General features: G+C 42.1%; 1 protein-coding gene and 1 long non-coding RNA gene across 9 annotated transcripts in view; one reads left to right on the top strand and one right to left on the bottom strand.

Moving 5' to 3' along the window:
• Positions 1-23,362: 23,362 nt before the first annotated feature.
• LOC110486939 (lipopolysaccharide-induced tumor necrosis factor-alpha factor homolog) lies at positions 23,363-57,987 on the bottom strand. 8 transcript variants are annotated; one of them, XM_090194178.1, is made up of 10 exons: positions 57,659-57,987; positions 57,448-57,532; positions 54,159-54,277; positions 53,948-54,032; positions 50,317-50,435; positions 50,106-50,190; positions 33,019-33,215; positions 31,696-31,764; positions 25,089-25,233; positions 23,363-24,905 (listed from the first exon to the last, which is right to left on the bottom strand). In XM_090194178.1, exons 7-10 carry the CDS (start codon positions 33,197-33,199, stop codon positions 24,800-24,802), a joined length of 501 nt encoding a protein of 166 aa, XP_090050304.1. In that variant the 5' UTR covers positions 33,200-33,215; positions 50,106-50,190; positions 50,317-50,435; positions 53,948-54,032; positions 54,159-54,277; positions 57,448-57,532; positions 57,659-57,987; the 3' UTR covers positions 23,363-24,799. The 8 variants fall into 8 exon arrangements, with proteins under 8 accessions (XP_090050304.1, XP_090050306.1, XP_090050308.1 ...); XM_090194180.1 differs by having other exon boundaries at positions 50,317-50,390; XM_090194182.1 differs by lacking the exon at positions 50,106-50,190.
• Positions 57,988-70,901: 12,914 nt separating this feature from the next.
• The window catches only part of LOC149979454 (uncharacterized), a 3,558-nt gene continuing 2,370 nt past the window's right edge, over positions 70,902-72,089 (top strand). The window contains exons 1-2 of the long non-coding RNA XR_016484771.1: positions 70,902-71,010; positions 71,602-72,089. The exon at positions 71,602-72,089 is cut by the window's right edge and continues 107 nt beyond it. This is a non-coding gene — a long non-coding RNA (uncharacterized LOC149979454). The remainder of the gene's footprint in view (positions 71,011-71,601) is intronic.

Below are 72,089 nucleotides of genomic sequence, written 5' to 3'. Positions count from 1 at the left end.
TCCACATTTACTTTTCATCAGCCAACAAGATGAGTCGACCTAAAGAAACAGCAAAAGCACTAGCCTATGTCAATCTACTATCCCCCATAGTACAAAGGTCGGCCTATTCTATTCTGTGTGAGAAATGAATATTCCAAACATAGTCTGGGATAGTTGTGGGATGTGATAGATCCCAAATGAATACAACCACTAGCATCAAAAAACATTTGTACACGCAAGGAGGCTGACGCAACAGATCAGAACATTTAGCTTGACATGTTGATAAACTATTAGGCTATTTCTTCACATTATAAGTGCATCAATGCGTACATGGCAGTAGGATGTAAGAGCGAATGTTCCATTAGCGGAAAACGCCATTATCAAAAGTGGCAAATGCAATTATGCATGTAATGATTTATTATAAAGGTGCATTTTAATGGTGAAAATTATCTTCCCCAAACTTGAAACTCACGCGCTACTTAAGTATGCCAGTTAGGCTTTACACCCCTTGTAAAGCAGATTAATGTGCTTCATTTTAAGAAGTTATTTGGCCACTTTAGTTGTAATACAAACCTTATTAAAAAATGTAGGCCTATGGGCTAGGCTACATGAGGTGTGCGACTAAGATTCATTGTATTGTTTCTTATGCTGGGCATCATTCACAAGTGATAATATATAATTCAGAAGTGATAGGCTAATATTGTCACCCATCATACTATTCTTGATTTAATTTTGTCTTCACATATACTAATAAATATATGTGTGACATTTGTATTTATTTAGAATTCATCGTTATCATGCACCTGTATGGAAACAGGAGCTGCGGGAAAAAAATACATGTCATCTATACACTTAAATAGTGACTGGAGGACGCTTTTCCCCCTGGTTCATTTTCATGCCAGCCAGGTAGGCTATACACCTGCTGTAAATATAAGCAATGTGCTTAATATTAGGAAAGTTGAGAAATAACTTTACTAGGCCTAGACTATAGAAACCTGATTATTTTTAGTAGAGGCCATCACTGTGTTTTCTCACTCAATTGCATAGCCTATTGAGATGTTGCTCAACATGAACTCATGGGATCTCATGAAGTGTTCGATTTTTGAATACATTTGCATTGATGTCAGAGTGATTAGAGGGACAATAGAGTGCCCAGTACCAGGCAGTTAGCAAGTTTGGTTGGCTACTAATCACCATCAGCAGCATCAGAGCTTGGAGAAGGCTAATTACTGTGACTAAACGGTCACGTGAAATTTGACTGCCTTCAGGACTCGTGACCCTAGTAACACAGAGAGTATGAAAGAAAACCTTTACATGTCCGGAAAGAGAAAGGGAGCAGAGGATAGAGAAAAAGAAAGAAAGAAAGAAAGAAAGAAAGAAAGAAAGAAAGAAAGAAAGAAAGAAAGAAAGAAAGAAAGAAAGAAAGAAAGAAAGAAAGAAAGAAAGAAAGAGAGAACTGTGCTATACCCTAAACTCAGTGACTCCTAAGTCAAACCCAGTCACCTGGCACAAACCGCCACCAGCCATAATTTCATCCATAACCTCCTGCCGACAGTGACACCCACACCACCTCATCTTAAGCTTGGCACTTTATGCCCTATTATAAGACACAGAGAGTAAAGCTGAGTCCCAAATGGCACTATTCCCTTTAAAGTACACTACTTTTGACCAGGACGCAGCTGCAGAGAGCAATATGTACGTGCTTCATCATCACTTTATTAACATTTAAAACATTAGCCAGCTCAAACAATGTCTCTTCCTATTGTATGTGTCCCCTGTGACCCCAGTGCTACCTCACAGAAATATAAAGAGGACACTGGGTTCAAATGGGTGCATCTCAAGGAGTTGGAGTTCGTTTTGCCACCCTGTATCACCTACCGCATCAGCCCCTTGGGTGAGTGACTGTGTGAGTGATAGGTGACAGCAATATGGCGTCAGCCCTAAGATTGATTGACTCTTGCCTATCAAGCCCCCCCCCCCTCCCTATTTTTCCAGGTCAGTGGGAATAAAGGACAAAACGCCATTTCACTTCAAACAAACACTGTATAGCCTCGTTAAAACTATAATTCTGATCTCATGGATCATCAGTCCTTGCATCAACAGCTCCGTCTAGGAACCCCCATCCCATAGCTGTTTACCAAAAGAGAAATAAAAGAGTGGCAGGGAAAGCTTTGTTGTTGTTTGAATCCCAGATTGCCCCTTTAACGACAATTTCCCTGACGTTCACAGGGATCACAGTCACGGTTATCACTGAGGATGTTGACACAAGTGTAAATTACTTTTAAAAGGCAAGTGCAATGCCCGGCCAGGGCATATCAGTTGGAATGAAGGGACTTGTTAGTGTAACAGTATAGCTTCTGTCCCTCTCCCCGCCCCAACCTGGGCTTGAACCAGGGACCCTCTGCACACAGACAACAGTCACCCACAAAGCATCGTTACCCATCGCTCCACAAAAGCCACGGCCCTTGCAGAGCAAGGGGAACCACTACTTCAAGGTCTCAAAGCGAGTGAGGTCACCAATTGAAACGCTATTAGCGCACAGCAGCGCTAACTAGCTAGCCATTTCACATCGGTTACACTCACCCCCCTTTTGACCTCCTCCTTTTCCACAGCAACCAGTGATCCGAGTCAACAGCATCAATGTGACAGTATAGCTTCCGTCCCTCTCCTCGCCCCACCCTGGGCTTGAACCAGGGACCCTCTGCACACATCAACAGCTGACACCCACGAAGCATAGTTACCCATCACTCCACAAAAGCCGTGGCCCTTGCAGAGCAAGGGGAACCACTACTTTATGGTCTCAAAGCGAGTGAAGTCACCGATTGAAACGCTATCAGCGCGCACCACCGCTAGCTAGCTAGCCATTTCACATCGGTTACATTAGGACTAATCCTATGTAGGAATGAAGGGACTTGTTGGGACTAGTCCCATGACAGTGACTCATCTGAGAATGGTCACAGGGTCAGTGGGAATGAAGGACAGGATGCATTTTAAGACTGTTTGGACCAGTCCTATTATATGACAAATCTCTCTCACTTGAGTAAATCACCTCATTATTTTCAGATGATCTCATTTAGCTCTTTCGTAGCTTTGTTAACTGTGTGTGCTTTCTATCCCAGTTCGCTCCTCTCCCTGTAGGCTTTACAGACGCTCCCCACCTGGCTGAAACCCTTCTAATTTAATGTACCCTGCACACACAAACCATGTGGAATTCCTAGTCTCCGGCAGCATTTGGAACTGCCAATATGTTGCCCTTAAGTGCTTACACTTTTTTGGCCCTGACGGAGGGCTACTAATTTCTCCTAAGTGGAGATTTTCTCTTTTCCCCTTTCTCACCTGTCTATTTCCTCATGCTGTCACTGTCACCCTAACCAGTCAGGCTTCAAGATGTCTTACTCAACTGATACCACTCTCCTCTGCGTCACTGGAGGTTCTCCGCTCTGCCAAAGCTGACTCTATCTCCTCTGTTCTCATCCTCCTAGATCTATCAACAGCCTTTGACACCGTGAACCATCAGATCCACCCTCTCGGGTATGTGCATCTCAGGCTCTGCACACTCTTGGGTTGTATCCAACCTGGCAGGTCGCACCTACCAGGTGACATGGAGAGGATCTGAGTCTGCACCACATGCTCTCACTACTGGTGTCTCCCAGGGCTCGGTTCTAGGCCCTCTCCTCTTCTCTCGTCTACTCTCTTCTCTATATACACCAAGTCACTCGGCTCTGTCATATCCTCATATGGTCTTTCCTATCATTGCTATGCGAATGACACTACTTTTCTCCCTCCCCCATTCTGATACCCAGGTGGCGACAAGCATCTCTGCATGCCTGGCAGATATCCCAGTTTGGATGTCGGCCCACCACCGCAAGCTCCAAGGCCTCTCCATCATGGACGGCCAATCCAGGACAAATCCATGGTGTCCCCCTTTCAGAATGAAAAAAAACCCTTGGTGTTGGACAACACCCTTTCATTCTCTGCAAACATCAAGTTTCAGCTTCAAGTTTTAACGTCTCATGGACAAGTACGGTGAAAAGCCTCTCTTGAGAGCTCTAAACCCAACAATGCAGTAATCAATTACAAAATGTGGTAGTAAAAAACTACGAGGTAGAGCAACAACACATGAGAGAAAAAAAAGAAATAAAAAGAACATGAGAAGTAAGCATACTATATACATGGTCAGTTCCAGTAGTGTATTAACAATGTCCAGGGATACTGAAGTGATAGCGGTAGATACACTATACTGTACGTACAAAGGTATGTGGACACCACTTCAAATTCCTGGATTTCAGCCACACCCGGTGCTGACGAGCGTATGAAACCAAGCACACAGCCATGCAATCTCCATAAACAAACATTGGCAGCTGAATGGCCTTAATGAAGAGCTCAGTGACTTTCAACGTGGCACCGTCATAGGTGCCAACATTCCAACAAGTTAGTTCGTCAAATTTCTGCCCTGCTAGAGCTGCCCCGTCAACTTTAAGTGCTGTTATTGTGACGTGGAAATGTCTAGGAGCAACAACGGTTCAGCCGCAAAGTGGTAGGCCACACAAGCTTACAGAACGGGACCGCCGAGTGCTGAAGTGCGTAGCGCGTAAATATTGTCTGTCCTCAGTTGCAACACTCACTACCTAGTTCCAAACTGCCTCTGGAAGCAACGTCAGCACAATAACTGTTCGTCGGGAGCTTCATGAAATGGGTTTCCATGGCCGAGCAGTCGCACACAAACCTAAGGTCACCATGCTCAATGTCAAGCGTCGGCCGGAGTGGTGTAAAGATCGCTGCCATTGGACTTTGGAGCAGTGGAAATGCCTTTGGAGTGATGAATCCCGCTTTACCATAAATCTGAGTTTGGCGGATGCCAGGAGAACGCTACCTGCCAGAATGCATAGTGCCAACTGTAAAGTTTGGTGGAGGAGGAATAATAGTCTGGGGCTGTTTTTCATGGTTTGGGCTAGGCCCCTTAGTTCCAGTGAAGGGAAATATTAACACTACAGCATAGAATGACATTCTAAATGATTCTGTGAGTCCAACTTTGTGGCAACAGTTTGAGGAAGGTCCTTTCCTGCTTCAGCATGACAATGCCCCGTGCACAAAGAGAGATCCATACATATTTTTGTTTTTCTGAGATTGGTTTGGAAGAACTTGACTGGTTTGCACAGAGCCCTGACCTCAACCCCATCGAACACCTTTGAGATCAATTGGAACGCCGACTACGAGCCAGGCCTAATCGCCCAAAATCGGTGCCCGACCTCACTAATGCTCTTGTGGCTGAATGAATGCAAGTCCCTGCAGCAATTTTCCAACATCTAGTGGAAAGCCTTCCCAGAAGAATGGAGACTGTTGTAGCAGCAAAATGGGGACCAACTCCATATTAATGCCCATGATTTTGGAGGTGTCCACATACTTTTGGTCATGTTGTGTATATATAGGGGTAAGGTGACTAGGCATCAGGGTATATGATAAACTGAGACTCGCTCCTGTAGGTTCATGGTCTACAACATCCGTAGAGTACAACCCTTCCTCACACAGGAAACAGCATAGGTCCTAATCCAGGCTCTTGTCAACTCCTGTCTAGACTACTGCAACTCTCCATTGGCTGGGCTCTCTGCTTGTGCAATCAAACCCCTGAAACTTATCCAGAACACCGCAACACACCTAGTGTTCAACCTTCCCAAGTTCACTCTTGTCACCCAGTCCTCTGCACACGCCACTGGCTTCCAGTCTAAGCTCGCATCCACTACAAGACCATGTTGCTAAGAGTATCTTACAGTTTTTTCCAACTGCTTACACACAAAATCTTTTCATGTCACACTATTTTTGAAACCTCTCACACAAAGTGCCAAACTACACACCAAATATCCAAAACCATAAGCTATTTCTCAGCCTTTCATGGAGGACGAGGACGCTTGTTTACAGATGTACAAGAGACTGCAATTGTAAATAAGGTTTTGGCCAACAATGCATTTAGGATTTGAGAGATTAGAGAGCATATCTTGAATAATGACACCATATTTAACAACATCAATGCTGTAAGCCTGTCGACCACACAACGCATCCTCCAACGGCACCGAGTGACAATGAAACAACTTTACAAGGTGCCATTTCAGAAAAACTCTGACAGAGTCAAGAATATGCGACATGACTTTGTAGAGGTATGTATGCAACACTACTTCCAGTTCTTCAGACATACCATATTTACTCATCTGTATATCCTTGTGTCTGTTACAGAGAGTATTGGATCTGGATGCCCATGTAATTCGCCATTAATTTATTTATGTGGATGAGGTTGGCTTCAACCTCACCAAAACCAGGCACCGCGGAAGAAATGTAATAGGACAGAGGGCAATTACCAATGTCCCTGGACAGCGTGGGGGTAATATAACTATGTGTGCTGCCATCACTCAGAACGGGGTCCTCCATCACAATGCCACACTGGGTCTGTACAACACCGGCCATATGCTCACTTTTCTGGATGCAATTTACACAATGCTTGTCCCTGATCCAGATCAGGAGCCTGCTAGATTTGTGGTTTTATGGGACAATGTTAGTTTTCACCAGGCTGTTCTGGTCCAAAACTGGTTTGCCACCCATCCACAATTTGTAGTTTTGTACCTACCCCCATATTCACCTTTTCTAAATCCCATAGAGGAATTCTTCTCAGCCTGGCACTGGAAAGTGTATGATCGTCAACCCTATGCCCGCATGCCGCTTCTCCAGAGAGGTTGCCTCTGTCCAAGGTTGGATACGCCATGCTAGGAGATACTTCCCTCCATGTGGGGACATAGAGGTTGCCTCTGTCCAAGGTTGGATACGCCATGCTAGGAGATACTTCCCTCCATGTTTGGCAAGAGAAAACGTATCTTGTGATGTGGACAAAGTATTGTGGCCAGGCCGGAGAAGAGATGAAGCGTAGCTTAGCACTGGTGACCACCCCCACCCCCCACCCCCCACACACACACACACACACACACACAATTGTGTTCTTGCATTGCATTGGTGTTTACAGTGTACTTGTTACACCTCTCAGCAGATTACTTTCACTGTAGAACATTGTATTGAAATGTAGATATAAGCCTATGAAAGACCAAAGAGCTTTAGATTTAGAACAACAGTGTTTACATGGTATATCCAGAAATGTACTATTATGAAAGACCAAAGAGCTTTAGATTTAGAACAACAGTGTTTACATGGTATATCCAAAAATGTACTATTATGAAAGCAGTGTTTGCCATTTGATGCAAATGCTTCATTCTGACATGTGTTTATGGCATTTTGAATGCAGTGTTACATTTTGAAGGAGATGTGAGGTATATTGCGTTTTGTGTGTGCAGTTTTGGAAATTGTGTGTAGAGATTTGAAAAAAAGGAGACAGTTTTGAAAACATGTGTAAGCAGTTGGATAAAACTGTAAATGAATCCCACGGTGAGCACTGCTAAATGACTAAAATGGAAACGCAAACATTATTATGATGACTCTGATAGACCCAGGGTTAGTGTGACCCCATTTTCCTGCAGGTCCATGTGCCTCCAGGTCACTGTGACCCAACTGAAACACAGATTGACTGACTGTTCTGTGCACAGTTGTATGTGTCTCAAATCGCACCCTATGCTCCCTGGACCAAAGTAGTGCACTATATAGGGCATATGGGTGCCATTTGGGACGAATCCTCTGACTCTCAGAGAGTGTAGTGTTTGCATGCAAATGAACTCAAAACTTCAGCAGTTTGTATATTAGCTGTAATTTTCTCATCTGTGTAAGTATAACAACATGTAAAGATGATAACACGGGGGCAATTATCTGCATTTACAATTCTACTGTATCTGAACTATATATAGAAATACTCCTGTCATCTACATATAAATACAGTATTGTTTTAGATAAACAGTACATCAAACTGAAGGTTCATAGATCAGGTACAGGGTTTCCGAGTGCTGAACAGAGTGGCCTTGTGCTTTCCACCTGATCCTATTACCTTCATGAAGGAACAAGTTGTTTGATCTGCTCTCCTCCCTTTCCATCAAGCCAAGGGGCTAACACTGCAGCCTCCTCCTCTGCTAGACGTATTACACCTGGCTTCGAACAGTATTTTCTCCCCTTAAAATACTTTGAGCATTTGAATGAGGCTACCTGCCTGCCTGCAGTTCATTTGCAATGGTTCCATTGTGCCAGGCATGCTCAATCAAGCACAGATTAAGTATTTGTGACAAACCAGATTTAAACTCAGGTACTATTTGATCGACTCTCCTGACACATCTATTCTCTCAGAGTGTGTGTGTGTGTGTTTGTGTGCGTGTGTGTTTGGGTGCGTGTGTGTTTGTGTATATGTGTGTGTGTATGTGTGTGTGTGTGTTTGTGTGCGTGTGCATGTGCGTGTTGCACCTCTCTCCTCTCAGTTTCCCAGCCCCTCCATGTGAACACTGTACCTGTCTAATGTATTCTGTTTCATTCAGCTGCCTCTCCTTTCATCTGGACAGATAAAGGGCCTGGTCTTAGAGCAGTGTTTAAATCAGCATAGTTAAAGCCACAGGACAACAAAGAGGACCGGGGCTCCAGATACATCAACACAAACACAAACTACAAAGACAACAGGGATGGTTAATGAAGGGAGAGTGGGGGACACGTAGCAACTGCCTAATATTAGTTTGGATGGGCGGGGTGGGTGAGGGGGGGGGGGGGGGTCTCTCTGTATCTTTGCAATTAGTCTTAATATTAATAGATTTGTAAATATTTAAATGAACACAACAAACACAGACAAACTAGATGGAGAAACCCTCACCGTTTTTTTGCCAGAAGAAAAATGGATGTACGGTAAGATATATTGCTTGTGCTGCAGCAACTCTTTACACAGAGCTAGGATTAACAAGCTAACAACTTCAGTTCTCTTTGTCCTTGACACACACACACACACACACACACACACACACACACACACACACACACACACACACACACACACACACACACACACACACACACACAGCATAAATCCTGTCCCTGGCTTCAGACCGTACAGTATTTAATAAGGATGGCACCCTATTCCCTATATAGTGCTCTACTTTTGACCAGGCCACATAGAGGCATCCCATAGCGTATTAGTCAAAAGTAGTGCACTATGTAGGGAATAGGGTGCCATTTAGGAGGCAGACAGAGAAACACTCACCTCCCTGCAGAGGTCATAAAGGAATGGACAGAAGGATGGCTAGAGATTTAATGAGACTGTGGAGGAAGGCAGCCGGGAAGAACCAGACTGTATCCCCAATGGGACTGCATCCCAGCCCACGGGGCCTTGGTCAAAGGTGCACCATATAGGGAATAGGGTGCCATTTAAGACGCACATCTAGAATTGATCCAGGATTGTCTTTACCTTGTATCCTCTACGACCAGTTTACTCTCTCTCTCTTTACTCTTTCTCTTCCCCCTTTCTTTTCTGAGGTCTTGGCCAGGCCAGGCCATCTCAGTGGAACAGTGAGTGATGGATGAAGAAGTGTTACTCTACTCAGGCCAGGACATCTCAGTGGAACAGTGTGATGGATGAAGGAGCATTATTCTACCCAGGCCAGACCATCGTAGTGGAACACAGAGTTATGGACGAAGGAACAGTATTCTACCCAGGGCAGGCCATGTCAATGGAACACAGAGTGATGGATGAAAGAACCCTACGGCAGCCATAATGATTAACTCACTCTCTCTGGCACTCCTCCCCATCTTCCATCCTCTCTTCTTCTCTGTCTGTTCTTACTGCTGATCAACATGCCTGATAAATGGGCAGAGCTGAGAAGGTGGTGGGTTAGTTTTAAACTCTCTCCCTTTCTCTCTCTCCCCTCTTTCTCTCACTCTCACTCTGTCTCTCTCTCCCCTCTTTCTCTCTGTCTCCCCTCTCTCTCTATCTCTCTCTCTCTTGCTCTCTCGCTCCCTCTCGCACTCTTTCTCTCATACACAAATGACAAGATAAGGAGTGTCCACACACACACACACACACACACACACACACACACACACACACACACACACACACACACACACACCTCCGTTATCTGCGAAATACCCACAAGGGAAATTCAGGACTTGAACTCTTTGGGCCTGTTCTATGACAAAAACCTTTCATCAAAACACAGTCTTTCACTGTAAACCTGCTGAACCCAGCACAAAATATACTTACAGTCATAGTATGTAACGCTTTATGGATTTTGCATCTGGTTAGAATGGAAAAAGTGATCAATAAATTGCAGTGGGACCAGGAGAATAAATATTGTTGCTGTTGATTCATTATAATTAAAAGTGAAATGCTTAATCAATAAAGAAGGTAATTTATTGTAAAATCAAGATACTGAATACTGTCAAAGTGTGGGTTCATAATGATGCCTTAGAGTCAGAAATGATTGTATATTCATCTCGGCAAATGGGTGTCTGTATATGTTAACGTGTGTGTGCATGCGTGTGCGCCTGTGCTTGCCTCAGTGTTTGTACATGTGTGCATCTGTTTGTCCGTCTGTATATGTGTGTGTGTATGTGTGTGTATGTGTGTATGTGTGTGTACGTGCAGGTGCTTCTGCATGCTTGCATATATTGTTTGCGTCTGTATGTTTGCGTCTGTGTGTTTGTTCATGCTCCCACACAGCTATGTGAGTTAATCCGTGTGAGTGTACGTGCGTCAGTACAGTATGTGACTGGATGGAACAAAAAACTGTTATGAAAGCCACACCTGAAAGGTCACAACCTCCTGGGGTCACGGAGCTAAAGGGGGAGGGGGGGGGGCAAGTGACGAGGGTCGCTTTGGGGGTAAGGATCTGACCTCATCCTCCGCATCGCCCTTTACCACTCTCCAGGCGGCTGCCTTTGACCCCCCCCACCTGACCTCCACTTCCCCCTGCCTCTACCCAGCCTCCCCCAGGAACCCAAAACAGGAGGGAAAATGACAGGAACATTGATTTAAGGGACTATTATATTATGTTTGACAAGGATGAAAGGGACATTTAAAGCAGGTTTAAAGGGACATTTGTTCTCCTGCTTCCAGCTGTTGGCCGGTAGATCCTGTGCAACTTCAAAGAGAGGAACAGAGAGAGAGGAAGGAGGAGAAAGGGAGGGATGAGAGGAGGATGGAGGGATGGAGGGGGAGAGGAGGAGAAAGGGTGTGGAAAGAACAAAGAGTTTCCATTTCCTTATGTCCTATGACAAAACCAAGCATCCATCTTCAAACACATGTCCTAAACACCTGTCTTTAAACACCTGTCTTTAAAAACCTGTCTTTAAACAACTGTTGTTTGTAAAGGTGTGCGTAACTGGTGGCAGTGAAGTCAGACACAGGAGAGCAGAACTAGGTAATAGCCGGAGCAGTTTAATACAATAACCATCATGGGTACAAAACCCGACGCGCACCAGTAACAAAGCACTAAAAACAAACTATTCCACACAAAGACACGGGGAGAACAGAGGGTTAAATACACAACACTTAATGAGGGAAATGAGAACCAGGTGTGTAGGAAAACAAGACAAAACAAATGGAAAAAAAAAATGGATTGACGATGGCTAGAAGACCGGTGACGCCGAACGCCGCCCGAACAAGGAGAGGAACCAACTTTGGTGAAAGTCGTGACATTATTAAACACCTGTCTTTAAACACCTGTCTTTAAACACCTGTCTTTATACACCTGTCTTTAAACACCTGTCTTTAAACAACTGTTATTAAACACCTGTCTTTAAACAACTGTTATTAAACACCTGTCTTTAAACACCTGTCTTTAAACACCTGTCTTTAAACACCTGTCTTTAAACAACTGTTATTAAACACCTGTCTTTAAACACCTGTCTTTAAACAACTGTTATTAAACACCTGTCTTTAAACAACTGTTATTAAACACCTGTCTTTAAACAACTGTCTTTGAACAACTGTTATTAAACACCTGTCTTTAAACACCTGTCTTTAAACACCTGTCTTTAAACACCTGTCTTTAAACAACTGTTATTAAACACCTGTCTTTAAAAACCTGTATTTAAACAACTGTCCTTAATCTCCTGTCTTTATACACCTGAAATGTAACTGTACTTAAACTCCTGTCTTTAAGCACCTGTCCTTAAACGCCTGTACGTCCTCTCATTCCAGTATGATGCACAGGTGACAGAGGAACAATGACAATGACCATATGAGTTGGCAAGGCAATGCAAACAGATTTGGGACCAGGCTAAGACAGGGGGTCATGGAGTAGAAGACTAGAGACCAGAGGACAAAAGCCAACAGAAGTCCCCACTATAAGGGATGTTTTTTCCCTATTCTTTCACTTCATAGCTCCTTCCCTCTCCCTGATTAGTTTTCAGTATCAGGGGACGCAAATGGGGGTATCCTGACAGCCCATCGATCAAAGTCTGAGCTCCAATCTGTGTGATGCTAACGCAGGTGTCTGTAATTGTAGTCTATTCAGCATACTCACACATATACACACAGGAGTGTGCAGGCATACACACACAGACACACACTGGCCATGGCCAAAATCTGGCTTGTGTATATGTGTGATTTCAGAAACATAACGAGCTCTGACCGGGAAAGTCACAGAAGTTGTAGCTCTAGGACGATGCCTGAGTTTATGACTTGTTATTTCGAGTTGGGTGACAGTTTAAATCGATTTTTCCCAGTTGGATAAAAACAAGTTCTGAGTTCCCTGTTGTCTTGTACAACTTCATATGAACCAGAAAGGAACTTCTGTAGCCCCACCCAGTGACCTTTTGTGTTGTTGTTTTGGCTAATGTTAGCTAACTAGCTAGCATTTGGAATTATGTATTTGGAGTAAACATGAGTGTACCGTAGGCCTACGCATGAATCAATTGAAGAGTCCCCTGAAGCTTGAATGGGAGATGCAGTAGAGGAATGCAGTGCTGAGGCAGCGGGCTCATAATGAGGAGGACTGGCTACTACTTAGAATATTGTGTGGACAGCTTTCTGGCGCCCTGAGCTGCTGAGGCATCACCCAAGTGGGTAACATACATTGCAAAGGAGAAGTGCAGTGGCTACACGACTCATGCTGGTTCACCTCTACAAGATCGTCACCAGACTCCTTCATCAACCATCTCCCTGACCACCTTCCTCTGATCAAGCCTTGAACTGTTCCTCTCCATCTTTGGAAGATGCATGCACTCAGACTTGTCCTCTATTGGTTGACCCAGCCAACGATAGCTAGGCTACTCGTGATGTATTGGTTGACCCAGCCAACGATAGCTAGGCTACTCGTGATGTATTGGTTGACCCAGCCAACGATAGCTAGGCTACTCGTGATGTATTGGTTGACCCAGCCAACGATAGCTAGGCTACTCGTGATGTATTGGTTGACCCAGCCAATGATAGCTAGGCTACTCATGATGTATTGGTTGACCCAGCCAACGATAGCTAGGCTACTCGTGATGTATTGCTTGACCCAGCCAACGATAGCTAGGCTACTCGTGATGTATTGCTTGTTTGTTTTCATATTTTGATGTGCTTTCAGAATGTTATGAAAAGCACTATAGAAATGTAATCAATTATTATTACCAAATTATATCCATTTATTTTATTTAGTAGAGCAAGAATCTATGAAGAAGGCGACACGCAAAGCATCAATACTAAAGTGATACTAGCACTAGCAGTGAGCAGGTGTATTTGTTATTTTAATTGATCTAATTGTTGCCATGCAACTGCAACAATATAGCTTAGATGTGAGTGTGCACTTTTTGATGTTGAAATGTTGAAAGTAAAACACACCAACAGTGGCTGTACCTGTATCAATTTATTTTTATTACAAACAAGAAACACATCAATGAGCGTATATAAAACTACTTGTTAATCCCGGCCTCTAAAATGGCCATAAGGTGTGCCTCCTTGGCAGTCCCCTCCTTCTCCCGCCTCCACATCTGGACCCTTCTGGGAGGGAGAGGACGTGATTGGGTGATGGAGTGGCTGTGGTCTCCTTCTCCCTCCTCCACATCTGGACCCTTCTGGGAGGGAGAGGGCGTGATTGGGTGATGGAGTGGCTGTGGCCTCCTTCTCCCTCCTCCACATCTGGACCCTTCTGGGAGGGAGAGGACGTGATTGGGTGATGGAGTGGCTGTGGCCTCCTTCTCCCTCCTCCACATCTGGACCCTTCTGGGAGGGAGAGGACGTGATTGGGTGATGGAGTGGCTGTGGTCTCCTTCTCCCTCCTCCACATCTGGACGCTTCTGGGAGGGAGAGGACGTGATTGGGTGATGGAGTGGCTGTGGTCTCCTTCTCCCTCCTCCACATCTGGACCCTTCTGGGAGGGAGAGGACGTGATTGGGTGATGGAGTGGCTGTGGTCTCCTTCTCCCTCCTCCACATCTGGACCCTTCTGGGAGGGAGAGGACGTGATTGGGTGATGGAGTGGCTGTGGTCTCCTTCTCCCTCCTCCACATCTGGACCCTTCTGGGAGGGAGAGGACGTGATTGGGTGATGGAGTGGCTGTGGCCTCCTTCTCCCTCCTCCACATCTGGATGCTTCTGGGAGGGAGAGGACGTGATTGGGTGATGGAGTGGCTGTGGTCTCCTTCTCCCTCCTCCACATCTGGACCCTTCTGGGAGGGAGAGGACGTGATTGGGTGATGGAGTGGCTGTGGTCTCCTTCTCCCTCCTCCACATCTGGACCCTTCTGGGAGGGAGAGGACGTGATTGGGTGATGGAGGGGCTGTGGTCTCCTTCTCCCTCCTCCACATCTGGACCCTTCTGGGAGGGAGAGGACGTGATTAGGTGATGGAGTGGCTGTGGTCTCCCACCGTGCTGATTCTGGTGGGGAAGCTTTCAGCATCTAACATACTAGCTACACATAAAGGCCTGTAAAAGGTGTTATGCTATTCTCTAGAATACTCCTTTCTAACGTGTCTACTGCATCTTCACACTGAGATGAACTTTCTGGTGAAGCGTAGGAAATAGATGGGAAAGTGTTGTTGCTCTCAGAGAAAAAGGAAAACTTTATTATCTAAGTACAGCACCGCAATAAATGTCAAGATAACATATAGTAGAGTACTGTGTATTTTTGCTTATGGTTATCTCACATATTTTTCACTCACGAGGGCAACAGCTGCCCCTTCAGCTCATACTCCTTCACATAGATCATGAAAAGACGTCAGACCAAGTACAACATTAACCAACTCATGAGGATAGTAGAACTTTGTGTAGATAAATACTTTATCAAACTGGAGTGCCAAGGTGAAACAATAACGAGAGCAGCTTCCCATTACTTTCACCACCAGCTACCTCATCCCCATACTGTTATTTATTTTGCTCCTTTGCACCACAGTATCTCTACTTGCACATGAATCTTCTGCACATCTATCACTCCAGTGTCTAATTGCTATATTGCAATTATTTTGCCACTATGGCCTATTTATTGCCTTATCTCCCTTATCCTACCTCATTTGCACACACTGCATATAGACGTTTCCTATTGTATTATTGACTGTATGTTTGTTTATTCCATGTATAACTCTGTGTTGTTGTTTGTGTCGCACTGCTTTGCTTTATCTTGGCCAGGTCTCAGTTGTAAATGAGAACTTGCTCTCAACTAGCCTACCTGGTTAAATAAAGGTGTTCTCAACTGGCCTACCTGGTTAATGAAATAAAGGTGAAATAAAATAATAAAAAAATAAAAGGTTATGTGCAACGAAACTAGCTAGGCTAGACCCATTCAGGCTGTAACCTTTCAGGTAGAAAGTAATATTGCATCGCATGAACATCACAACACAAACCGACTTGACAAGTCAGGAGAACTAGAAGAAAATAGAAGTGTTGGGACCAGCACCGCTGAGGAAAATAGGAATGTAGTAGTAGGCTACCACGTTACCAACGTTAGCTATAACTAGTGGCAGTGCATAGTGCAGTGGCAAGAGAGCTACAGTAACTATGGCTACATGACTAACTCACAACCTTTGTAGCTGCATTTCTCCTGCCATGTTCACCACTGAATTAAATGCCTGGTATAGAGAGCAATAATAATGGCGTCTTTTTGTAGGCACTAACTCAGTCATTTTCAGGTTTCAAGGTAAGACCCAAGTCCAGACTGTGTGAAGTAACAAAGTTTATTGTAACCACAGGGTCAGGCAAACGACAGGTCAATGCAGGCAGTGCTCAATAATCCAGAGCAGAGGCCAAGGTACAGGAAGGCAGGAAGGCTTAGGGTCAGGTCAGGCAGTGGTCAATAATCCAGAGCAGAGGCCAAGGTACAGGATGGCAGGCAGGCTTAGGGTCAGGTCAGGCAGAGGTCGGTAATCCAGAGGTGAAGAAAAGGTACAGGACGGCAGGCAGACTCAGGGACAGGTCAGGCAGAGGTCGGTAATCCAGAGGTGAAGCAAAGGTACAGGACGGCAGGCAGACTCAGGGACAGGCAGTGGTCAGGAGGGTGGATACAGAGTCAGGACAGGCAAAGGTCAAAAACCAGGAGGACGAGAAAAAGAGAGACTAGGGAAAAACAGGAGCCGAGACAAAACGCTGATAGGTTTGAACAAACAAGATGAACTGGCAACAGACAGACAGAAAACACAGGTATAAATACCCAGGGGATAATGGGGAAGATGGGCGACACCTGGAGGGGGTGGAGACAGGTGAAACAGATCAGGGTGTGACAGTTGGACAAGGCCTATGGAAATAAAAAAGGTCTGTGGTAAATACAGGCTTAGCAGATCTTCTACATGTTGTTCTATGAGATAATCTTAATCAAATCAAACTTTATTTGTCACATGCACCGAATACAACAAGTGTAGACTTTAGCGTGAAATGCTGACTTACAAGGCCTTAATTAACCAACAGTGCAGTTCAAGAAGAGTTAAGAAAATATTGACCAAGTACTGTAGACTAAAGTATAAAGTAATAATAAAAAGTAACACAATAAGAATAAGAATAACGAGGCTATATACAGGGGGCACCGGTACCGAGTCAGTGTGCAGGGGTACAGGATAGTTGAGGTAATTTGTACATGTAGGTGGGGGTGAAGTGACTATGCAAGTGACTATGCAATAAACAGAGAGTAGCAGCAGTGTACAAAAGGGAGGCGGGGGGTCAATGTAAATTGTCCGGTGGCGATTTTATTAATTGTTCAGCAGTCTTATGGCTTGGGGGTAGAAGTTGTTGAGGAGCCTTTTGGTCCTAGACTTAGCACTCTGGTACCGCTTGCGGTGCAGTAGCAGAGAAAACAGTCTATAACTTGGGTGACTGGAGTCTGACAATTTTATGGGCTTTCCTCTGACACCACCTATTATATAGGTCCTGGATGGCAGGAAGCTTGGCCCCAGTGATGTACTGGGCCGTTCGCACTACCCTCTGTAGTGCCTTACGTCAGATGCCGAGCAGTTACCCTACCAGGCGGTAATGCGGTCAGGATCGGTCAGGATACTCGCGATGGTGCAGCTGTAGAACCTTTTGAGGATCGGGAGACACATGCAATATCTTTTCAGTCTCCTGAGGGAGAAAAGGTTGTGTTCTGCCCTCTTCACGGCTGTCTTGGTATGTTTGGACCATGATAGTTAATTTGTGATGTGGACACCAAGGAACTTGAAACTCTCGACCCTCTCCACTACAGCCCCGTTGATGTTCATGGGGGCCTTTTTGGCCCTCCTTTTCCTGTAGTCCACAAACATCTCCTTTGTCTTGCTCACATTGAGGGAGAGGTTGTTGTCCTGGCACCTGACCTCCTCCCCATATCATCATTGTCGGTAATCAGGCCTTCCTCTGTTGTGTCGTCAGCAAACATAATCATTGTGTTGGAGTCGTGTTTGGCCACGCAGTCGTGGGTGAACAGGTAATACAGGAGGGGAGTAAGTACACACCCTTGAAGGGCCCCTGTGTTGAGGATCAGCGTGGCAGACGTGTTGTTGCCTCTTCTTACCACCTGGGGGCAGCCCGTCAGGAAGTCCAGGATCCAGTGGCAGAGGGACGTGTTTAGTCCTTAGCTTAGTGATGAGCTTCGTGGGCACTATGGTGTTGAACGCTGAGCTGTAGTGAATGAACAGCATTCTCACATATGTGTAGATTTTGTCCAGGTGAGAAAGGGTAGTGTGGAGTATGATTGAGATTGCGTCATCTGTGGATCTGTTGGGGCGGTGTGCAAATTGGAGTGGGCCTAGGGTGTCCAGGAGGATGTTGTTGATGTCAGCCATGACCAGCCTTTCAAAGCAATTCATAGCTGCCAACGTGAGTGCCACGGGGCAGTTGTCATTTAGGCAGGTTACCTTCGCTTCCATGGGCACAGGGACTATGGTGGTCTGCTTGAAACATGTAGGCATTACAGACTCGGTCAGGGAGAGGTTGAAAATGTCAGTGAAGACACTTGACAGTTGGCCTGCGCATGCTTGAGTACACGTCCTGGTAATCCGTCTGGCCCAGCGGCTTTGTGAATGTTGACCTGTTTAAAGGTTTTGTTCATATCGGCTACCGAAAGTGTTATCATACAGTCATCTGGAACAGCTGGTGCTCTCGTGCATGCCTCAGTGTTGCTTGCCTCGAAGCGAGCATAAAAGGCATTTAGCTCATCTGGTAGGCTCGAGTCAGAGCCGGTGTAATATGATTCAATCTTAATCCTGTATTGACGCGTTGCTTGTTTGATAGTTTGTCTGAGGGCATAGCGGGATTTCTTATAAGTGTCTGGTTTAGTCTCCCTCTCCTTGAAAGCAGCAGCTTTCCATGGCTTCTGGTTGGGATATGTACGTACAGTCACTGTGTGGACGAAGTCGTCGATGCACTTATTGATGAAGCGGATGACTGAGGTGGTGTACTCCTCAATGCCATTGAATAAATCCCGGAACATATTCCAGTCTGTGCCAGCAAAACTGTCCTGTACATCAGACCACTTCCGTATTGAGCGAGTCACTGGTACTTCCTGCTTTAGTTTTTGCTTGTAAGCAGGAATCAGGAGGATAGGATTATGGTCAGATTTGCCAAATGGAGGGTGGGGGAGAGCTTTGTATGCATATCTTTGTGTGGAGTAAAGGTAGTCTAGGATTTTTTTTCTCTGGTTGCACATGTGACGTGCTGGTAAAATTTGGTAAAACTGACTTAAGTTTGCCTGCATTAAAGTCCCACTGGGAGTGCCGATCTCGGTGAGCATTTTCGTCTTTGCTTATGGCCTTATAGAGGTGGATGAGAGCGGTCTTTGTGCCAGCTTCGTTCTGTGGTGGTAAATAGACGGCTACGGATAATAGGACTACAAGCTGGCTAGCTCTATTGTCATCAGATGATGTAACAGTTTGAACACAAGCCCTGGTATTTACTGCAAGTAGCTAGCTAACAATGCTAATATTAAATATGAAGTTGTCACTCAACAGCAAGCCAATGGCTAACCCTGTAGATAATGTTACTGTTCGAACTGTGATAACTTATAAAGCAGATCTGTTTTCAAAGATGTAATGTTACGATTAAATTGTTTTGATAATTTGAAGGAGAACAAGAAGCTTCGCTATTCTCCATCTTCAAAGTTATGTTGTTTACGTGAAGAGATCTTGTGATCAAAACTCCCCCCCAATGCATTGTGGCTTTGAAATTCCTTTAAAGTGTGCAGCAAATTCTACTAAATGAAAACCCGAAATGAGTATAATATCCTGGCATTTAAAGCACAATTGATTTTCAAAAATGAACATACTATAAAACATATTTTTCCATACTGAGAATGTGTCATGTGTTTCCCACTACGCCTTGATTTGGGTAGCTCATCCCCATATTTAATCCATCAGCTAATAATTGACCCCCCCTCACCCACACACTGTACCAGTAAATTAACAATGGGTACCGTACAATATTTGGTCTCTCTCTCCTCTCAGCTTGATCTACTGCATTACAGTTTCTTCTTTACTCTCAGTTCAGTGAGTTCACAGTGCTTAACAGTCTGAGGAGGTATGCACTCTCTCTCTCCCTCTCAATCGTTCTCCACTCTGCTTAATACAACAGGGTGTGATTCATTTGAATGGTCGGTAGCAACGAAGGCTCCAATAGGTTGTCTTCACCACTCCAACGGGACTCTCTCTTTCTTCTCTTTCTCCTCTCTCTCTCTCCCTCACTCCCTCTATGGTTCAAATCCACTTCACCATGTCTTCAGCCCAGAGACCTTACTATTTGTGTGTATCTGTAATATATTAGAGCTTATCCAAACCTCAAGGGGGTAAACTTCAGTAGCTTATTAGCCCACTTGAGTTGTAGCGAGGACATTTTTCAATTAACTTCTTATGGCTGCAGGGGCAGTATTGAGTAGCTTGGATGAAAGGTGCCCAGAGTAAACGGCCTGTTCCTCATTTCCAGTTGCTAATATATGCATATTATTAGTAGTATTGGATAGGAAACACTCTGAAGTTTCTAAAACTGTTTGAATGATGTCTGTGAGTATAACAGAACTCATATGGCAGGCAAAAACCTGAGAAGAAATCCAAACAGGAAGTGAGAAATCTGAGGTTGGTCGATTTTCAACCCAGGCCCTATTGAATTCACAGTGGGATATGGATGGAGTTGCACATCCTATGGCTTCCACTACATGTCAACCGTCTTTAGAAACTTGAATGAGGCTTCTACTGTGTTGTGGGGCTGAATGAGAGGGGAATGAGTCAGGTTACTGGCAGAGAGCCATTTCCTGGTCATGCGCATTTCACATGACATCGACCTGCGTTCCATTGCTTCTCTAGACACAAAGGAATTCTCCAGTTGGAACTTTATTGAAGATTTATGATAAAAACATCCTGAAGATTGATTCTATACTTAGTTTGAAATGTTTCTAAGACCTGTAATATAACTTTTTGAAGTATTTGTCCGAAGTTATGCGGGACCTGCACGAGCGTTTGGCTTTGTATACCTAAGCCCTAACAAAAGTAGCTACTTGGATATAAATAATGGACATTATCGAACAAATCAAGCATTTATTGTGGAACTGTGATTCCTGGGACTGCAATCTGATGAAGATCATCAAAGGTAAGGGAATATTTATGTAATTTCTGATTTCTGTTGACTCCAACATGACGGAAAACTTTATTTGTTTTCTGAGCGCCATCTCAGATTATTGCATGGTTTGCTTTTTAAAAAAGTTTTTAAAAAATCTGACACAGCGGTTGCATATAGGAGAGGTATATCTATATTTCCATGTCTAACACTTGAATTTTCATCGACATTTATGAGTATTTCTGTAAAATATGTGGCTGTCTGCAATACCAGAGATATAAGTTTATATAGATATGAACTTCATCAAACAAAACATACATGTATTGTGTAATATGAAGTCCTATGAGTGTCATCTGATGAAGATCAAAGGTTAGTGATTCATTTTCTCTATTTGTGCTTTTTGTGACTCCTCTCTTTGGCTGGAAAAATGGCTGAGTATTTCTTTGGCTTGGTGGTGACTTAACATAATCATTTGTGGTGCTTTCGCTGTAAAGCCTATTTGAAATTGGACACTGTGGTGGGATTAACAACAAGATTACCTTTAAAACGGTATAAGATACATGTATGTTTAAGGAATTGGAATTATGAGATTTCTGTTTTGAATTTGGCGCCCTGCACCTTCACTGGCTGTTGTCATATCGATCCCATTAACGGGATTGCAGCCCTAAGAAGTTAACCAAAATCGTAAACTCCTCTAAAAACCAATGTTCCCAATGTTCGTAAAATGATAAAGATGTCACAAGGAAGACGTCACTAACGGCATTCAATAGTTTGAATCACTCAGAGAAGTGATTGTAGTCTGTTCCTCAAGACTTTGTAGAGAACAGCCAATTCAGTAAGGCTGAGTGCCCTCTACTGGCAAGACTTTGTAGAGAACAGCCAATTCAGTAAGGCTGAGTGCCCTCTACTGTCAAGACTTTGTAGAGAACAGCCAATTTAGTAAGGCTGAGTGCCCTCTACTGTCAATACTTTGTAGAGAACAGCCAATTCAGTAAGGCTGCGTGCCTTCTACTGTCAATACTTTGTAGAGAACAGCCAATTCAGTAAGGCTGAGTGCCCTCTACTGGCATGTTGGAACTACAGTTTCACTGTGGGTGTATTCACTAGGAACCAAACGGAGGCAAGCTGCCCAAAATGGGAAACTTTCATTTTCATAAAAAAACATTTTGCTATGGTGTGTACACTCTTAGGGAAAAAAGGGTTCCAAAAGGGTTTTCAGATGTCCCCATAGGAGAATCCTTTTGGGATCCAGGTAAAACCCTTTTTGGTTTCAGTTGGAACCTTTTTTCCCACTGTGGAAAGGGTTCTTCATGGAACCAAAAGTGATTTTTATATGGAACCAATAAGGGTTCTTCAAAGGCTTTTTGTGGACAGCTGAATAGTCCTGTTAGGTTCTAAATAACAACTTATTTCAAGAATGTACTAATGAATACAACCCATTATTCTCACTGAATCCAGTGCTTGACTTGACAGGAATAGGTGCCAGTTCTATTTACATTGAGGTGCAGGAGCTCCACAATACTGTTGAGCTAATAAGAGGTGCAGGAGATCCACAATACTGTTGAGCTAATAAGAGGTGCAGGAACTCCACAATACTGTTGAGCTAATAAGAGGTGCAGGAACTCCACAATACTGTTGAGCTAATAAGAGGTGCAGGAACTCCACAATACTGTTGAGCTAATAAGAGGTGCAGGAACTCCACAATACTGTTGAGCTAATAAGAGGTGCAGGAACTCAAGCAGTAGAACATTTGAGGTAGTCAGCTCCAGTGAATACGTCAACATCAAATGACCGTACTGTACATGTCCGGGGATGTTGAACAAAGCACAAACAAAGGACTTGAGTGTTTTGAACAGCACACTGGAGTTTAGAAACAAACATCTAACATACTGTATCCATCTCTCCCTCATTCCCTGTGTGACCCTTTCTAATTGTTGAAGAGCAATTGTCTTTCATGAGAGTGTGCACTAAACTGGAGCATTCAGTTATCAGGAGCAATTATCAAGTATGTCATTGAATTGGAACTTGAAAACTCACTTAAACTCGTGAAGAGCACTTATTCTATCAGACGTCAACTGTGTCTCAGTTTAATTTCCACTTCCTCTATCTAGCCCAACAGGGACAATTTCTCAATTGTCATACTGGTCTGGACAGATGAAATGTTAGTTACAGAAAGTTGATGGACTGTTGCAGGAAATTTATACAATGAGTTTTACAGGAATTGGAGCATTCCAATAATCACATCTTCTTCCCGTTGTGTCCATGGGCTAGAGAGAGAACAAGTCATTTCCTCTCAAATCCGTGAAGAGAAATGAACAAGTACACACTTTGGAAAAAAAAAGAGAGATAATTGGGACGCAACCCTGGTGAGATAAAGTTCTAGCACTGCTGCTGTGAAACCAGTGAGGTTTGAAGTAGTCACAGTTTATGGATGACAAATAACTGTTGGCAGTCTGCTCAGGCTTCCTATCTGTTCATAATAAAAAATGCTGAGTCATCTCTTCAATACAGACAACTTTAATCAGAGCTTTACAGAGCAACTAGACAGGAAGTGAAAAGACAACCATGAGATCCATTGTAATTATTGACAATGGTCTTTTATGACAAATGAGTAGTAGAACTTTCAGAGGAAAAAAGAGAACGGGATCGGTGAGGGAACGACTGCAAGAGTGTAATAACAAAAACATCTCAATGTAACAATATTACAATAAGAAGTATGATGGTGATGGATACATCTCAATGTAACAATATTACAATAAGAAGTGATGGTGATATACACATCTCAATGTAACAATATTACAATAAGAAGTGATGGTGATATATACATCTCAATGTAACAATATTACAATAAGAAGTGATATATACATCTCAATGTAACAATATTACAATAAGAAGTGATGGTGATATATACACATCTCAATGTAACAATATTACAATAAGAAGTGATGGTGATATATACATCTCAATGTAACAATATTACAATAAGAAGTGATGGTGATATATACATCTCAATGTAACAATATTACAATAAGAAGTGATGGTGATATATACATCTCAATGTAACAATATTACAATAAGAAGTGATGGTGATATATACATCTCAATGTAACAATATTACAATAAGAAGTGATGGTGATATACACATCTCAATGTAACAATATTACAATAAGAAGTGATGGTGATATATACATCTCAATGTAACAATATTACAATAAGAAGTGATGGTGATATATACATCCCAATGTGACAATATTACAATAAGAAGTGATGGTGATATATACATCTCAATGTAACAATATTACAATAAGAAGTGATATATACATCTCAATGTAACAATATTACAATAAGAAGTGATGGTGATATATACATCTCAATGTAACAATATTACAATAAGTAGAGTGGTTTAGAAGTTCCTTTACTTTCATGGACTTCAGACGAGTACAGAACTACAGTGAAACAGCTATAGCACAGCTACTACCAGTCTTTGGTATCAGGATTCTCTTTGGTAGTCACTACAAGGGTCAAGTCTGGCCAGGGACCTGATGGAGCTTGGCACTTGTGGGTTTGAATTTCCGCTAGGACAACCCATACAAAAATGGATAAAAGCATCTGCTAAATGGCATATATTATGTAGTATTTTGTGGAGCTGAGGGAAGCTCACCACCTGCTCAGGGACTATATAGGATAGACATAACCCTTTTGGCTACCCCTGGGTTGTATTCATTAGGCACCAAATGGAAGAAAATGGACTGAAAAAGAGAGGGACTATCTGGACTTGTCCAATAAGAATGAGTTTTTGTTTCTTCGTTGTAAAACATTTTCCAACATCACATGCCCTAGTGAATACGAACCTCATACATTTACAGAAATGTTGATTTGATTGAAGTGCCATGTCCCAGTCCTTCAGATAAAGGTAGTACAGTCAGGTCAAATTAATATCAAATGCGTTTGTAGACGTAGATGATATTGTTGCAGTTGGGACAGCTGTGATTCACGTCTTTACATGAGTCTACACAGAAAGGGATGGCGCAGCATGGCCAGCACCTAGAGGGTAAACAGTGGAGTTAATGAATTCTCTCTGTCAAAATGGTACCCTATTCCATAATTCACAAATTAAAGGTATGCCTATAGGCTTTAGTTGAGAGGGCTAACGCTTGTGTGGTGCACGGGTTTCCTACCCCAGTCGGTCATATACACAGCATAGCATTACAGAATGATTTCTCTCACCCAACAATGAAGAGGCCACCACAGATAAGCCAGGTGAGCAGGCCAGAGTTGGTCTCTGTCTTGGTGACCACGTGCTGCTGGCAGTGGGGACACATGGTCGAACCTCCGACCTCCATCAGGCTAGGAGTCATTATTACCTGGGTCACTAAGGAGAGAGAGAGACACACACAAGTTTAGGAGACATTATTACAAGGGTCACTGAGGAGAGAGAGAGAGAGAGAGAGAGAGAGAGAGAGACAAGGTTAGGAGACATTATTGCATTTGTCACTGAGGAGAAAGAGAGAGAGAGACAAGGTTAGGAGACATTATTGCATTTGTCACAGGAGAAAGAGAGAGAGAGACACACAAGGTTAGGAGACATAATTACATGGATCACTGAGGAGAGAGAAAGTTAGGAGACATTATTACATGGGTCACTGAGGAGAGAGAGAGACACAAGGTTAGGAGACATTATTACATGGGTCACTGAGGAGAAAGAGAGAGAATGTTAGGAGACATTATTACATGGGTCACTGAAGAGAGAGAATGTTAGGAGACATTATTAAATGGGTCACTGAGAGAGAGACAAGGTTAGGAGACATTATTACATGGGTCAGTGAGGAGAAAGAGAGACAATGTTAGGAGACATTATTACATGGGTCACTGAGGAGAGAGACAATGTTAGGAGACATTATTACATGGGTCACTGAGGAGAGACAATGTTAGGAGACATTATTACATGGGTCGGTGAGGAGAGAGACAATGTTAGGAGACATTATTACATGGGTCACTGAGGAGAGACAATGTTAGGAGACATTATTAAATGGGTCACTGAGGAGAGACAATGTTAGGAGACATTATTACATGGGTCACTGAGGAGAGAGACAATGTTAGGAGACATTATTACATGGGTCAGTGAGGAGAAAGAGAGACAATGTTAGGAGACATTATTACATGGGTCACTGAGGAGAGACAATGTTAGGAGACATTATTACATGGGTCACTGAGGAGAGAATGTTAGGAGACATTATTAAATGGGTCACTGAGGAGAGACAATGTTAGGAGATATTAATACATGGGTCACTAAGGAGAGTCAAGGTAACCAAGTTCCCCACCAAGTTCCATTTTTTTCATGATTATTTTTCCTAACATTTCCCAATCTTTTATGTTTTTCTTCTGTCCATCTTTCTTTTCTTGCCTTTTCCCATGTCATTTGTCTCTCTCTCACTTTCCGTCCATCCTTCTTTACAACTTTATAAAGGGGCACCGATGTGACACGGATTGTAGTGTAATTGAAGAGAGTAATGTCAAGGGAACTGTTTAGTGGATCATGAATACAACTTCAATTTCCCTTATCTAGAAAGACAGAAATAAATATGTGAAAGTCAATGCTGACACCTGGTGGTCTGCTGAGTACAACCGCACTTTAGAAACTTTCTACACACATGCGCAAGTGCACGTGCACACACACACACACAAACAGTTGAATTGCACTTCCGGAATAGTAGCCCAAAGAGAATCAAATAACCTTCCCTTTCTAAAGACTAAATATTTACTCAGGAATCGTTTTGTTCTGCTAAACAGTTCTCCACAGCAGATAAGGTTATTTCCTTTGAACCAGTTTACTGTAGAATATTAACCTGTCGCAGACCTGTTTGTGCTCATTGTGACAATTACAGCAATGGCGTTGTAGATTGCACATCTGGGACCAATGCTAGTCGAGTCTGCCTGAGAGCTGAGGAAGGAAAGCTGATCCAGGATCAGAGACCATTCATTCCCACCAGTCTGCTACACATTTTAGAGTGCCTCCAAATCAAATCAATCATGATTGGCTGGCACCTCTCTGGCACAGCACAATAACATCAGTGTTAGAGAAGGGTCACAACCCAAATGGGTGAGAGAGTCTCTCTCAAATGGCACTCTGTACCCTATAAAGAGCACTAGTTTTGACCAGGACCCATAGGCCCACTATAAAGGGAATAGGGTTCCATTTGGGATACAAAGTCAGAGAGGAAAAGCCTCGTCCAAAACATGGATGGAAACATTAACTGGCTATCTTATGAATGGATGCACAGATGCTGCTTTCTGAACTTTGCATTCTGTAACTTCATATCCCCTGGTTTCCTGGAGTAGCTCTGACTGAGACATTATGTAACTTCATATCCCCTGGTTTCCTGGAGTAGCTCTGACTGAGACATTATTTAACTTCATATCCCCTGGTTTCCCAGAGTAGCTCTGACTGAGACCTTATGTAACTTCAAATCCTCTGGTTTCCCAGAGTAGCTCTGACTGAGACATTATGTAACTTCATATCCCCTGGTTTCTCAGAGTAGCTCTGACTGAGACATTATTTAACTTCAAATCCCCTGGTTTCCTGGAGTAGCTCTGACTGAGACATTATGTAACTTCATATCCCCTGGTTTCTCAGAGTAGCTCTGACAGACATTATTTAACTTCATATCCCCTGGTTTCCTGGAGTAGCTCTGACTGAGACATTATGTAACTTCATATCCCCTGGTTTCTCAGAGTAGCTCTGACTGAGACATTATTTAACTTCATATCCCCTGGTTTCCTGGAGTAGCTCTGACTGAGACATTATATAACTTCATATCCCCTGGTTTCTCAGAGTAGCTCTGACTGAGACATTATGTAACTTCATATCCCCTGGTTTCTCAGAGTAGCTCTGACTGAGACATTATATAACTTCATATCCCCTTGTTTCTCAGAGTAGCTCTGACTGAGACATTATGTAACTTCATATCCCCTGGTTTCTCAGACTAGCTCTGACAGACATTATGTAACTTCATATCCCCTGGTTTCTCAGACTAGCTCTGACTGAGACATTATATAACTTCATATCCCCTGGTTTCTCAGAGTAGCTCTGACTGAGACATTATGTAACTTCATATCCCCTGGTTTCCCAGAGTAGCTGACTGAGACATTATTTAACTTCATATCCCCTGGTTTCTCAGAGTAGCTCTGACAGACATTATGTAACTTCATATCCCCTGGTTTCCCAGAGTAGCTCTGACTGAGACATTGTGTAACTTCATATCCCCTGGTTTCTCAGAGTAGCTCTGACTGAGACATTATGTAACTTCATATCCCCTGGTTTCTCAGAGTAGCTCTGTCTGAGACATTATGTAACTTCATATCCCCTGGTTTCTCAGAGCAGCTCTGACTGAGACATTATTTAACTTCATATCCCCTGGTTTCTCAGAGCAGCTCTGACTGAGACATTATATAACTTCATATCCCCTGGTTTCTCAGAGTAGCTCTGACAGACATTATGTAACTTCATATCCCCTGGTTTCTCAGAGTAGCTCTGACTGAGACATTATATAACTTCATATCCCCTGGTTTCTCAGAGTAGCTCTGACAGACATTATGTAACTTCATATTCCCTGGTTTCTCAGAGTAGCTCTGACAGACATTATGTAACTTCATATCCCCTGGTTTCTCAGACTAGCTCTGACAGACATTATGTAACTTCATATCCCCTGGTTTCTCAGAGCAGCTCTGACTGAGACATTATGTAACTTCATATCCCCTGGTTTCTCAGAGTAGCTCTGACTGAGACATTATGTAACTTCATACCCCCTGGTTTCTCAGAGTAGCTCTGACTGAGACATTATGTAACTTCATATCCCCTGGTTTCTCAGACTAGCTCTGACAGACATTATGTAACTTCATATCCCCTGGTTTCTCAGAGTAGCTCTGACTGAGACATTATGTAACTTCATATCCCCTGGTTTCTCAGAGTAGCTCTGACTGAGACATTATGTAACTTCATATCCCCTGGTTTCTCAGAGTAGCTCTGTCTGAGACATTATGTAACTTCATATCCCCTGGTTTCTCAGAGTAGCTCTGACTGAGACATTATATAACTTCATATCCCCTGGTTTCTCAGAGTAGCTCTGACAGACATTATGTAACTTCATATCCCCTGGTTTCTCAGAGCAGCTCTGACTGAGACATTATGTAACTTCATATCCCCTGGTTTCTCAGAGCAGCTCTGACTGAGACATTATGTAACTTCATATCCCCTGGTTTCCCAGAGTAGCTCTGACTGAGACATTATGTAACTTCATATCCCCTGGTTTCCTGGAGAAGCTCTGACTGAGACATTATGTAACTTCATATCCCCTGTTTTCTCAGAGTAGCTCTGACTGAGACATTATGTAACTTCATATCCCCTGGTTTCCTGGAGTAGCTCTGAATGAGACATTATTTAACTTCAAATCCCCTGGTTTCTCAGAGTAGCTCTGACTGAGACATTATGTAACTTCATATCCCCTGGTTTCCCTGAGTAGCTCTGACTGAGACATTATGTAACTTCATATCCCCTGGTTTCCTGGAGTAGCTCTGACTGAGACATTATTTAACTTCATATCCCCTGGTTTCTCAGAGTAGCTCTGACTGAGACATTATGTAACTTCATATCCCCTGGTTTCCCAGAGTAGCTGACTGAGACATTATGTAACTTCATATCCCCTGGTTTCCCAGAGTAGCTGACTGAGACATTATGTAACTTCATATCCCCTGGTTTCCCAGAGTAGCTGACTGAGACATTATGTAACTTCATATCCCCTGGTTTCCCAGAGTAGCTGACTGAGACATTATGTAACTTCATATCCCCTGGTTTCCCAGAGTAGCTCTGACTGAGACATTATGTAACGTCATATCCCCTGGTTTCTCAGAGTAGCTGACTGAGACATTATGTAACTTCATATCCCCTGGTTTCCCAGAGTAGCTGACTGAGACATTATGTAACTTCATATCCCCTGGTTTCCCAGAGTAGCTCTGACTGAGACATTATGTAACTTCAAATGCTCTGGTTTCCTGGAGTAGCTCTGACTGAGACATTATTTAACTTCATATCCCCTGGTTTCTCAGAGTAGCTCTGACTGAGACCTTATGTAACTTCAAATCCTCTGGTTTCCCAGAGTAGCTCTGACTGAGACATTATGTAACTTCATATCCCCTGGTTTCCCAGAGTAGCTCTGACTGAGACATTATGTAACTTCAAATCCTCTGGTTTCCCAGAGTAGCTCTGACTGAGACATTATGTAACTTCATATCCCCTGGTTTCCCAGAGTAGCTCTGACTGAGACATTATGTAACTTCAAATCCTCTGGTTTCCCAGAGTAGCTCTGACTGAGACATTATGTAACTTCATATCCCCTGGTTTCTCAGAGTAGCTCTGACTGAGACCTTATGTAACTTCATATCCTCTGGTTTCCCAGAGTAGCTCTGACTGAGACATTATGTAACTTCATATCCTCTGGTTTCTCAGAGTAGCTCTGACTGAGACATTATGTAACTTCAAATCCTCTGGTTTCCCAGAGTAGCTGACTGAGACATTATGTAACTTCATATCCCCTGGTTTCTCAGAGTAGCTCTGACTGAGACATTATGTAACTTCATATCCCCTGGTTTCTCAGAGTAGCTCTGACTGAGACATTATGTAACTTCATATCCCCTGGTTTCTCAGAGTAGCTCTGACTGAGACATTATTTAACTTCATATCCCCTGGTTTCTCAGAGTAGCTCTGACTGAGACATTATGTAACTTCATATCCCCTGGTTTCTCAGAGTAGCTCTGACTGAGACATTATGTAACTTCATATCCCCTGGTTTCTCAGAGTAGCTCTGACTGAGACATTATGTAACTTCATATCCCCTGGTTTCTCAGAGTAGCTCTGACTGTGACATTATGTAACTTCATATCCCCTGGTTTCTCAGAGTAGCTCTGACTGAGACATTATTTAACTTCAAATCCCCTGGTTTCTCAGAGTAGCTCTGACAGACATTATTTAACTTCATATCCCCTGGTTTCCCAGAGTAGCACTGACTGAGACATTGTAACTTCAAATCCCCTGGTTTCTCAGAGTAGTTCTGACTAAGACATTATGTAACATCATATCCCCTGGTTTCTCAGAGTAGCTCTGACAGACATTATGTAACTTCATATCCCCTGGTTTCCCAGAGTAGCTCTGACTGAGACCTCATTTAACTTCAAATCCTCTGGTTTCTCAGAGTAGCTCTGACTGAGACATTATATAACTGAATATGTTCACATTTTCTTCTGAATGCGCTGTGCCGGGCAACCGGACAAAACGATACTGTTTCAGTCTGAACTATGTACAGCTATTGTTGGAGGGGGCAGTTTGGGTCAATTCCGGGGCAATAATTATATTCAGGTCACCAGTTGAGGTCACAAGTTGTGTTCAAACATGTAATCTCATGCATTTGGGTTACTCTTCGAGTAAGTTCCTTATTTAGCTTGCATTGACTCCTTTGATTATGTTGTGTGGGTGTGTGTGTGTGTGTGTGTGTGTGTAGTCCCCACAAGTATAGTAAACAAACCAAAATGTGACCAACTGGGGACATTTTGTTAGTCCTGTTAGAATTAGTGTTAGGGTAAGAATTAGGTTTAGGGTTAGGCGCTAGGGTTAGTTTTAGGGTCAGGGTTAATAGCTAGGGTTACGTTTGGGGTTAGGGTTAGGGGTTAGAGTTAAGGTTAGGGGTTAGGGAAAATAGGATTTTTAATGGGACTGAATTTTGTGTCCCCACAAGGTTAGCTGTACATCACTCTGTGTGTGGTGGAAGTGGAAGTATCAACTCACCAACTGGCACCGGTCCACCTGGTCCAGAGGTGTACTGTGGTGGAGGTGTGTACACACCTGCTTGGGGACCTTGAATAGGAGAGTAAGATCCCAATCACAATGTGGTCACAATGCAATGAACATGTTATTACTATACCACCACGTACTGTGGAATAAGATTGTACCTAGTGGTGGAAATGGACTTGATTAAAGGGAGTTTTACATTTAAGGGAGTTTCACAGTTTTATGTAGATAGTTTTCTGACCTCGAAAGCAGTCTGTTGTTGAAGGTTGCTCGCTCAGACTCCTTTCAAGGTAAGGAATTTTTTTTATTCTAAATATGTAACATTGCTGAACTATCATTTTAACTGGGTTAACCCACAAAGGGGGGCCTGGGGGCAAACTGATTCAGATAATTGCACCATATCATCAACAAAATTCACCCCCAGTGAAATTCATTTCCAGTTCCAAATGGGTTCCACCCCATTTCCAGTTCCAAATGGGTTCCACCCCATTTCCAGTTCCAAATGGGTTCCACCCCATTTCCAGTTCCAAATGGGTTCCACCCCATTTCCAGTTCCAAATGGGTTCCACCCCATTTCCAGTTCCAAATGGGTTCCACCCCATTTCCAGTTCCAAATGGGTTCCACCCCATTTCCAGTTCCAAATGGGTTCCACCCCATTTCCAGTTCCAAATGGGTTCCACCCCATTTCCAGTTCCAAATGGGTTCCACCCCATTTCCAGTTCCAATGGGTTCCACCCCATTTCCAGTTCCAATGGGTTCCACCCCATTTCCAGTTCCAATGGGTTCCACCCCATTTCCAGTTCCAATGGGTTCCACCCCATGTTCTTCCCTTGATAAGAGCTTGTTTACATATGTCTGGATAAGAGCATGTACTGTGATAAATGACTAGAATGTGCATAGCTAAATATAATGGTCAGGGTTTATTGTGTGCGTAGGTGTTTGCCTGTTTTTCCACACATATCTGGCACCACACATTATTGACATTGAAGGGGAGTGTTTCCAAAGTGGTGTTAAGCTGTTTGTTGTTGTTGTGTGTTCTTACTTGGCTTGGGCTGATTGTATCATATCTACAGTGGTTGCCACAAGGGGCAGAGAACGTTCAATTCATCTCCATAGACCCAAATGTGTATTTTAAAAGAGTTTGTTGTGTGTCCTGTCGTCTTTAAGATGGAGTTGATAATGGCAAAGAAAAAATATAGAAACAAACATTCTAAGCTAGAGGTATTTTTTGTTGCAAAAACTCATGTGAAAATGCTTGGTTCTCACATGCAGAATATACAGTAAATCCAGCCTTCTGAAGTACAATAGTAGACACTCACCTCCCTGGTAGGGACCAGGCTGGAACCCTGGTTGTGGAGGACCAGGGGAGGCAGGATTTCCGCCTGGGGGCTGGGGGTACAAGCCTGGCTGGGGGCCCTGGCCCGTGGCTATCCCCCCATAGTTCATGGGAGGTTCTGGGTGAGGGGCAGAAGTACCATCCCCGGGATAACCTTTCTCCATCTCGACTGATCTCCACCTGCAATGAGGGAAACTGTTGGTTGTGTTTATTTATTTATATCCCCATTAGCTTTTGCAGAAGTATCAGCTACTCTTCCTGGGGGTCCACAATAAAACAAAAACATGAATAGTAAAAAAAACACACTGACACACTGATACCCTACAGAAAGACTTCATGGTATGTTGCCTGAAAATAAATATGTCTGGGCCTCCTGAGTGGTGCAGTGGTCTAAGGCACTGCATCGCAGTGCTAGCTGTGCCACTAGAGATTCTGGGTTTGAGACCAGGCTCTGTCGCAGCCGGCTGAGACCGGGAGACCCATGGGGTGGCGTACAATTGGCCCGCCGTCGTCTGGGTTAGGGGAGGGTTTGACTGGCAGGGATGTCCTTATCCCTTTGCGCACTAGTGACTCCTGGTTAAGAGGGCATTGTGTGAAGAAGCAGTGCGGCTTGGTTGGGTACTGTTTCGGAGGACGCACGGCTCTCGACCTTCGCCTCTCCCGAGTCTGTACGAGAGTTGCAGAGATGAGAAAATACTGTAACTACCAATTGGATACCACGAAATCGGGGAGAAAAGGGGTAAAAAGTAAATAAAATAAATCTGACAATGTTTTTAAGAAGTCCTATGAAACATTATAAGACTAATAAAAATGATTTATTTTGAGCCTATAGGCTACATGAAATCAAAAGGTATTTTGTTTGTTAAACACACTTACCCTGACCACTGTCAACAACTATATATGTTATGGTAGGCTAAGAATATAATGGAATATAACGGAATAAAATACAAATAATATTTTTCCATCACAGGAACATGTGGAACCACTGTCTAAAATCCACATTTCATCTCTTTTTCAACCTCTGCAGGTTTTGGAGTTGTCTATACATGATCGAGCAAAATCATGCACTTAATTTAGGCTACATTATTGCATGACAAATGGTTCTGATCAGTGATAATCAAATCAAATAGTATTAGTCACATGCGCCGAATACAACCTTACAGTGAAATGCTTACTTACGAGCCCCTAACCAACAATACAGTTTTAAAAAATACAGATAAGAATAAGGAATAAAAGTAACAAGTAATTAAAGATCAGATAGATGAGAAAACAAATAGATAAGCTATACCACCTTCACTTATTTGCCCAGCCAGAGAATTAACCAAATATACACACAGAGATTCAGTGAAACAAAATCACATTGATGAAGACAAGTCAAAGGTTTTTTGCCAGTAGTAGGTCTAGGCTACTAAGCGACTGAAGAGGAAAATAATCGATTTATTAAGCTACATTCGCATGTTGGCAAAATGTTCTGATCATGGGCAATAAATGAGCCAACTTGACAAGATGATCATGAGCAGCACTCACCTCAACGTAGCTAACATTTCCACAACCTAGCTGTGGCCTATAACCAATATCCAAACGGAGCCTCAGTGAAAAGAAAATAAATCTGACATTAATTGAATTATTAAGACCAGTCCCCACTCGTCTCAGAGCAGCCCGAAACGGCACTGAAGTTGACCACACGCAGCAGGCTATTGCTTCAATACAATTGGATGACTTTGGGAGTTTCAGTAAGCAACAATTTGATGCCTTCAATTGAATTAGCCTACTTTTATTCAAATATTTTGGTCATTCGGTGATATTCATTCCCAAAGTAATTCTTTATGGATCCATCCAGTTGTGGTTATTAAGAAACAGTGCATATGGTGGTGGGCTTTGCGAAGATGGATGAAGTGACATGCCTCGCAAAGTTCAGAAAGGAAGATAGTAGTAATGACCACTGCCTAGCAACCATCAAGAACTTAAAAATCTTGGCACACCCATCCCTTTAGCGGGATCATTTGTCAATATCCGCTGATTTGCAGAGCGCCAAATTTAATTTTCATGAAATCACAATGCAATATACCAAAACACAGCTTAGCTTGTTAATCCACCTGGCGTGTAAGATTTCAAAAAACCTTTACAGCGAAAGCTATCCAAGCGTTTATGTTAGGACAGCTCTCTCAGCAGACAAAACATTAAACAGCAAAGTAGATTGCTTTTCTGACTTTCTTGACCAATCAAATTAATCGCTTAAGATCATCCGATGATCTTCGGATGTTTGCACTCACGAGACTCCCAGTTACACAATAAATGTTAGTTTTGTTCCATAAAGATTTTTTTTTATAGCCAAAAACCTCCATTTGGTTGGCGCGTTTTGTTCAGTAATCCACAGGCTCGTGCAGGTCACAACGGGCAGACGAAAATTCCAAATAGTATCCGTAAAGTTCATAGAAACATGTCAAACGTTTTTTTATAATCAATCCTCAGGTTGTTTTTACAATAAATAATCGATAATATTTCAACCGGACTTTAGCTTTTTCAATAGGGGAGAGAGAGAGAGCGAGAGAGCGAGAGAGCGAGAGAGCGAGAGAGCGAGAGAGCGAGAGAGCGAGAGAGCGAGAGAGCGAGAGAGCGAGAGAGCGAGAGAGCGAGAGAGCGAGAGAGCGAGAGAGCGAGAGAGCGAGAGAGCGAGAGAGCGAGAGAGCGAGAGAGCGAGAGAGAGAGAGAGAGAGAGAGAGAGAGAGAGAAAAGGTCTGCTCCAAGCTGTTGGTGCATGCAAAACTCTGGAGACACCCAGCTATGCACTGACGCAATGTGATCATTCTCTCTAATTTTTCAGAAAGAAAGCCTGAAACTATGTCTAAAGATTGTTCACACCATGTGGAATCCATAGGCAAAGGAATCTGGTTGATATCCCTTTAAATGGAGGGAAGGCATGCAATGGAACAGAGGTTTCAAAATAACAGCACTTCCTAGTTGGATTTTCCTCAGGTTTTCGCCTGCAATATCAGTTCTGTTATACTCACTCACAGACAATATTTTGACTGTTTTGGAAACTTTAGAGTGTGTTCTATCTGCCAATTATATGCATATTCTAGCTTCTGGGCCTGACAAATAGGCAGTTTCATTTGGGTACGTTTTTCATCCAAACATCAAAATACTGCCCCTTAGTCTCAAGAGGTTATTAAGAGTGTAGTGCATGCCAATGTCGCCTCAGCATTACGGCTACATTTCATACTAAGCCATAGGCAGAACTTTACCACAATCATGACTAGGCCAGTTCGCGGAAATAAAAGGCTTTGATACCGGCTACACCTTTCAGACATAGAGAAAAGGTGAAACAAAGTTGGAGGGATGATAAAGTCAGCGGGATGCTAAAGTTGGTGGTAAAATTTATTGGTTTGACAAGGACAGTGATACAAATTTAAAATACAATGATATACAAACAACTAAAGCATAATACGAACAATGCAACTAAAAAATGTTGTGTGTGTTAGAGTGCGTCTGTGTGTGCATGTGTTTGTGTGCGTGTCCACATACAGTCCCTGCCGTTCCATATGTTTTTTAATCTGTTTTTAAAAGGTATTTAGCTTTTTGCTTTAGTAATTGGAGATGGATCGATTATGGCTCTGTTGCCGTGAATTCATGTTGGACTTTGGGACTGTGAAGAGACCCCTGGTGGCATGTCCTGTAGATTGGCTGAGTGATTAACCAACATATTTTATTTTTTAATAACTAATAATTAGTTATTAAACAACTAATTGACCGAAGTTGGTTCAATTTAGTTCTTTTTTTTTTGTGAGCCGAACACGTCATTTCTCTAGAGAGAAATTAAATAATTAACGAGAGAAATCAAGTTAAGAATCATGTGGGATGCTGGGCTGAAGGGAGTTTTTATTAAGCAAATATTCAAAGAAATACAGTGCAGAAATGTGGTAATTAACTGCAATGATCATAATCCATTGCACCAGTTTTTCTTTTAGCTCAAAGACAGATAAGAGAGGAAGAGATGAACCAAGTGCGTTTCTATGGGCTTATTTTGGACTTTTCACCTGCCTTAGGGGAAAAATACTCTCATTGTTATGGCATCGTCATTGTATATGGATCTCTGGAAGGATACTCTTTTAAGCCTGCTAAATTAGGTTTGATGCACACAGACCACATCAATGAGGAATGTACGACAGGGACAGAGACAGTTTGTGAAAAAGTATACCTTATCTACTTTGACAAACGAGTAAAATGATTGATGTCAGACAGCTCTGCAGCATATAATGCCTTTAGAAACTATTCAGACCCCTTTCTCAACATTTTGTTACTTTACAGTGTTATTCCTCAGCAATCTACGCACAATACACCATAATGACAAAGCGAAAACATTTTATTTTTTATGTTTGCAAATTTATTCAAAATAAAAAAAATAGGTATTCAGACCCTTTTCTATGAGACTCGAAATTGAGCTCAGGTGCATCCTGTTTCCATTGATCATTCTTGAGCTGTTTCTACAACTTGATTAGAGTCCACCTGTGGTAATTCAATTGTTTGGACATTATTTGGAAAGGCACACACCTGTCTATATAAAGACCCACAGTTGATATTGCATGTCAGAGCAAAAACCAAGCCATGAATTCAAAGGAATTCATGGCTTGTTGAGACACAGATCTGCGGAAGGGTACCAAAAATGTTCTGCAGCATTGAAGGTCCCTAAGAACAGTGGCAAGCAATGCAGATGTAGAAACACCAAGACTCCTCCTAGAACTGGCCGCCCGGCCAAACTGAGCAATCGAGGGAGAAGGGCCTTGGTCAGGGAGCTCACAGAGTTCCTCTGTGGAGATGGGAGAAACTTTCAGAAGGACAACCATCTCTGCAGCACTCCACCAATCTGGCCTTTATGGTATAGTTGCCAGACGGAAGCCCCTCAGCAAAAGGCACATGACAGCCAACTTGGGGTTTGCCAAAAGGCGCCTAAAGACTATCAGACCATGAGAAACAAGATTCTCTGGTCTGATGAAACCAAGATTGAATACTTTGGCCTGAATGCCAAGCGTCATGTCTGGAGGAAACCTGGCACCATCCATATGGTGAATCATGGTGTTGGCAGAATCATGCTGTGGGGATGTTTTTCAGCTGCAGGGACTGGGAGAATAGTCAGGATCAAGGAAACGATGAACGTAACAAAGTACAGAGAGATCCTTGATGAAAACCTGCTCCAAAGCGCTCAGGACCTCAGACTGGGGTGAAGGTTCACCTTCCAAAAGGACAACGACCCTAAACACACAGCCAAGACAACACAGGAGTGGCTTCGGGACAAGTCTCTGAAATGTCCTTGAGTGGCCCAGCCAGAGCCTGAACTTGAGGGAAAGATGAATGGAGAAAAGTACAGAGATTAATGAAAACCTGCTGAAGAGTGCTCAGGACCTCAGACTGGGGCAAAGGTTCACCTTCCAACAGAACAATGACCCTAAGCACACAGCCAAGACAATGGAGGAGTGGCTTCAGGACAAGTCTCAATGTCCTTGAGTGGCCCAGCCAGAGCCCAGACTTCAACCCGATCGAACATCTCTGGAGAGACCTGAAAATAGCTGTGCAGTGACGCTCCCCATCCAACTTGACAGAGCTTGAGAGGATCTGCAGAGAAAAATGGGAGAAACTCCAAATACAGGTGTGCCATGCTTGTAGCGTCATACCCAAGAAGACTCAATGCTGTAATCGCTGCCAAAGGTGCTTCAACAAAGTACTGAGTAAAGGGTCTGAATACTTATGTAAATGTGATATTTCAGTTTTCTATTTTTAATTAAATATCAAACATTAAAAAACTGTTTTTGCTTTGTCACGATGGAGTATTATGTGTAGATTGATGAGAAAAAAACGATTTTATAAATTTTAGAATAAGGCTGTAACATAACAAAATGTGGAAAAGGTAAAGCGGACTGAATACTTTCGGAAGGCACTCTACATAGGCAGGGTAGCTAAATAGTATTAGTAAAGACAGTACTGTACTGGGACCACATAACTTTCTTTAGATGGCCTCGCTGGATGACTGCTACTGCCTGAGCAGAGATTAGATGATTCATTTAAGGAACAAAAAATAATAAAGTCAAATAAAAACCAAGAAGCAGTTCATCTCTAATCCACCCCTTAACCAGGAAAGACTGGAATGCATCTTGTTGATGTTAGGTATGTGTGCAGTTAAGGGCAAGGTGTGCTGTTATGCTTTGAACCAGCTATAGCTTTGCTAGGTATTTTCTGAACTTGACCATATTACTGGACAGTAATCGAGACCAGAGCCTTAACAACTAGTACAGTTTATTATTAATAACTCATTCTGATATTGACTGTAACTCCTTATTTAGAATTTCAGTGAGCTCCCTGGCTTTGGGTGCTGACATATAGAGTGTATAATCATCCACATACAGTCATTCTAGCTTTGTGTAAGACCAGTGGCAATTCATTGGTAAAAATAGAGAAAAGTGATGGCCCAAGGCAACTGCCCTGAGGGACACCACATTGTACATGTCGGATGTTCAAAAAGTTTTCATTGGGTTCTATTGGATAAATAACTCTCCAACAATGTTATGGCAGGTGATGTAAAGCCAAAGCAAGTGAGTTTCTTCAATACCAATTTATGATCAATAACATGATAAGCTGCACTGAAATCTAACAATACAGCTCCAACTATTATATTATCATCATCAATCTATTTTAACCAATCACCTGTCCCCTAAGTCAGTGCAGTACAAGTTGAGTGCCCTTCTCTATATACATGCTGAAAATCAGTAGTTAACTCTGGAAAAACAGCATTGTATTTGGTTGAACACAATTCTCTCCATCAGTTTACTAAGAACAGGCAGCAAACTGATTGGGCGGCTGTTAGAGCCAGCAAAGGGTGTTTTACTATTTTTAGGAAATGGAATTCAGGTAGCTTCCTTCCACACCTGTGGACACGCACTCCTTTAGGCTTTGGTTAAAGATATAGCAAATAGTGGTGACAATCCAGTCTGCTACCATTCTCAATAGTTTCCCATCAAGATTGTCTTCACCTGGTGGTTTATCATTAGTGATGGTTAACAATAGTTTTTCCACCTCTCCTACACTAACTTGACCAAATTCAAAACAATAACCCTTCTATTTCATTCTTAGATATTTTATACAAAAATATGACAGTTCCCTGTTCAGTGTTGTCATTTCCCTTCTGAGGTTTTCCACTTCACTAGTGAGAGTCATTGAAATGATTGGCAACACCAAAAGGTTTTGTTGTAAATGACCCATCAACTTCAATGAACAATGGAGATTAATTGGGTTTTCAGCACATGTTATCAGTTTAGGTACTCCAAAGTATTTTTCCATTGTGTTTTATGTCATTTATCTTGGTTTGGTAATATAATTTATTATTTTTGTTAAGCTTAGTCACAACATTTCTCAATTGACAGTATGTCAACCAATAACCTGAGCAGCTCTTTAGAATCACATCTTTGAACCATACAATTTGTCAATGCATCATCAATTCAGGGGGCTCTACAGTTCTCACAGTTGATTTCTTGCACATCAACAATTTGCATAAATCATTTTACAAATACTTCCAGTTCTGCATCTGGATTCACTTCCCCATACGCATCAGATCAACATAAATGTTTAACATCTTCAACAAAAGAGTCCTGAGAAAATATTTTGTATGATCTCTTAGAGCTTACTTTAGGCCCAACCTTTGGCTTTCCTTGTTATTGTCACAGTGTTATGGTCACTACAGCCAATGTTGTTGTGTTGCATTATATTATTATGTTGTATTAAGCACCTGGTCAGAGTTTCTATACCTACCATACTTATGTCCATCTCCTTTTTCTTCCTACCACACTTCCTGCGGGTTGCCATGACAACTTCTCACAAAAAACATGTGTTTGTTTACCTATAGCTACTCCTACACAACTCTTATTCTATAATTTTTCTTTAAAGAAAAAGTGAATGTGAAACAATGGGGTCAATTGCTGTAGAATACTAAGGAGGAAGTGGAAAACTGTGTTTTTCCTCATCTCTCAATAGTGTGTGACTATCCTATGACCATCTGTCTTTGAAGCCCAGGCTTTAGCTCAGTGGACAAACAGTCTTATGGTGTTGTTGAGTGGTGATAAATGTCACAGATCTCACAAAAACTTATCTTGTACTTTTCTAGACTGGGGTTCTTGAATTGTGGAACTGAAATGTGAGCCAGTTCCCTATTATTTGGTCTAACCAATGAAACACTTCAGACAATAACACATTGGGGTTGTTAAGGGGGTCCCAGAAGAGACTTAACTCAAGCATGTAGAGAAACAGTAGTGACCATTGTCCCTCATCTAAAAAAATGGCACAGAGTAAATGGCAGCAGTTTTACGAGCACCTAACCAATTGCGCTATGTGGGTTTTTTTTGCGTTATTTGTAACTTATTTTGTTCATAATGTTCTGTCACCGTGTCTTAATGCAGAAAATAGCTTCTGGATATCAGGACAGCGATCACTCACCTCGGATTAGACAAAGATTTTTTTTTCGTCAACAAGCAGGACTCAGAGGACATTCTTCGAACACCCGACAAGGTCAACATCCCCGTTATTGGCAAGAGAAAGAGATGCAGGTACAGAGGTCACAGGGCAGGGTGCCTCGTAAGGATCCGCAGAAGGCGAGTGGGAAAGCTTCCGCTACCGTCAATATTACTTGCCAACGTACAATCATTGGACAATAAATTAGACGAGGTACGATCATCAATATCCTACCAACGAGACATCAAAAAATTGTATCATCTTATGATTCATGGAATCGTGGCTGAATGATGACATGGATATTCAGCTAGCGGGATATACGTTGCACCGGCTAGATAGAACAGCACACTATTTGTAAGACACAGTAAGACACTATTTGCCATCTATACTTTTCGTGGCTGTTTATTTACCACCACAGACAGATGCCAGCACTAAGACTGCACTCAGTCAGCTGTATAAGGAAATAAGCAAACAGGAAACTGCTCACTCAGAGGCGGCACTCCTGGTGGCTGGGGACTTTAATGCAGGAAAACTTAAATCATTTTTACCTCATTTCTATCAACATGTTAAACGTGCAACCAGAGGGAAAATAACTCTAGATCACATGTACTCCACACACAGAGACACGTACAAAGCTCTCCCTCACCCTCCATTTGGTAAATATGACCACAATTCTATCCCCCCGATTCCTGCTTACAAGCAAAAATCAAGCAGGGAGCACCAGTGACTCGGTCTATAAAAAGTGGTCAGATGAAGCAGATGCTAAACTATAGGACTGTTTTGCTATCACAGACTGGAACATGTTCCAGGATTCTTCCAATGGCATTGACGAGTACACCACATCAGTCACTGGCTTTATCAATAAGTGCATCGAGGACGTCACCCCCAAAGTGACCGTACGTACATACCCCAACCAAAAGCCATGGATTACAGGCAACATTAGCACTGAGCTAAAGGGTAGAGCTGCCGCTTTAAGGTGCGGGACTCTAACAAGAAGCGTATAAGAAATCCTGCCATGCCCTCAGACGAACCATCAAACAGGCAAAGTGCCAATACAGGGCTAAGATTGAAACATATTACACCAGCTCCGATACTCGTCTTATGTGGCAGGGCTTGCAAACTATTACAGACTACAAAGGGAAGCACAGCCGCAAGCTGCGCAGTGACATGAGCCTACCAGACGAGCTAAATCACTTCTACGCTCGCTTCGAGGCAAGCAACACTGAGCCATGCATGAGAGCATCAGATGTTCCGGACGACTGTGTGATCCCGCTCTCCGTAGCCGACGTGAGTAAGACCTTTAAGCAGGTCAACATTCACAATTACCAGGACGTGTACCCCGAGCATGTGCTGACCAACTGGCAGGTGTCTTCACTGACATTTTCAACATGTCCCTGATTGAGTCTGTAATACCAACATGTTTCCAGGAGACCACCATAGTCCCTGTGCCCAAGAACACTAAGGCAACTTGCCTAAATGACTACAGACCCGTAGCATTCATGTCCGTAGCCATGAAGTGCATTGAAAGGCTGGTAATTGCTCACATCAACACCATCATCCCAGAAACCATAGACCCACTCCAATTTGCATACCACCCAACAGATCCACAGATTATGCAATCTCTATTGCACTTCACACTGCCCTTTCCCACCTGGACAAAAGGAACACCTACGTGAGAAATCTATTAAATTGACTACAGCTCAGTGATCAACACCATAGTACCCTCAAAGCTCATCACTAAGCTAAGGATCCTGGGATTAAACATCTCCCTCTGCAACTGGATCCTGGACTTCCTGACGGGCCACCCCCAGGTGGTAAGAGTAGGTAGCAACATATTTGCCACACTGATCCTCAACACTGGAGCCCCTCAGGGGTGCGTGCTCAGTCCCCTCCTGTACTCCCTGTTCACCCACAACTGCATGCCCAGGCACAACTCCAACACCATCATTAAGTTTGTAGACAACGTAACAGTGGTAGGCCTGATCATCGACAACGATGAGACCGCCTATAGGGAGGAGGTCAGAGACCTGGCCAGGTGGTGCCAGAATAACAACCTATCCCTCAACGTAACCAAGACTAAGGAGATGATTGTGGACTACAGGAAAAGGAGGACCGAGCACGCCCCCATTCTCATCGACAGGGCTGTAGTGGAGCAGGTTGAGAGCTTCATGTTCCTTGGTGTCCACATCACCAACAAATTAGAATGATCCAAACACACCAAGACAGCTGTGAAGAGGGCACAACAAACCCTATTCCCCCTCAGGAAACTCAAAAGATTTGACATGGGTCCTCAGATCCTCAAAAGGTTCTACAGCTGCAACATCGAGAGCATCTTGACTGGTTGCATCACTGCCTGGTACGGCACCTGCTCGGCCTCTGACCGCAAGGCACTACAGAGGGTAGTGCGTACGGCCCAGTACATCACTAGGGCTAAGCTGCCTGCCATCCAGGACCTCTACACCAGGCGGTGTCAGTGGAAGGCCCTAAACATTGTCAAAGACCCCAGCCACCCCAGTCATAGACTGTTCTCTCTACTTCCGCATGGCAAGCGGAACCGGAGCGCCAGTCTAGGACTAAAAGGCTTCTCAACAGCTTTTACCCCCAAGCCATAAGACTCCTGAACAGGTCATCAAATGGCTACCCAGACTATTTGCATTGTGTCCCCCCCATCTCCTCTTTTCAGCTGCTGCTACTCTCTTTTTATCATATATGCATAGTCACTTAAACTATACATTCATGTACATACTACCTTAAATTAGTCCGACTAACCGGTGCACATTGGCTAGCCTGAAGGTGGGGTTCGCCCAGGGAGCCATACAACCTAGAACCACCACTGCTCATTAGTCTGTACTACTATAAAGGTCATTACTAACCCACCTGTTTAAACAAATCAACTTAATATCAAGCATTTTACTGGCTGAATCAGGTGGTGTTAGTGATGGGCAAGAACAAATATGTGCACCTCTGTTGAGCCCCAGAATCAGGATAAAGAAACCCTGCTATATGTTAATACTCCCACGTCTCGTTCATCACTCGGCTTATAAGTAAGCTTGGAAATTGAGGCAAGCTATATGTTATCTGGCTGCTGTATAAACCCATTAAGAAGGAGTAAGTAATGTTGTAAATGTTGCCTTGAGACAGTGGACTCCCCCTGTTTCCCTCCCTATGTCCCTCTATCTCTCCTCTTATTGATTAGATAAAGCCTCTGGATAACCTACTAAAGCTTTCACATTATCTAAATGGTGTACTTGGACATGGATGAAGTAGTGCATCTGTATTGTAGTGAATAATACATCTGCATTCTGAAGTAGTGTATCTGTATTGTAGTGAATAATACATCTGCATTCTGAAGTAGTGCATCTGTATTGTAGTGAATAATACATCTGCATTCTGAAGTAGTGTATCTGTATTGTAGTGAATAATACATCTGCATTCTGAAGTAGTGTATCTGTATTGTAGTGAATAATACATCTGCATTCTGAAGTAGTGCATCTGTATTGTAGTGAATAATACATCTGCATTCTGAAGTAGTGCATCTGTATTGTAGTGAATAATACATCTGCATTCTGAAGTAGTGCATCTGTATTGTAGTGAATAATACATCTGCATTCTGAAGTAGTGCATCTGTATTGTAGTGAATAATACATCTGCATTCTGAAGTAGTGCATCTGTATTGTAGTGAATAATACATCTGCATTCTGAAGTAGTGCATCTGTATTGTAGTGAATAATACATCTGCATTCTGAAGTAGTGCATCTGTATTGTAGTGAATAATACATCTGCATTCTGAAGTAGTGCATCTGTATTGTAGTGAATAATACATCTGCATTCTGAAGTAGTGTATCTGTATTGTAGTGAATAATACATCTGCATTCTGAAGTAGTGCATCTGTATTGTAGTGAATAATACATCTGCATTCTGAAGTAGTGTATCTGTATTGTAGTGAATAATACATCTGCATTCTGAAGTAGTGCATCTGTATTGTAGTGAATAATACATCTGCATTCTGAAGTAGTGTATCTGTATTGTAGTGAATAATACATCTGCATTCTGAAGTAGTGTATCTGTATTGTAGTGAATAATACATCTGCATTCTGAAGTAGTGCATCTGTATTGTAGTGAATAATACATCTGCATTCTGAAGTAGTGCATCTGTATTGTAGTGAATAATACATCTGCATTCTGAAGTAGTGCATCTGTATTGTAGTGAATAATACATCTGCATTCTGAAGTAGTGCATCTGTATTGTAGTGAATAATACATCTGCATTCTGAAGTAGTGTATCTGTATTGTAGTGAATAATACATCTGCATTCTGAAGTAGTGCATCTGTATTGTAGTGAATAATACATCTGCATTCTGAAGTAGTGCATCTGTATTGTAGTGAATAATACATCTGCATTCTGAAGTAGTGCATCTGTATTGTAGTGTATTGTAGTGAATAATACATCTGCATTCTGAAGTAGTGCATCTGTATTGTAGTGAATAATACATCTGCATTCTGAAGTAGTGTATCTGTATTGTAGTGAATAATACATCTGCATTCTGAAGTAGTGTATCTGTATTGTAGTGAATAATACATCTGCATTCTGAAGTAGTGCATCTGTATTGTAGTGAATAATACATCTGCATTCTGAAGTAGTGCATCTGTATTGTAGTGAATAATACATCTGCATTCTGAAGTAGTGCATCTGTATTGTAGTGAATAATACATCTGCATTCTGAAGTAGTGTATCTGTATTGTAGTGAATAATACATCTGCATTCTGAAGTAGTGTATCTGTATTGTAGTGAATAATACATCTGCATTCTGAAGTAGTGCATCTGTATTGTAGTGAATAATACATCTGCATTCTGAAGTAGTGCATCTGTATTGTAGTGAATAATACATCTGCATTCTGAAGTAGTGCATCTGTATTGTAGTGAATAATACATCTGCATTCTGAAGTAGTGCATCTGTATTGTAGTGTATTGTAGTGAATAATACATCTGCATTCTGAAGTAGTGCATCTGTATTGTAGTGAATAATACATCTGCATTCTGAAGTAGTGTATCTGTATTGTAGTGAATAATACATCTGCATTCTGAAGTAGTGCATCTGTATTGTAGTGAATAATACATCTGCATTCTGAAGTAGTGCATCTGTATTGTAGTGAATAATACATCTGCATTCTGAAGTAGTGCATCTGTATTGTAGTGTATTGTAGTGAATAATACATCTGCATTCTGAAGTAGTGCATCTGTATTGTAGTGAATAATACATCTGCATTCTGAAGTAGTGTATCTGTATTGTACAGTAAAGCTGTTAGTATGGTTGTGTTTTTCAATATTATGAAATTGCTTACTGTAACTGTATATTCAAGCTATATTAAGTTGAGTCTATACAGTAAACATACAGTGTGTATGAGGTTGTGTGTCAGTGTTTAAACTCTACCAGTGGAGGCTGCTGACAGGAGGACGGCTCATAATAATGTCTGGAACGGAGTGAATGGAATGGCATCCAACACATGGAAACCTTGTGTTTGATATTTTATTTTTATACCATTACACTCATTCCGCTCCAGCCATTACCACGAGCCATCCTCCCCAATTAAGGTGCCACCAACCTCCTGTGCACTCTACCCTGAGTTGGCTCCTACTCAGAGTAAATACGGCCAGTCAATTTCCTCCAGCTCGGTGCTATCTCATCATGTTTTCATGAACTCACACCAACAATTTTAGTACACAAGTAGTGCCACACCCTAACAAGGATTTCCTCATGACTAACTGTAGATGACAGAAAGACATTCCCTTTCAACACAGTCATTTTAACAGCTTCTCCTCTCTTCTCATAATAATACTATTTAACAGAGGACAGACCAACATAAATCTCTCCTATAACACAAATACTGCTGTAGAAAACAGGATAAAATACAGATGTTCAGGAAATGTGAACTATAATGTAGATTATAATTAAATGGACGTTTTGTAGGGGTTGATACTTTTCAAAGTGGAAATTTCAAACGTTTAAGTTCTCCAGCAAGAGGGTGATCAAATTAAGATCCTACATGTGTAGGCTCCATACAAGATGAATTAGTAGACAAACATTTACAAGTGACGGTCTGTATCCCAGGCTTTAGGCTAGCTCTTAACCCCAAACCTCTACTACAGTATGAAAGGCCGTTCAGGTCTTGTGTGTCAAAATGAACAAATCAAATAACACTATTTGGTAAATCAAATATGACTATTTCACGCGTCAAATAACCAAGACGACCGTGACCTGAACGGCGTCGCATACTGCAGAGCGTAATACTCCTCTCCTCCTTATCCCTCCCAGTCCATTGTCTCCTAAGGGGAGAATCTCTAATCCCTGGCCCAAATACCTGAAGGATTCCTGGGGTGAACGACTGGGCTGAGGGCCTGGAACTATCCGGTCCTGGGAGAAAAGAAAGACTGAGGTACCTTTGGTTTAAGAGCGAAGAAGAAGTGGTGGGAGGAGGAGAGTGTATGAGAGGGAGGAGGAAAAGCAAGCTTCCCAAGACCTCCTACAGTTTCTGATTTTACAGGAAATTGTTTAACCGTTGAAACTCTTACCTTACGTTAGCATTGGGACCTCCTGTGTTTTGTGATGCTGTTCAAGTGGTTGCAATCAAAGTAAGGTGTTTTTGCTTTTACCGCAAACTCAGCTTACTGGACCTGGTACTGCTATTGATGTGCATAGGTCAAATTTAGGGTTGGACTGCTCATTGAATTTCCTGTATTTTTTTGCTACTACTCAACTTGTATGGAAACTTCCCGTTGCTGTGTATTACATGTGAAAAATGACTACCCTTTCTGTTAAGCACGTGCACAGATATTTATCAATCCAATGATACACTTCTGTAGCTAAAACAACGTTTAAAAGGGGTTAGAAGTCCAAAATGCACAGGCGTTATGGTGGGACCTTCTGTCTTATGTAACCACACCAAATGTAACTTATCATACCAATTTCAGTGTCCTGGATTTACATGTACTATGTTACTTCTAGTCTATGAGACGAGCTGTGGACAGGAGCGATATGCTATTGGATGAGCTCATCTGCTATCGCCGGAGAGTGATCTGGGCATCTGAGTCAGTGAAACTGGAAAGATTTTTAAGGACTATAATTTCCTCCTCATATGTGAGTCTCCACAGACCGAGGCCTGAGCTATTGATTGATTCAAGACAAGGTTGTTTTTATTGAACTTCGATTCTCAGTTTGTCAGTGTCAAAGTAGCCTGTCATTTCCATCATTTGTGCTGAAAAAAAGATTTTGCTCAGCCTCCAGTCATGTAAAAGGACATATAATTGCATCAAATGTGGTAATAAAAGGCCCATTTTTTCCTGGACCCTATGCTAATAAAAATGTTCCCCATGTGTGCAACTTCTGTATGCGCCTCTACTGTACTGCTCTATGCCACTATGCAAATGCACTGATATGCATGCAATGCTTTATTATAAAGGAGATTTTTTTATGCGTTTTGGTACAAATGAAGCACTGAACACAGGTAGTCTAGACTCTAGCTAACCACCCAATACTAAAATATCCTCACAAGCCTCTTGTCCACACAAACCTCACAAGCCTCTCTCTATATGGCCAGCAAGCCATATATCATGGCTATATGATGAAGTTATTATTTAAGAGCATTGAAGATGAATCACAATCAGTAAAAAAAGTATTGAGCTAGCTAACTATCAGATTTAAATCAATCATCAATACCAACGATCAGGTGATAGCCTACCCTCTTTTCCTGATGTCAATCATGTCTATAGGAGTCACTGTAACTAGCTTGCTTAACATTTGTGATGAGTGAGTGTGTTGTTGCAGAAATAAATAGGCATATGCTAAAACATTTAAAACTCTATATTAAAATGAGTGCCTAGCACTGGGATTGAACCCAACATCCTCTGAGCCGTAGATCTGTAACGAGGCCCGCTAGCTAGTAATAGGTGCTTGCGTTGCCCCTAGTGGATGATAGTAAATTGCCACGGAAGTCAAATAAACCAGGATGCCATATTTTGACCATTTCAAATATGCATATTTATTATGTCATCCACTAGAGTCTGGCCTGCTCTACTTCACACTACCTGCTCAACCTAGAGCTGAACATGGAAACCTAGAGCTGAACATGGAAACCTAGAGCTGAACATGGAAACTTAGAGCTGAACATGGAGACCTAGAGCTGAACATGGAAACCTAGAGCTGAACATGGAAACCTAGAGCTGAACATGGAAACCTAGAGCTGAACATGGAAACCTAGAGCTGAACATGGAAACCTAGAGCTGAACATGGAAACCTAGAGCTGAACATGGAAACCTAGAGCTGAACATGGAAATCATTACAGGCTGGATAGAGCAGACCTGAGTAAAGTAGATGTTTCCATCAGGTCTTGTGTGTCAAAATGAACACATCAAATAACACTATTTGATAAATGAAATAAGACTATTTCACGCGTCAAATAACCAAGACGACCGTGACCTGAACGGCGTCGCATACTGCAGAGCCTAATACTCCTCTCCTCCTTATCCCTCCCAGTCCATGGTCTCCTAAGGGGAGAATCTCTAATCCCTGGCCCAAATACCTGAAGGATTCCTGGGGTGAACCACTGGGCTGAGGGCCTGGAACTATCCGGTCCTGGGAGAAAAGAAAGACTGAGGTACCTTTGGCTGGAGAGCAAACAAGAAGTGGTGGGAGGAGGAGAGTGTATGAGAGGGAGGAGGAAAAACAAGCTTCCCAAGACCTCCTACAGTTTCTGATATTACAGGAAATTGTTTAACTGTTGAAACTCTTACCTTACGTTAGCATTGGGACCTCCTGTGTTTTATGATGCTGTTCAAGCAGGAAAGTGTTGAAATACCACTGGAGGCTGAAGGAATGAAAGAGTTCCACAAGAACATGCAAACAAAAGAACCTGCTCCAATACAGTTTCAGTGAAAGAGAAACAGATGAAGAGAGAGAGAGAGAAATGGAAACAGAGGAGAGAGAGAGAGAGAGAGAGAGAGTGAGAGAGAGTGAGAGAGAGAGAGAGAGAGTGAGAGAGGGAGAGAGAGTGTGTGAGAGAGAGAGAGGGAGTAAGACATTCATAAAAATAATGATTGTGTTTGAAAAATTGATTGTATTTCGAAGCAGTTTGGGCTGACTGTTCCGTCATTAGCTTTCAGGAGAATCCCCGCCCTTCACAAACTCATATGATGCCTGACCTCAACCTTTCAGTGGTCACACACCAACGCATGCATTGTTTAGGGTGCTATTTACAAAGGGTTGAGTGTGCTCACAGCTTAATCCTACAGTTAACACTGGGCATGAAATATCATGGACTATAGTCTATATGACATAATTGTAAGAATATATGGAAATATCAACAATTTATTAAGGGATTGTCATCCTTACATAAAGGGTGGATAATAAAATTATAATACAGTTAATTATTCATTAATCATTTATATTAAATAGTATATAAAAACACACCACCTATTTTTGTCAATAGGGGAAAAAATCTTACTGTGCGAAGGAGTGGAAACATCAAGAAAACAGCCGATCAATAGCCAATTAATTTACTATGAGATGTCTGAGAAATATTGGACATATTCTAGATATTAATTCTAGAAACAAATTAGTATAAAATGAATATTTCCACAACCTGTTGTAATTTGAACTTCCTGGATGGTGAATATGATTGAATAGTGCCTGGTCTCTCTCTCTCTTTGAACCTTTATTTTACCAGGTTAGTCACATTGAGAGTAGAAACCTGTTTTACAAGACAGACCTGGCCAAAATAGCAGCACACAATGGAAAACATGCTTCTGTTAATAGTTGGATTCTCTGACTGTGTAAGACTCCACATTATGAACATTAGACACAGCACATGGTGACAGACAGGGGAATAACTTTGATTGGAGATGTGGGGGGTGGGTTGGGGGGATTCTGGCCTAGGGGGCTCTTCCCCATCATTTGTTTTTTCCAAATATAGTTCATTTCATTCACTACAACTTCAACACAATCCAACATGGTCCCATGGCATGGAAATAGGAGAAAAACATAAAAAACATCTAATGAACAGCCTAACCCTAAATTTGAGATATTGCACAGGGCTTTTACCGCAAACTCAGCTTACTGGACCTGGTACTGCTATTGATGTGCATAGGTCAAATTTAGGGTTGTGCTGCTCAGTGAATTTCCTGTATTTTTTTGCTACTACTCAACTTGTATGGAAACTTCCCGTTGCTGTGTATTACATGTGAAAAATGACTACCCTTTCTGTTAAGCACGTGCACAGATATTTATCCATCCACTGATACACTTCTGTAGCTAAAACAAAGTTTAAAAGGGGTTAGAAGTCCAAAATGCACAGGCGTTATGGTGGGACCTTCTGTCTTATGTAACAATACCAAATGTAACACATCATATTAATTTCAGTGTCCTGGATTTACATGTACTATGTTACTTCTAGTCTATGACACGAGCTGTGGACAGGAGCGATATGCTATTGGATGAGCTCATCTGCCATCGCCAGAGAGTGATCTGAGCATCTGAGTCAGTGAAACTGGAAAGATTTTTAAGGACTATAATCTCCTCCTCATATGTGAGTCTCCACAGACCGAGGCCTGAGCTATTGATTGATTCAAGACAAGGTTGTTTTTATTGAACTTCGATTCTCAGTTTGTCAGTGTCAAAGTAGCCTGTCATTTCCATCATTTGTGCTGAAAAAAAGATTTTGCTCAGCCTCCAGTCATGTAAAAGGACATATAATTGCATCAAATGTGGTAATAAAAGGCCCATTTTTTCCTGGACCCTATGCTAATAAAAATGTTCCCCATGTGTGCAACTTCTGTATGCGCCTCTACTGTACTGCTCTATGCCACTATGCAAATGCACTGATATGCATGCAATGCTTTATTATAAAGGAGATTTTTTTATGCGTTCTGGTACAAATGAAGCACTGAACACAGGTAGTCTAGACTCTAGCTAACCACCCAATACTAAAATATCCTCACAAGCCTCTTGTCCACACAAACCTCACAAGCCTCTCTCTATATGGCCAGCCAGCCATATATCATGGCTATATGATGAAGTTATTATTTAAGAGCATTGAAGATGAATCACAATCAGTAAAAAAAGTATTGAGCTAGCTAACTAGCAGATTTACATCAATGATCAATATCAACGATCAGCTGATAGCCTACCCTCTTTTCCTGATGTCAATCATGTCTATAGGAGTCACTGTAACTAGCTTGCTTAACATTTGTGATGAGTGAGTGTGTTGTTGCAGAAATAAATAGGCATATGCTAAAACATTTAAAACTCTATATTAAAATGAGTGCCTAGCACTGGGATTGAACCCAACATCCTCTGAGCCGTAGATCTGTAACGAGGCCCGCTAGCTGGTAATTGGTGCTTGCGTTGCCCCTAGTGGATGATAGTAAATTGCTACGGAAGTCAAATAAACCAGGATGCCATATTTTGACCATTTCAAATATGCATAATTATTATGTCATCCACTAGAGTCTGGCCTGCTCTACTTCACACTACCTGCTCAACCTAGAGCTGAACATGGAAACCTAGAGCTGAACATGGAAACCTAGAGCTGAACATGGAAACCTAGAGCTGAACATGGAAACCTAGAGCTGAACATGGAAACCTAGAGCTGAACATGGAAACTTAGAGCTGAACATGGAAACTTAGAGCTGAACATGGAAACCTAGAGCTGAACATGGAAACCTAGAGCTGAACATGGAAACCTAGAGCTGAACATGGAAACCTAGAGCTGAACATGGAAACCTAGAGCTGAACATGGAAACCTAGAGCTGAACATGGAAACTTAGAGCTGAACATGGAAACCTAGAGCTGAACATGGAAACCTAGAGCTGAACATGGAAACTTAGAGCTGAACATGGAAACTTAGAGCTGAACATGGAAACCTAGAGCTGAACATGGAAACCTAGAGCTGAACATGGAAACCTAGAGCTGAACATGGAAACCTAGAGCTGAACATGGAAACCTAGAGCTGAACATGGAAACCTAGAGCTGAACATGGAAACCTAGAGCTGAACATGGAAACCTAGAGCTGAACATGGAAACCTAGAGCTGAACATGGAAACCTAGAGCTGAACATGGAAACCTAGAGCTGAACATGGAAACCTAGAGCTGAACATGGAAACTTAGAGCTGAACATGGAAATCATTACAGGCTGGATAGAGCAGACCTGAGTAAAGTAGATGTTTCCATCAGGTCTTGTGTGTCAAAATGAACACATCAAATAACACTATTTGATAAATGAAATAAGACTATTTCACGCGTCAAATAACCAAGACGACCGTGACCTGAACGGCGTCGCATACTGCAGAGCCTAATACTCCTCTCCTCCTTATCCCTCCCAGTCCATGGTCTCCTAAGGGGAGAATCTCTAATCCCTGGCCCAAATACCTGAAGGATTCCTGGGGTGAACCACTGGGCTGAGGGCCTGGAACTATCCGGTCCTGGGAGAAAAGAAAGACTGAGGTACCTTTGGCTGGAGAGCGAACAAGAAGTGGTGGGAGGAGGAGAGTGTATGAGAGGGAGGAGGAAAAACAAGCTTCCCAAGACCTCCTACAGTTTCTGATATTACAGGAAATTGTTTAACTGTTGAAACTCTTACCTTACGTTAGCATTGGGACCTCCTGTGTTTTATGATGCTGTTCAAGCAGGAAAGTGTTGAAATACCACTGGAGGCTGAAGGAATGAAAGAGTTCCACAAGAACATGCAAACAAAAGAACCTGCTCCAATACAGTTTCAGTGAAAGAGAAGCAGATGAAGAGAGAGAGAGAGAAATGGAAACAGAGGAGAGAGAGAGAGAGAGAGAGAGAGAGTGAGAGAAATGGAAACAGAGGAGAGAGAGAGAGAGAGAGAGAGAGAGTGAGAGAGAGAGAGAGAGAGTGAGAGAGAGAGTGAGAGAGGGAGAGAGAGTGTGTGTGAGAGAGAGAGAGAGAGAGAGAGAGAGAGAGAGAGAGAGAGAGTGTGAGAGAGAGAGAGGGAGTAAGACATTCATAAAAATAATGATTGTGTTTGAAAAATGGATTGTATTTCGAAGCAGTTTGGGCTGACTGTTCCGTCATTAGCTTTCAGGAGAATCCCCGCCCATCACAAACTCATATGATGCCTGACCTCAACCTTTCAGTGGTCACACACCAACGCATGCATTGTTTAGGGTGCTATTTACAAAGGGTTGAGTGTGCTCATGGCTTAATCCTACAGTTAACACTGGGCATGAAATATCATGGACTATAGTCTATATGACATAATTGTAAGAATATATGGAAATATCAACAATTTATTAAGGGATTGTCATCCTTACATAAAGGGTGGATAATAAAATTATAATACAGTTCATTATTCATTAATCATTTATATTAAATAGTTATAAAAACACACCACCTATTTTTGTCAATAGGGGAAAAAATCTTACTGTGCGAAGGAGTGGAAACATCAAGAAAACAGCCGATCAATAGCCAATTAATTTACTATGAGATGTCTGAGAAATATTGGACATATTCTAGATATTAATTCTAGAAACAAATTAGTATAAAATGAATATTTCCACAACCTGTTGTAATTTGAACTTCCTGGATGGTGAATATGATTTAATAGTGCCTGGTCTCTCTCTCTCTTTGAACCTTTATTTTACCAGGTTAGTCACATTGAGAGTAGAAACCTGTTTTACAAGACAGACCTGGCCAAAATAGCAGCACACAATGGAAAACATGCTTCTGTTAATATTTGGATTCTCTGACTGTGTAAGACTTCACATTATGAACATTAGACACAGCACATGGTGACAGACAGGGGAATAACTTTGATTGGAGATGTGGGGGGTGGGTTGGGGGGATTCTGGCCTAGGGGGCTCTTCCCCATCATTTGTTTTTTCCAAATATAGTTCATTTCATTCACTACAACTTCAACACAATCCAACATGGTCCCATGGCATGGAAATAGGAGAAAAACATAAAAAACATCTAATGAACAGCCTAACCCTAAATTTGAGATATTGCACAGGGCTTTTACCGCAAACTCAGCTTACTGGACCTGGTACTGCTATTGATGTGCATAGGTCAAATTTAGGGTTGTGCTGCTCAGTGAATTTCCTGTATTTTTTTGCTACTACTCAACTTGTATGGAAACTTCCCGTTGCTGTGTATTACATGTGAAAAATGACTACCCTTTCTGTTAAGCACGTGCACAGATATTTATCCATCCACTGATACACTTCTGTAGCTAAAACAAAGTTTAAACGGGGTTAGAAGTCCAAAATGCACAGGCGTTATGGTGGGACCTTCTGTCTTATGTAACCATACCAAATGTAACATATCATACTAATTTCAGTGTCCTGGATTTACATGTACTATGTTACTTCTAGTCTATGAGACGAGCTGTGGACAGGAGCGATATGCTATTGGATGAGCTCATCTGCCATCGCCAGAGAGTGATCTGGGCATCTGAGTCAGTGAAACTGGAAAGATTTTTAAGGACTATAATCTCCTCCTCATATGTGAGTCTCCACAGACCGAGGCCTGAGCTATTGATTGATTCAAGACAAGGTTGTTTTTATTGAACTTCGATTCTCAGTTTGTCAGTGTCAAAGTAGCCTGTCATTTCCATCATTTGTGCTGAAAAAAAGATTTTGCTCAGCCTCCAGTCATGTAAAAGGACATATAATTGCATCAAATGTGGTAATAAAAGGCCCATTTTTTCCTGGACCCTATGCTAATAAAAATGTTCCCCATGTGTGCAACTTCTGTATGTGCCTCTACTGTACTGCTCTATGCCACTATGCAAATGCACTGATATGCATGCAATGCTTTATTATAAAGGAGATTTTTTTATGCGTTCTGGTACAAATGAAGCACTGAACACAGGTAGTCTAGACTCTAGCTAACCACCCAATACTAAAATATCCTCACAAGCCTCTTGTCCACACAAACCTCACAAGCCTCTCTCTATATGGCCAGCCAGCCATATATCATGGCTATATGATGAAGTTATTATTTAAGAGCATTGAAGATGAATCACAATCAGTAAAAAAAGTATTGAGCTAGCTAACTAGCAGATTTACATCAATCATCAATATCAACGATCAGCTGATAGCCTACCCTCTTTTCCTGATGTCAATCATGTCTATAGGAGTCACTGTAACTAGCTTGCTTAACATTTGTGATGAGTGAGTGTGTTGTTGCAGAAATAAATAGGCATATGCTAAAACATTTAAAACTCTATATTAAAATTAGTGCCTAGCACTGGGATTGAACCCAACATCCTCTGAGCCGTAGATCTGTAACGAGGCCCGCTAGCTGGTAATAGGTGCTTGCGTTGCCCCTAGTGGATGATAGTAAATTGCTACGGAAGTCAAATAAACCAGGATGACATATTTTGACCATTTCAAATATGCATAATTATTATGTCATCCACTAGAGTCTGGCCTGCTCTAATTCACACTACCTGCTCAACCTAGAGCTGAACATGGAAACCTAGAGCTGAACATGGAAACCTAGAGCTGAACATGGAAACCTAGAGCTGAACATGGAAACCTAGAGCTGAACATGGAAACCTAGAGCTGAACATGGAAACCTAGAGCTGAACATGGAAACCTAGAGCTGAACATGGAAACCTAGAGCTGAACATGGAAACCTAGAGCTGAACATGGAAATCATTACAGGCTGGATTGAGCAGACCTGAGTAAAGTAGATGTTTCCATCAGGTCTTTTGTGTCAAAATGAACAAATAAAATAACACTATTTGATAAATGAAATAAGACTATTTCACGCGTCAAATAACCAAGACGACCGTGACCTGAATGGCGTCGCATACTGCAGAGCATAATACTCCTCTCCTCCTTATCCCTCCCAGTCCATGGTCTCCTAAGGGGAGAATCTCTAATCCCTGGCCCAAATACCTGAAGGATTCCTGGGGTGAACCACTGGGCTGAGGGCCTGGAACTATCCGGTCCTGGGAGAAGAGAAAGACTGAGGTACCTTTGGCTGGAGAGCGAACAAGAAGTGGTGGGAGGAGGAGAGTGTATGAGAGGGAGGAGGAAAAACAAGCTTCCCAAGACCTCCTACAGTTTCTGATATTACAGGAAATTGTTTAACTGTTGAAACTCTTACCTTACGTTAGCATTGGGACCTCCTGTGTTTTATGATGCTGTTCAAGCAGGAAAGTGTTGAAATACCACTGGAGGCTGAAGGAATGAAAGAGTTCCACAAGAACATGCAAACAAAATAACCTGCTCCAATACAGTTTCAGTGAAAGAGAAACAGATGAAGAGAGAGGGAGGGAGAGAGAGATTGAGAGAGAGAAATGGAAACAGAGGAGAGAGAGAGAGAGAGAGAGAGAGAGAGAGTGTGAGAGAGAGAGGGAAAGAGAGCGAGAGAGAGAGAGAGAGAGTGTGTGAGAGAGAGAGAGGGAGTAAGACATTCATAAAAATAATGATTGTGTTTGAAAAATTGATTGTATTTCGAAGCAGTTTGGGCTGACTGTTCCGTCATTAGCTTTCAGGAGAATCCCCGCCCATCACAAACTCATATGATGCCTGATCTCAACCTTTCAGTGGTCACACACCAACGCATGCATTGTTTAGGGTGCTATTTACAAAGGGTTGAGTGTGCTCACAGCTTAATCCTACAGTTAACACTGGGCATGAAATATCATGGACTATAGTCTATATGACATAATTGTAAGAATGGATGGAAATCTCAACCATTTAAGGGATTGTCATCCTTACATAAAGGGTGGATAATAAAATTATAATACAGTTAATTATTCATTAATCATTTATATTAAATAGTTATAAAAACACACCACCTATTTTAGTTAATAGGGGGAAAAATCTTACTGTGAGAAGGAGTGGAAACATCAAGAAAACAGCCGATCAATAGCCAATTAATTTACTATGAGATGTCTGAGAAATATTGGACATATTCTAGATATTAATTCTAGAAACAAATTAGTATAAAATGAATATTTCCACAACCTGTTGTAATTTGAACTTCCTGGATGGTGAATATGATTTAATAGTGCCTGGTCTCTCTCTCTCTCTTTTAACCTTTATTTTACCAGTTTAGTCACATTGAGAGTAGAAACCTGTTTTACAAGACAGACCTGGCCAAAATAGCAGCACACAATGGAAAACATGCATCTGTTAATAGTTGGATTCTCTGACTGTGTAAGACTCCACATTATGAACATTAGACACAGCACATGGTGACAGACAGGGGAATAACTTTGATTGGAGATGTGGGGGGTGGGTTGGGGGGGTTCTGGCCTAGGGGGCTCTTCCCCATGATTTGTTTTTTCCAAATATAGTTCATTTCATTCACTACAACTTCAACACAATCCAACATGGTCCCATGGCATGGAAATAGGAGAAAAACATAAAAAACATCTAATGAACAGCCTAACCCTAAATTTGAGATATTGCACAGGGCTTTTACCGCAAACTCAGCTTACTGGACCTGGTACTGCTATTGATGTGCATAGGTCAAATTTAGGGTTGTGCTGCTCAGTGAATTTCCTGTATTTTTTTGCTACTACTCAACTTGTATGGAAACTTCCCGTTGCTGTGTATTACATGTGAAAAATGACTACCCTTTCTGTTAAGCACGTGCACAGATATTTATCCATCCAATGATACACTTCTGTAGCTAAAACAAAGTTTAAACGGGGTTAGAAGTCCAAAATGCACAGGCGTTATGGTGGGACCTTCTGTCTTATGTAACCATACCAAATGTAACATATCATACTAATTTCAGTGTCCTGGATTTACATTTTCTATGTTACTTCTAGTCTATGAGACGAGCTGTGGACAGGAGCGATATGCTATTGGATGAGCTCATCTGCCATCGCCAGAGAGTGATCTGAGCATCTGAGTCAGTGAAACTGGAAAGATTTTTTAGGACTATAATCTCCTCCTCATATGTGAGTCTCCACAGACCGAGGCCTGAGCTATTGATTGATTCAAGACAAGGTTGTTTTTATTGAACTTCGATTCTCAGTTTGTCAGTGTCAAAGTAGCCTGTCATTTCCATCATTTGTGCTGAAAAAAAGATTTTGCTCAGCCTCCAGTCATGTAAAAGGACATATAATTGCATCAAATGTGGTAATAAAAGGCCCATTTTTTCCTGGACCCTATGCTAATAAAAATGTTCCCCATGTGTGCAACTTCTGTATGTGCCTCTACTGTACTGCTCTATGCCACTATGCAAATGCACTGATATGCATGCAATGCTTTATTATAAAGGAGATTTTTTTATGCGTTCTGGTACAAATGAAGCACTGAACACAGGTAGTCTAGACTCTAGCTAACCACCCTATACTAAAATATCCTCACAAGCCTCTCTCTATATGGCCAGCCAGCCATATATCCTGGCTATATGATGAAGTTATTATTTAAGAGCATTGAAGATGAATCACAATCAGTAAAAAAAAGTATTGAGCTAGCTAACTAGCAGATTTACATCAATCATCAATATCAACGATCAGCTGATAGCCCACCCTCTTTTCCTGATGTCAATCATGTCTATAGGAGTCACTGTAACTAGCTTGCTTAACATTTGTGATGAGTGTGTTGTTGCAGAAATAAATAGGCATATGCTAAAACATTTTAAACTCTATATTAAAATGAGTGCCTAGCACTGGGATTGAACCCAACATCCTCTGACCTGTAGATCTGTAACGAGGCCCGCTAGCTGGTAATAGGTGCTTGCGTTGCCCCTAGTAGACGATAGTAAATTGCAACAGAAGTAAAATAAACCAGGATGCCATATTTTGACCATTTCAAATATGCATAATTATTATGTCATCCACTAGAGTCTGGCCTGCTCTACTTCACACTACCTGCTCAACCTAGAGTTGAACATGGAAACCTAGAGCTGAACATGGAAACCTAGAGCGGAACATGGAAACCTAGAGCTGAACATGGAAACCTAGAGCTGAACATGGAAACCTAGAGCTGAACATAGAAACCTAGAGCCGTCAAAACATGGAAAACATTACAGGCTGGATAGAGCAGACCTGTGTAAAGTAGATGTTTGTATGCAGCAGAGGGCAGCATTCATCTGAGACAGAAATTGGTGATTCAAAAAAAAGTCATTATTGGTAGTTTTTTGTAGTGACGTGTTGAGAATGGCCAGTCACAGGACTGCCAAAAGAGCCTGAGCCAATCAGATGCGGGCAGGGTCAGTAAAGGTCAGTAACATTGTCATTTCTCATTCTAACAAATCGTCAGTAGGAGTCAGTGTTGAATTGACTAATACATACAATTGAGTAATACTTTAATCTGGCGGGAAGTGAACTGGCAAACGGGGGGATGCTGGTATCAAATCCTAGATGCCATTGCCAGCCGTTGTGCCCTTGAGCAAGACATCCCCCCACACCTCTCCTAAACCTGTAAGTGTATGTGTATGTATGTGTCTTTCGGATGTTGGGTTAAAAGAAGAACTCAAATTCCTGTTGGACCTTGTGTGCAAATGAACAATAAAGTGATCTTATCTTAATAAAGTATCATTACAATACCATAATAAGTCAACATTGCATTACGGTAACATGGATCTGTCACATGACAGTGGACTGGATAGTGTTGTTGTGCCACCATTTATATGGTTAATAATACAACATGGTATTATTAACCATATAAGTATTGATCTGATTTGAGATCAGAGGGACAACAGAGGATCCGGACACAGTTTTTCTAGATAAAATATTGATTATGATCACGTTGTTTTTGGTCATGGTGGTGTGTGTGTGTGTGTGTGTGTGTGTGTGCATGCATGTCTCCATTGGTTCTCAGGAGTTGGGTTGTAACTATGCAAAAATACACATTTCTGTTCTCTACACGACAGTGGCGGTTGGTGCCATTTAAGATGATCCTGGTCTTATTTTTTTCAGCATATTGGATAACTGTCTTTCATATTCCATTCAACCAGCTCAGTGTAACATCGATAGGCTTAGGCTACTACATGATACTCACATGTTCCCTATATCCATCATGAGGTTGCTACAAACTAGCCTCTGAATGAAAGTTTACAACGTAGGTGCACTGGTCGAGAGAACAATTTTTGTAATCATGGTGACAGACAGTGACACATTCAATACCGCCTTGCACACTCTTGCCTGCCTCTAGCTGATCTAGGGTGTAATCATCAGTGACGAACAAGAATTTCTATCGGACAATTTCAGAAACAATGAACGCACGCACACACGCACACACACGCACGCACACACACACACACAATCGAAGGGGTTAGAGACACACGGTCAGCAACAATTTATTTTAAACATACATGCATTGTGTAACCGCTCTGAAACAACCACATGCATGTGTACAGTTAGGCTTTGAAATCAAACACACACACACACACACAACAACAATGGCATTGATTTGATTTGATTCAATGGGGGGAAATACTGAGTACATCCCAGGGGATAACACGTTAAAGTGAAATAAACTTTTTTCCAATATTATACATGTGGTTCAGCTTCAGATGTTCCACCCCGAGCTGTACAAGCAACAGACCCACTGCTTGGGATTCATTTCCTCCAACATGTGTTCTGGGGGGTATATTAAGCAGATACCTAATGATGTTGTTTGTGACTAAGTGGTATTTGACCTCTGTTTAGTGAAGCTAACAGACAAACAGTTGACATGGAAGTGAACCCTGTCACTGTTTTACATGGAGGCCTGAATAACTCAACCAACATGAGAGAGAGACAAAGAGAGAGAGACAAAGAGACAGAGAGACAGAGACAGAGTGGGGTAGGGGGGGGGAGGAAAAGAGAGAGAGACAAAGAGACAGAGACAGAGTGGGGGGGGAAGGAAAAGGAAAAGAGAGAGAGACAAAGAGACAGAGAGACAGAGACAGAGTGGGGGGGGGAGGAAAAGGAAAAGAGAGAGAGACAAAGAGACAGAGACAGAGTGGAGGGTGGGTGGAAAGAGAGAGAGAGAGAAAGAGACAGAGAGACAAACAGAGTGGGGGAGAGTGGAGGGGGGAAAGGAAAAGAGAGAGAGAGAGAGAAAGAGACAGAGAGACAGAGACAGAGTGGGGGAGAGTGGAGGGGGGAAAGGAAAAGAGAGAGAGAGAAAGAGACAGAGTGGGGGAGAGGGGAGGGGGAAAAGGAAAAGAGAGGGAGAGAAGGAGGGAGGGTGAGAGAAAAAGTGCAAGAGTCCATTCTATCTTAACTCAAACCCACCTAACAGCAACTTTTCACATTGTTCAACACCACAGTGAAAACAAATTATTCTTGGATAAGTGAAGTTACTGTTAAACATGAACAATGAAAGAAGTCATTTTTACTTCTATACATTTTCCCTGACTCGTTACATTTCGAATGCTCAGGCAGGGCCACAGTATTTTATTACCTTTATTTAACTAGACAAGTCAGTTAAGAACATATTCTTATTTTCAATGACGGCCTAGGTGGGTTAACTGCCTTGTTCAGGGGCAGAACAGCAGAGTGTGGTCCAATTCACGCACCTATCAATATAACGTGGTGTCATCCCTACTGCCTCTCATATGGCGTACTCACTAAATACAAATACTGCATTTGTAAATTATGTGTGTTGGAGGTGTCTGAGTGACTGATTGCCCTTAAATAAATTGTAAAAAATTAAATTGTGCCTTCTGGTTTACTTAATATAGGAAATTTGATGCAAAGCATTTACTTTTACTATTTACTCAAGAATGACAATTTATTACTTTTTCCACCACTGTACTTAAAGACAAACACCACCCAAAAACTATATTTTTGTATTTGCTTCATTAGTCCTTTGTTGACATAGTCCCAAAATGTCACAACTCAAGTTTTCAAGATATGTAACTTTAAAAGAAAGAAATCATCCCCATATGATGCATTTAGCATCATATGATGTGAAATGCTTCATACAGGGATGATTTCTGTGACTCTGGATCAGAAGGTTGCATGTTTGATCCCATTCGTGGACACTATTTTGTTTTTATTTGATTTACCATATCCCAGGCCTTAACCCTTACCATAGGGAATGTGTGTCTTAACTTAATGTTCAAACCCTATCCCAGGCCTTAACCCTTACCATAGGGAATGTGTGTCTTAACTTAATGTTCAAACCATATCCCAGGCCTTAACCCTCACCTTTACCATAGGGAATGTGTGTCTTAACTTAATGTTCAAACCCTATCCCAGGCCTTAACCCTCACCTTTACCATAGGGAATGTGTGTCTTAACTTAATGTTAATCTTAATGAGTTCCTAAACGTAACCTTTATGGAACGGTACAGAGCACCAGGAGCAACAAAAACACTTTGAAATGTGCCGTTTGGAACAACTTCAAAATTTGACGTTTGGAGAACGTGGATGAACATCTAATTCTGCAGTGAGACTGCGAGATCTTGTTGAGAGGGACTGTTATCAGAAGGTAAGAGTAAGCAGGCAGAAATTGAATGAAAAGTCACATGATGTACTTTATAGATTGACTCATTCTCCCACTCGTGTATTATGGCCTAACCACTGGGAAATAACACTGGATTGTAATGCTTCAAAACAATGTGTTTATAGTAGGACTGCAAGGCATTACCAAAATAGTTCCCTGACCATTCACACAGCTGAGAAATTCTTCATGTTGGGACATTTATTTGAGAAGTTCTCATGTTGATTATGTAAACACTGTAAATACCAGAATATAATTTTTATTTCATCTCTGTCTCTGTCTGCCTGAGTGTCTGTCTCTGTCAAACACGCATCTCTGAATAACTACTCACACAGATGACTCACACAGAGTAACCTCAACACCGGGCTAAAATAACATGGATTTAGAGCCTATACATGTATCATTCTTGTGCAATTCATATATATAGACTACATTTAGCTTTTTCTTTCATTCTTTGTATCTGGAATTAGGGCATAAGCCTAAGCTTTAGGGCCTAACTGTACGTGTGCCAAATACATGGTACTTGCTTTCAGCATGGCTAAATGCTTTCAGGAACTTAGGCAAAACACATTCACTGTGATCCACAGAGGCAAAACACATTCACTATGATCCACAGAGGCAAAACACATTCACTATGATCCACAGAGGCAAAACACATTCACTATGATCCACAGAGGCAAAACACATTCACTATGATCCACAGAGGCAAAACACATTCACTATGATCCACAGAGGCAAAACACATTCACTATGATCCACAGAGGCAAAAAGGACCATGTCAGAGTTGAATTCAAAGAGAGAAAACCTGTGAAATGGTTCTTTATGAGCATCATAAAACCTGATATTATTTCAACCACAAAAAAATATGCATCCAAAAGCCGAACTGAAATCTAATCAGAAACATGATGGGTCGTTTTCATAGATTTTAATTCCCTTAAAACCGGTCAAATATTTGGAGCATTGAAGCATTCATTCTATCGATGTACAGTGCCTTGCGAAAGTATTTGGCCCCCTTGAACTTTGCGACCTTTTGCCACATTTCAGGCTTCAAACATAAATATATAAAACTGTATTTTTTTGTGAAGAATCAACAACAAGTGGGACACAATCATGAAGTGGAACGACATTTATTGGATATTTCAAACTTTTTTAACAAATCAAAAACTGAAAAAGTGGGCGTGCAAAATTATTCAGCCCCCTTAAGTTAATACTTTGTAGCGCCACCTTTTGCTGCGATTACAGCTGTAAGTCGCTTGGGGTATGTCTCTATCAGTTTTGTACATCGAGAGACTGAAATTTTTTCCCATTCCTCCTTGCAAAACAGCTCGAGCTCAGTGAGGTTGGATGGAGAGCATTTGTGAACAGCAGTTTTCAGTTCTTTCCACAGATTCTCAATTGGATTCAGGTCTGGACTTTGACTTGGCCAGTCTAACACCTGGATATGTTTATTTTTGAACCATTCCATTGTAGATTTTGCTTTATGTTTTGGATCATTGTCTTGTTGGAAGACAAATCTCCGTCCCAGTCTCAGGTCTTTTGCAGACTCCATCAGGTTTTCTTCCAGAATGGTCCTGTATTTGGCTCCATCCATCTTCCCATCAATTTTAACCATCTTCCCTGTCCCTGCTGAAGAAAAGCAGGCCCAAACCATGATGCTGCCACCACCATGTTTGACAGTGGGGATGGTGTGTTCAGCTGTGTTGCTTTTACGCCAAACATAACGTTTTGCATTGTTGCCAAAAAGTTCAATTTTGGTTTCATCTGACCAGAGCACCTTCTTCCACATGTTTGGTGTGTCTCCCAGGTGGCTTGTGGCAAACTTTAAACGACACTTTTTATGGATATCTTTAAGAAATGGCTTTCTTCTTGCCACTCTTCCATAAAGGCCAGATTTGTGCAATATACAACTGATTGTTGTCCTATGGACAGAGTCTCTCACCTCAGCTGTAGATCTCTGCAGTTCATCCAGAGTGATCATGGGCCTCTTGGCTGCATCTCTGATAAGTCTTCTCCTTGTATGAGCTGAAAGTTTAGAGGGACGGCCAGGTCTTGGTAGATTTGCAGTGGTCTGATACTCCTTCCATTTCAATATTATCGCTTGCACAGTGCTCCTTGGGATGTTTAAAGCTTGGGAAATCTTTTTGTATCCAAATCCGGCTTTAAACTTCTTCACAACAGTATCTCGGACCTGCCTGGTGTGTTCCTTGTTCTTCATGATGCTCTCTGCGCTTTTAACGGACCTCTGAGACTATCACAGTGCAGGTGCATTTATACGGAGACTTGATTACACACAGGTGGATTGTATTTATCATCATTAGTCATTTAGGTCAACATTGGATCATTCAGAGATCCTCACTGAACTTCTGGAGAGAGTTTGCTGCACTGAAAGTAAAGGGGCTGAATAATTTTGCACGCCCACTTTTTCAGTTTTTGATTTGTTAAAAAAGTTTGAAATATCCAATAAATGTTGTTCCACTTCATGATTGTGTCCCACTTGTTGTTGATTCTTCACAAAAAAATACAGTTTTATATATTTATGTTGGAAGCCTGAAATGTGGCAAAAGGTCGCAAAGTTCAAGGGGGCCGAATACTTTCGCAAGGCACTGTATGACATATTTTCTGGTGAGCAAGGGTTTGTTTAGTCTTCTAGTGCAGTGGTTCCCAACCAGGGGTACTAGGACCCCTAGGGGTACTTGGCCTATCTACAGGGGGTACTTGAGAAGACTCGTGAGATAGTAGGCCTACTGGGAAAATGCACTTAAGGGGGGGTACTTCAGGGGTGCTCAGGGCAAAGCAAAATTCAGTTTATATAAAAAAAATGTTTTAACCTTTATTGAACTGACTTGCCTAGTTCAATAAAGGTTAAATCAAAATAAATACAAAATATCTGAATTTTGCTCTGCCCTGAGCACCCCTGAAGTACCCCCTTAAGTGCATTTTCCCAGTAGGCCTATGGTCTCACGAGTCTTCTCAAGTACCCCTTGTAGATAGGCCAATTACCCCTAGGGGTTCTAGTACCCCCTGTAGATAGGCCAATTACCCCTAGGGGTCCTGGGGATACCACACCTAGTTGGTGGTACATAACAGAAAAAGGTTGGGAACCATTTTCTATGTTTGCAGGTTAGGGTTTGGTACAGGCCTCAGATTTTCACTTTATCACATAAAGTCAGGCGTTTGCAGATGGGGTTTTACCAATTGCGGGCAGGTGTGGGTGAACAAACAGCTGACCGACGCATTACTTCTGAATACCTTTTCACACAGATGACCAACACAGACTAATATATAAGGAGGTGTGAACTTACTGATTCATGTTTTTGGGGGAATTCGGTGGAAGTCACGTGGCTCTCCGTCAGTGTCCTGTTGTTTTGACAGGATTGACAGTTTTCCTTTCTTTTTGGTTGACAGTTAAAACAGTGTTACTTACAGTTAGTCACAGACATGGACCAGAGTAGTGCAGCGAACATTCAGGACAGATACAGACCTGCAACTGAGGTAACAGAAAAAGTGCATGTATTTGAGGACGGCTCATAATAACGGCTGGAATGGAGCGAATGGAATGGCACCAAACCATGTGTTTGATGTATTTGATACCATTCCACTCATTCAGCTCCAGCCATTACTACGAGCTAGTCCTCTCCAATAAAGATGCCACCAACCTCCTGTGATTAAATCCAGATAAAGTTGAAGATGATGAACCTAATGCAATGAGCTCCATGGATATTGATGATGACGATATTGATGATGATTGTCAATGTAAGATCCGACAAGCCCAACAAGAAGGGTGGAGTTGGTGCTCAACATTCAGTATCTTTTCAGTGGTGGAAGGAAACCTCCGGCGTTGGTGCAGTGTGTCTGGGGCTGCTGTGTGCTCTCCTACTGGCTGGGATCATAAGTCTGTTAGTCTATCATAGAAATCAAATGACCAGTTACAACAACCTGGCTAAAGAGAGAAACCAGCTGCAGAAAAGCCGTAACAAACTGACTGAAGAGCGAAACCAGCTAGAGACCAGCCACAGCAACTTGATTAAAGAGAGAGACCAGTTACAGAGTGAAACAGAAAGACTGAAACAGTATTTAATGGTAAAAGGGTACTGTTCGCAAGAATGGATGAAGTTTGGCTTCAGCTGTTACTACCTCACCACTCTGAATGGAAACTGGGAGGAGAGCAGATTGGACCATTGCTTTCAGTTATAAATAACCTCCTTTCTTATTATCTTCTCTTTTGTCCTTCCCTCTCTTCACCTCTTATCTCCTCTCCTCTCTTCTGCTCTCTCAATTCTTCTCCCCTGTTCTCCTCTCATTTCTTACCCTCTCCTCTCCTTAAATTTCCTTTCCCCTTCTCCTCTCCCCTCCCCTCTGCCTCTGAAGCCCCAGATCCATTCTACCAGTCGATGCTGTATCAGAGCAGCTGGTGTCTCTTGGTGAACCACAGGTGGCACCAAACACACATCCTTTAGGCAACCTCCTATCAACTCAGGTTCAACCCAGAGAGAGAGCTTTGGGAAATATTTTCATACTCATCTTAGACATCTCTCTCTCTCTTGGTCATGCACATGCACGCACGCACGAAAGGGTTGAAAGCAAAGGGTCAGCCGCGGTGCAGCGCCTTTGTAAAAAGCAGAAGTGAAAGGTCTTTTAATGCGCTCTCTCTGCCTCTCTTTCTCGTAAAATGTATATATGACCATCTAGCATGGTTTCTGCTATATTCCCCTGCCAGCTACTTCTCTCCAGCAAATCCTATTAAAGCTGTTATCATACACATAAACACATCCCCGCTGTATCACATCCGGACGTGATTGGGAGTCCCATAGGGTGGCGCACAATTGGCCCAACGTCGTCCGGGTTTGACCGGGGTAGACCGTCATTGAATTTGTTCTTTACTGACTTGCCTAGTTAAATAAAGGTTAAATGAAAAACTAATTAAATAAAATACATTTACTCCTAACAGCCATTGGAGAGCTGACTGACAGTTTGAGAGACAGTGGATTAAGATAATATATAATGGTTAAAGATTTCCCCCTATTTTTCTGTTATTGGTAATGGACACTTGACCTAGGGCTCTCATTCTTAAAGACACAAATATCTGTATCTCAACACCTGCACATTGTTTGCACACATGCATGTGTACAGTTAGGCTATAGACAGGGTGCCAGGTTAGACACTGGCACACATGGCTGCAGGCACGCAGACACACGCACACACACACACACACACACACACAGAGAGAGAGAGAGAGAGAGAGAGATGGCATTGTTTAAGGTAAGTGACTAAGTGTTTGACCTGTGTTTAGTGAAGTAAAAAGAGAGACAGACAGACAGTAGACATGGAGAGGAACTCTGGGGACAGGCCCAGTTTAGTCTCTCTGTCACTGTTTCACATAGTAGAGACCTGACTGACTCAGCCACCAGGAGAGACAGAGAGCAAGAGGGAGAGATAGAGAGAGAGAGGGGGGGGGGAGAGAGAGAGAGAGAGAGTGTCTGTCTCTGTCTGTCTCGCTCTGTCTGCCTGACTGTCTATCTGTCTGTCTCTGTCTGTCTCGCTCTGTCTGCCTGACTGTCTATCTGTCTGTCTCTGTCTGTCTCGCTCTGTCTGCCTGACTGTCTATCTGTCTGTCTCTGTCTGCCTGACTGTCTATCTGTCTGTCTCTGTCTGTCTGTCTCTGTCTGCGTGACTGTCTATCTGTCTGTCTCTGTCTGACTGACTGTCTATCTGTCTGTCTCTATATGCCTGTCATTTGAAGTGAAATATTACATAGTATCCTTGTAAAGATAATGAATATGAGGTTATAAAGTGCTGAAGTTCCTCTTTAAACGAAGTTGGCCACCGGAGATTCACATGGCGTGAAGCAAACTATTAAAATCTTCTGAGAAAGACTCAAACATACATTTCCCACACCAGGCAGGTATCAATTGATAAGCCACAAAATGTGAACCTTTTGCAAAGTGATATGCGTCACGAACTATGAAGCATACATTGCGTTCAATGCAAAAAGAAATGCATCAAGAGTAGTGATGCACAAGTCAATAGATTGTGTTCATTGCAAAGAAGTTGGGGATAAAGCAGCAATGGGTGAGAGACACACACACAGACAGACAGACAGACAGACAGACAGACAGACAGACAGACAGACAGACAGACAGACAGACAGACAGACAGACAGTATACATGGAGTAGAACCCTGTGTAACTGCAGAGAGATAATGAAGAACTATGTTGATCAAATCTAACCACAGTTTATTTGTCACATGCACAGAATGCAGCGGGTGTAACGGTACAATGAAATGCTGACTTAAAGCTCTTCCTCAACAGTGCAGAATAAATGTAAGGTAGCAAAAGTAACACAAATAGACAAGAGCAAAATAGTAAATGAAAAAAGAGAAGGTAATACAACATTTAATAAATGAACACAAGAACTGACCATTATAAACAATGTGAAACAGTGTGCAGGAACACTGTGGAGGTAGATCAATAGGCTCAGCAGCAGGGTGAAGAAGAGTGTGTGTGTGTGTGTGTGTGTGTGTGTGTGTGTGTGTGTGTGTGTGTGTGTGTGTGTGTGTGTGTGTGTGTGTGTGTGTGTGTGTGTGTGTGTGTGTGTGTGTGTGCGTGTGTACCTGAGTGTGTGTGTTTGTATGTGTGTGTGAGAGTGTGGTCGGTATGGGTGCAGTTAGACAGCCAGTGATAACTGCATGAAAATAGTTGTTTCCGGGTATTTTCCAACCTGTACACAATCAGTGAAATTTATTGTGAGCGGGAGCACACTCCTGACCACGCACTGGCACAAGTATTTCCGGGGTCGTACACTCCTGATGTAAAAAAAAGGCCATTATTTTGCACCTGACCTTTCCCAGAGTCCCGTTAGGGTGGATATCTCTCCATCTCAGCTGTCAATCAGAACGCTGAAGTTTCAGCCAATCAGCATGCCCGAATGCACATTTGGACACTGCACCCGCCCACTCTAGCTCAGAGTGTTTATGTGGTTCCAAGAAGAAGACGCAAGTTTTGGCTTGCTACCAAGGTTTTTCATTGTGTTTACTAGGAAGATTGTGCGGGCATCCAAGAAAGTGAGTTGTGGGGTTTATTGTTGGGATGTTTTATGCTACGTAATGATGATTGACTGCAAGTAATTTACCTTAAGTTACCTTGTTACATCTGCAACTGTATTAAAGTCATGTTCTTATCCTGCAGCTTATGTATATTTCAGATACTCCATGTTGTTTATGTTGCATAAGTGCCAGTTTCGCCTTGATTGCATGAGCATCTGCGCTGTAGATGCATATTTGTCTAGAGTCATTTGTATAGTCTGTATACCCATGCTACCGCAGCGTTTTCATAGTAGCCATTATTGTTGCCATTTGCAGGTGCCAGGGCAAGCCTCTAGAACAGTCTAGACTAGACGTTTCAGAACTGGAGCTCATGCAGGTGCAGTATAATTTATGACCCCAGAGACAGATCTGATAAGATAGGCCTGAGAGAGAGGGCCATATATCTAGCTTGTCAGACTAGTTAGCTCTCTCTCTCCAGTGAGATGTTTATCCACATGTTGATATGCTGTGTGAATATCCCTATTCAGGTGTAATGTTAGGACATTCCTTCCTGTGTAGATCTTCCTATTGTTTAGTTTCCAACACTGTGTTTCTGTTTTTATCTTTCAGAACCACAAGTCCATTTCTAACTGTAACCACAAAGATACTTCAATGATGTGTGGGTTTGTGCAACTGTGTGGTGGTGACCTAGAGAATAAAGCTCTGGATATGAAAACATCTGCCTGGTTTCTGCCGGACTGCCTGTAGTGGGTCAGACCAAAGTACAGCCAGCGTTAAGTCATTAGCTGGTGAGGGTTCAGAAGCCAACCGCTCAGATGGCTCCAGCTGGCCCTTTTTATACCCGGTTACTCGTTAACAAGGATTTCTGGGATCGTACACTCCCAATTATTGTGCATGAACTTAAACTGACGTTTTCTGGTGTCTGAACTGCATGACACTTACACTTGGAAAGAGGAGACATCATAGCGTTACGTCAATACACACCCAACCAACTAGCTAGTACCACTTACGTTGGGGCGGGAATATTTGAATTTCCGTGTCAGTTAGCTAGAGAGATCCCTAGATCCGTAGACACCTCCGTAGAGAGCCACTCACTG

Source organism: Oncorhynchus mykiss, chromosome 12 (genome assembly GCF_057628025.1).
Source record: "Oncorhynchus mykiss isolate SJ-2025 chromosome 12, ASM5762802v1, whole genome shotgun sequence".
Taxonomy (NCBI): Eukaryota; Metazoa; Chordata; class Actinopteri; order Salmoniformes; family Salmonidae; genus Oncorhynchus; species Oncorhynchus mykiss.
This window is presented reverse-complemented; position numbering and strand designations above follow the sequence as displayed.

Bases quoted from the DNA above. Each gene is read 5' to 3' on its own strand.
- LOC110486939 (XM_090194178.1), bottom strand. From the start codon at position 33,199: ATGGAGAAAGGTTATCCCGGGGATGGTACTTCTGCCCCTCACCCAGAA. The intron at 25,234-31,695 runs GTGAGTTGATAC...CTCTCTCCTTAG, and splicing joins AGGTGGACCGGTGCCAGTTG to TGACCCAGGTAATAATGACT. The intron at 24,906-25,088 runs GTGAGAGAAATC...TTTACCCTCTAG, and splicing joins GGTGGCCTCTTCATTGTTGG to GTGCTGGCCATGCTGCGCCA.